The sequence below is a fragment of the Cololabis saira genome, chromosome 13 (assembly GCF_033807715.1).
Source record: "Cololabis saira isolate AMF1-May2022 chromosome 13, fColSai1.1, whole genome shotgun sequence".
Taxonomy (NCBI): domain Eukaryota; kingdom Metazoa; phylum Chordata; class Actinopteri; order Beloniformes; family Belonidae; genus Cololabis; species Cololabis saira.
In genome coordinates this window covers 14394570-14466658 of record NC_084599.1, presented here as the reverse complement: position 1 = coordinate 14466658, position 72089 = coordinate 14394570, and the positions used below count along the sequence as shown (strand labels likewise).

Here is a 72089-nt window from a genome sequence, read left to right as displayed (position 1 = left end):
CTCTGACCTGGACCTCCATGGAGGGTTTTTTACAGCAGTGATCACCTTGACTTTGTTGGGAGCAATGGTATCTTAATACTAATACTTTTACCATTCATTGTATCCACAAGCCCATTCACTGAAGGTGAGGGGAGGAAGGGTGAGGAAGAGTGCAGTATAAGTGCAGCTCAGTGAAGCATACCTCATGAAAATCTGGGGAGATAATCTACAGAAGTGGAATTTATTTGGAAGGGGGAGAATTTGAACCAGATTAACCAGGATTATCTTGTAATGTAATGAAAGGACTTCATGTTCCCAGACATACAACTGGGAATATTGATAATGACGTTTTCTCATATAAGTAAAAGTCTAAAGTACGAGATGGCCACGTTTAGAACATTTAATTTGAGCATACCAACAGTTGTTTTTTATTTATTTTTTTGTTTGAATCAGCTCTGCCATCGTTATCCACTGACACCCTCTTTAGACACCATGATTTAGGACATCAACCCCAAGCCGAAACAGCATGATTGGAAATGAATGTTGAAATCATCACAAACGGAACCTTTCAACAGGCATTACCAGCAGACCCCCCAGCACCTCTGAGTGTGATTAACCACCTGACATTAACTTTAATAAAGTCAGAGATGCCTTTTGGTTCTTCTGGGTGTTGCAGCTGCACCGGCTCACTTTTATTAGCAAAAGTAAAGAGCAACAGCAGTCAGTGAAAGTCTGTGTACCAACCATATAGTCTGACTGGTGTTTAATAAGAAGGCTAATTGAACAAGCATTTCTCCCCAGGGTTAATGAAATGGATTCTGGTTAGCTTAATTAAAAAACTTGTTGCCATTTTTGATGAAGACGAGTATAAAATTAGCATCTCCCTTGGCTGCACCTGAGATTCCCAATCTTAACTGCACTTTGGAGGATGCGGATTCATTTACAGGTTCCTATTAAAGCCAATAAGACATTGAGTTTGCAAATTTATGTTCTCAAATGATTCCCGAGTTTATAGTTGTAAATTAAGCTTTGTCAACATTTGAAATAAATCTGCCTGAAAAACTCAAGTAAAAAAAAAATTTAAAAATCCTAACTCTTCTTCACATTAAGGAACGATATATAAGCAAAATAATTGAACAATTCCCCTCTCAACTATGAATTCATACTCATTTTTGTAAAAAAAAAAAGAAAAAAAAAAGGCTTTTTTGGGCTGAAGTCTTTTCAGAAAAACTTCTAGAGAAATGTGAACGTGTTATGTTAAAAATAAAGCCTATTCTAAATTAAATAGTTTTCAGATGTTAAACTGTTAATAAATGACATCCAGTGCATCAGTAATGTTTTTTTTTATTAGTTTCTCACAACAATAGAACACTTGGCACAAAGAAATGAGTAAAAATTTACAGACAGTACTTAGTATAGTCAGCTCTTGGATGGAGTCGGTCTATATGTTTTATTACGTATAACGGCTGTTCACTTGTGAACTTTTCAATTTTAAGCTGATTTTGTGAATGTAAACCTGATGTTTAGCACCAATATTTGTGCAATGCAAACATTATCACCTACTCTTTATTTCCACTTATAGCCTACTCACCCAGATTTTCCTGCTTTGGTATTTGTCGTTGTCTGACTTTCTGACGGAGAAAAAAGAAGAGGAGCACAAGTGCATGAAGATAGCGCTTCACAGCTGTGGACATCCAGACTGTACCTTTTGTCAACTCAGACAAGAAATGTGGAAAGATAAATACCACAGCTGTTAAAAAAAAGAAGAAAATGAAAAGAGGTGCAAATTCTTGTCATCTTATACATGGCAGTACCGTTTGACAAACTCTCGAGGATCCTCTCGAAACACAATATATCACTTCAAATGTAACACCACAGAAACGGGTTCAACATCCAAACAGAAAATGTGCAGCATCGTTTCCACAGCCCACTGCAGCGAGGCGTGCACAGACCTTTACATCGGTGAACCTGAAAAAACGCATGCCACGACACAGGAGAGCCGGCTCATCTGGACAAGACTCGACTCAAACTCAAGGATAAGGGCGCTCTTTTGAAGACAGTAATGTGAACATTTTGGGAGTAAAAGACAGGTGGTTGGAAAGAGGCGTAGAAGAAGGCATCTATTTCAAACAGGAAAATACGAGATTAAACAGGTTTCACCTGTCCAACACCCACAAGGAAGCCCTGAATATGCTTCCCAGATGGTTTTACAACTATTTACACCTTGATTCATGTGACCAAAGCCAGTGAGAAAATTAATTTTGGTCAAAAGACCAACCCACAGGAGTGAAGTGATAGTCCAGGATTTGCATGAGACTCCAAGAGCTTGTAAGTGCAAAGTTTCACCTGTCACCTTGAACTGATGAGGCCTTGGAAGGTGAAACAATATCAAGAACAAATAAAAGGAAATCCAGTTGTCTTGTTTCAAGCTTTTGAGAACATTTTGGACGGGGAGAAGACATCATTAATGTCCAAGCCTCTATCTGTGCCACTGCCGTAAAATGTGATGACTAAAAGAACTGCCCTCTTGACTAGACCAACCCCTTATAGCAACATGGCTGTGGGTCAGTAATCTCTGTGATAACTACGCCTTTTAAAATCTTTAGTGTAAAAAGTACAAAAAAACAAAAAAGCTCACCCATTATCGGGATATAGCAAGGTCATAATGAGCAATTGATAGAGATATAACTTTAGATTATACTATAAAGTGTTTTGATTTTTCCATATTAAGTCTAAAAGCTTGTGGTAACTGGTGCTAGCATGCTGAGAACTTTTCAGTTTAGAAAAGTGGGGACCAAAACACTTGTATTCAGGTATACCAGTCTCACTGAGGGTTGCAGAATCGACTGATTGCAGTGATTGGCTTAAAAGGTTGTGCAACAAGATATTAAGCTGAGAACCCCATCAGTTTTGTTCAGGTCAGTTTGATTAGTTTGTGTTTCACTGTTTTAATGTAGCTGTTGAAACACAATTCAAATCATTGTCTAATTTCCATTAGTCAGTTTTCAGTACATTATTATCCAACATCATTTATGTCACTTATTTCAAGTTATTTCAGAGGGTTTTAGGGTTTTTTGATTCTTTAATGCAGTGGTGACGACAAATATTGTCCTCTGTGGCTCTTTCTGTGTTGTCAACCCCAACAGGGCTCTTTCTTGAGGGAGTTATGAGCCAAATCCTCCACCTTTTCTGTCTGAGCTACAATAATATGTCAGCGTATTATGATGAATATAACAATACCCTTGCTCAGTCTAACATGATAGACCTTGACATGTTTGCTGATTATTGTTCTTTGTACTGAGGTGGAGCTGATAGTGATGGTGACCTGTGGGAAGCAAATAGTTGCAAACTCAGCATGAGGACAATATTGGAAGAAGGGTGGAACAAGTATGTTTAATATATACCTATAGGCTATGTGGTGGGACATTTTAGACATGTAACAGAAGCACAGATGCAGAAAACACAATCACACATTGAGCAAAGCACCAAAGGAAAAAACCCAGAGCTAAACAGTAAAATGTGCTGCATGTGCAGAAAATGCAATAGATTCAGACAGAGACTGCAAATAAAACAATAATGAAACAAGCATGTGCTGATATCACAAGAGACTTAAACAAACTGCAAAGGCAAACACATTGTTGTAGAGCTTATCTAAAGTTGCACTGTACTGATCTATCTGGACTCAAGTTGAATAAAATCTAAACTTGCAGAACAATTAACATGACATAAAAATGTTGCTTATTAAACCTAGCATCGACTCAACCTGACTGGCAATAGTTCTTGCAATTTTGAGGGTAAAATATTTTAGAAAATAAAATAAAGAGTCATAATTTAGCCAGTACATTATTTTAATCTCATTAGGCTGCAAATGTTATGGATATAAGATTTATTTTACTACCACACAAGAAAGTTTTTTAATAATTTACAGCCTCCTCTGCAGCTAAGGTGTATTTTTTCCCTAATCTATGGATGTCATCCTGCAGTAACTGACTGCCTCTGCTATAGCGGTCCCAAACTGCCGTTTATTTTTCCCACAGACTGATATGCAGCTTTGATACCATCAGCAGTTTTAGGCTCACATGAGAATCCCTAAAACAAAAACACAATATCCCTCCTGGATTCATTGTGAGAAGGCGTGAATAAGGTGATTTACTATCACTGAGATGAATGTGTTCATATTTTATCTCCTCTTTGACTCCATCAGTCTAAAGGGCTTTGTTCATCTGCTAATGCTTGACTTCAGATTTTTAATGCTGACATGTCAGAGACATGTAAACTCTCAAAATGAAGGACCTTTGGGGTGTTTTGTTTCCAAATTTGCTTTGATTTATGAAAAACGTGGGATGTGCATAGTTTGTGTTGTAAGTGCTCCATTGTGCTACACACGGGTTCACAAGAGACAGAGTTGCTACATTCAGATCTCACATCCTGAAAAAATGCAATATTTTGTTGTCTGGCATAAATTATCTGTCTTAATGTTTACTTTCTCCGTGCCGTCTGTCCAGCAGTCACTCCAGAAGTGTTTCCATCTAACAACAGTATTCTGATCAAGTTTCAATGTGATTTCTCAGCTTCAAATGTGTTAGTAGATTTATCATAAAATAGAATAATAGAATAGTTTTTGTTATTGCACAGTCTCATTGTTTTGAGAATCATTGTGTTTTCATAACCTCAAAATGAGAACATTTATAGAGGTATTGCAGGTCACCATTTTCACCCTGCTGTGACATTTCATGCTCCCATCATTGCCCTAAAGGAACAACTTCCTCTCAACCTGATCTTTCTTGCATTTCACATTTTTCTAAGAGGAAATGGAAAAACTAGGAATGGAAATGAGATTAGGTGATAGTATTATAAACCTCTGACTTCACCACGGACAGATGTTACACAGGTATGAAGTATGTTTGCTTGCTTGACCTATCAGACTACATGTAAACGTGAGTTCATTTCCAATGTAAACATTGAAAAGGCATTACTAAAGAGTGACTCGCTGCAGTGAAGCGAATGTACTGGGAGTACCTTGTACATGGTGTGGAGGGCCATGCCCACTTCTGGCAGGTTGCTGTCTGTAACCGGGTATGAGCTGCAGCTGGATGTGCTGACTGACCTCCTGCTGGCTCACTGGATTTCATACACATGCCTTCTCCTACAGTCTTCCCTGAGGCTATAAGTCCTGAGTTGTTTCCTCCCTAGAAGAGATTTATTTTCCTATATTTTATCCTTTACCGTTCCTTTTCCATACTTATGCACTTCTGAAGCACCTCGACTGTTGTGTAACAATTTTATGGGAGTTGACACATTTATCGCACCACAAATAATGTGAACTTTTACGCCTGCCTCTTGATCTGGGAGTTGTATTTATTAGTTTCCACTCAAGCAGAGATCTTGGACATTTTATAATAGTGATTAAAGATGCAATAAGAACTGGTATGAAGCAGAAATTACATCAAGTCTCATGTTTACACAGAAATTAAATATTTTAGGAGGTTTGAACTCGAGCTTGAACTTTACCCTTTAATGCAGATATATCATATTTGAAGACCTCTGCACCACCCCCATAAAAAAAGTTTGGTACAGTACATAGATAAAATTACATAATGTATTCATAATGATACAAAAAAAAATGTGGATTTAGAAACTATGAAAGAAAAAACTGAGGTGTGTTTAAATTTCCAAATATAATAAATGCTTCAAGTTTTTTTTCGTGTAATATTTCACAAGTCAGGTTTTAAAGGGTTATAGGGCAGAAAAACAGATACAAAAAACTAACCTAAAGTATTTGGGCCTGGCACTGTTAACCAGATAACAACTAGATGTGGTCATATTTAACCTTTCTGAACCAAAATACCTTGGGTATAGAAAATCTTTTGGATTTCAGATTTGATTAAAAAAAATCCAGATATCATTTAATTTTCTTCAATGCCTCTTCAATACAAAAGCTGTATTTCTGAGGCCTGTCGGCTCAGATCTACCTCACTCTGACTATTCATCATGCAGAAACTGAATTGTTCTCCATGCCAAGATGCTGCAGTGTGCATTCAGCTATTAGTTTCCAGCCCAACAGCTGGATGCTGCCATTGCAAAATGCTGTAGACTGCTCTGAAATGGGCCTTTGATTTATCACCTTCAAGGAACCTGCTGGCTTAGAGACACGCCAGCCTTCGGGGGCAATATTTCAGAGCGTGGGGACCTACGCCCATTTGGGGCATTATGAAACCATGTCTCAACGTCTCCTTCTGGAATATCTTCCCACAATATTGTATGAGTTTGAAATAAGTAAACAATTTTATCTGAGGCAGTACATAAACATCCATCTGTAAAACTATTTCTTCTTTCCCTTTTTTTGTTCCAGAAAAATATCTGTATTTCTGTTGTAAAGTTGGACATTTTAACCAAAAGCCAACCACATGTTAAACTGTATAATCCACAGTAAACGTCTGACGGCAGCTCTGCTGATATTTGGGTGGTGTTCGGCTGAAGGAGCTGAGAGCAAAGCTAACTTTGAATGAGATGCTGCAGGCGTGTCCCCATCAGCTTCTCCAGCATATGTAGTATGAAGAAGAACGAGCTTTAAAGCCAGTCTTCAGAAATCAATGGATCACGTGACCTAATACTCCTTCAATTGTTTTATACAGTTTTTGATTTTGACATGGAGGTCAATGGAGATTGACTAACGTTTGAAGACATACCCTACTGGTAACTGCATGTCCTGGTTCACCTATAAGAGGAAAATGGAATATTGTCATTTGGTTGACACCAGAATTAATGTCCCAGTATATGATATTTTAAAGCCTAAAGCAGGAGACAACTAGGTACTATGTGTTCATTTAGTATAACATTGATGTCACCAAAGCATGCAGGTCCCAGAGCATGCACATGAGTGTCTTTAAACAGACCTATGAACAATATGAAGTAATTATAAACCATCCAGAGGGCTGAAAGTGAGCATAAAATACTCCTGGAGATGCCTGCCAGAACTAACTCCCAAAGGTTTGCCTCACTTATTGATAGTGAAGTATTCAAAACTGAAAGTGATACCTAAATGTAATTTGGAGAGTTGGTAACAAACTCGTGACAAACCACTTAACAGTCGGACCGTCCATCCATTCATCCATCCATTTTCACCCCCTTGATCCGGGGTTGGGTCGTGGGGGCAGCAGTTTAATCAGAGATACCCAGACTTCCTTCATCAGACACTTCCTCCAGCACTTCTGGGGGGGTGTGCGCGCTCCAAGGCATTCCCAGACAGTCTCTCCAGGGTCTTTAGGATAGGCGTGCAGGAGGATCCGATACAGATGCCCAAGCCACCTCAGCTGACTCCTCTCAATGTGAACTAGCAGCAGCTCGAGTCTGAGCTCCTCCCGAGTAACTGAGCTTCTCACCCTCTCTCTGAGGGAGCGCCCGGCTACCCTTCGGAGGAAACTCATTTCATTCACTTGTATCCGCAATCTTGTCCTTTCGTTGATTACCCAAAGGTCATGACCATAGGTGAGGGTGGGAGCGTAGATTGACCAGTAAATTGAGAGCTTTGCCTTTCGCCTCAGCTCAGCGTCATTGCACATTGTGCCCTGTTGTGGTGAGTGAGTTCGTTCACCTCCCTGCCACCGTCTCATCAGCTTCATGTCCCACCCGTGTGGTCCCAGCTGCAGCTCCTCACTGCTCATCAGCCAGCATTTAAGCTGCACCCAGGCCTCACTCTGGGCCAGATTGTCTTTGCAGCTTGCAATACTTTTCATTCCACTCTTGGATTGATGTCTTGGTTTCCACTGCCGCTGAAGCCCCTTGATGGAGTTGTCACCTTCATTGAACACTCACAGGACTAGTGTGCCTCTGCTAGAGCAGTCACTAGCCTGCAAGTCAGCATTGCTTTCTGTTGGTTCCTTAAGTTCCTCTAGATTGTTACCTGTTTCCAGCTGAAGAACCTTCCTGTTAATTCAAAGACTTTTCTTAACAACCTGATGTTGAGCTGCATTAGAAAAAAAATCCACCCCTGACAGTCAGACCATGTTATGCATTACTGGTGTCATTTCATTGGATTTAAATACATCTTTAAATATGTCTGTCAACCAAAAGATGTAAAAACTTTAGTATAGTAAAGGAACATTTTATGGAAGACATGTCAGTGGTGAAGTGTATAAACTATCTTCATTCCTTATTTTACGAGGAATTCTTTTTGAGAAATGTGTTTTTATTTATCACTGTAAGGCCTTTGAGGATGACAGTTCTGATCCTGTGTTGTGTTGCACATGTCAGAACTGACAATATAGTTGACTTGAATTTACAGGCTCTGACCAAACTGAATATCAATGATGTATATCTTATATAACACATGCTGATTATTATAAATACGATAACAGGTTTTTCCCACATATTACAAGGACTAGTTATTGTTAATTATCTTTCATTTGGTTAAAGTGATCCTGTCTTATTCTACTTTTCCTGTAATCTTTATTAAAAAGCGAAGCTTCCAACTGGCTAAATGTACTTGTGCTCCTTGAGTTGTATGTTGTCGCCTTAAATCTAGCTGCATACTTCATTAACATTGAGCTCGGCATACTTGCATCTGACCAATATGTATTGGTCAGTGGATATGTATTGATTTCTACAAAAAAGGAAGAAAAAAAAACTTGTTACAACTTTAATCTGCATGAAAACATCTATCAGATGCTTTCAGGTAGCTGAAAAATGATTCTGACTGTTAGATTGAATTCCTTTAAAGAAAAACTAAAAACAAGAACAGACAAAACCAACAAACTGTAGTAGTTGGAGGGTGAGAGGGTTGGGGTGACAGGTCAATACAACATGTTTAGGTGTCAGGGTCAGGCTTTTTGGAGTTGAATAAGGGGTTGTTAGTGTGAAAGTGCAAGGGTTTGGAGAGTTCCATGGGTTTTGGAAAAGGTTCAGGGGTCAGACCTACGTGGGCTCCGTTCAGCTCTTTTAAAGATCTGTTGGAATCTTTTCCTGGCAGACTTCTTCGTCTTTGGTGTTGGCGCTCTTCCGCTGATGCTCCAAACAGTTCAGCTGATTCATTGAGTCCTCTGCAGAACTCATTCTTTCCTCTTCCTCCTCTTAAAGACCCTTCTTCATGGCAGATAATGTTTCCAGGAGGCAAGGCTGTTGTTTTTGCCACTGCTGCTTCTGGATTCCCAGCTCCTCCTGAGCCTCCATCACAGCGGCTTTCATTGCGTCAGCTGTTACAGTCTGCTCAGTCAGGAGACGGGACTTGTCCTGTTCCAGTGTTTTTGTTCTTCCAGGTCTTTCTGTATGTAGACCTGAGCAGCCTTTAGCTTGGAGGTTTCCTCCACTTGCTGGGCTAAGCGGGCCTCATCTTCTTTCTTCATCCCTGGCAGTTTCTTCCAGGTGGCTGACTACCGATGGCATCTGTAACTTCTTCTTGTTTTGCAGTTCTCTGCACAGAACAGCCATCTCTTTTCCTGTTTCCGCTGTTTGAAATGTGAGCTGTTGTTTCAGAAGCTCCACCTCATTGGTTCGCAATGTTTTCTCTCTGAGGGACTCCTTCTGTCGGACTTTGAGCTGAGTCAGTAGTTCAGTCTGAACTGTGCTGATTTTGTCCCATTGCTGTCCTAAGGACGTCCCAGTCTCTGTTTTTCTCTTTTCAGTGCTGACTTCTACTTCAAGTTGATCAATTTTCAACAAAGCATTGGAAAGTATTTTCCTTTTTTGAAGCAGTTCACTCTGGACCTCATTCATCAAGTCTGTGTTCCAGTGTTGCACTCCTTTAATCTTTATCTCCTCATCACACTTATTTTATGAAAGTCTCTCCCTGAGATCATTATCAGCTCTCCTTGGGTGAGATTGGAGTTCTTACTGTCTGATTAGATGTCTCCTTCTCCCCCTTGCAAGTTTGAACTGTCTTGAATCGCAAAGCTGCAGAATCAGATGTTCTTCTACAGACTGTGGATCTAAAGCTGTAGTTCTGTTGTTGGGTCTAACTGCAGAGTCATCCTTTCAGGCTGTTGTTGTTGTGCTGCAGCTTGAACCTCAGTTTCTACAGAGAGAGCAGCAGGTACTGTATGTCAGATGTCGGTGTTGGCAAGCAGGAGGTCTCTAGACTGAGGTTCTCGTACAGCAGCATGAACCTCAGCAGCAGACTCAGACGCCTCGGTGACTGCAGCTTGTTGTTCATGTACTTCTAGAGGCTGTGCTGACGTTACTATTCCAGTGTTACTCATTATTAAACCACATGTTACTTGCTGGGAATTCCTTTCCTTTTCAAATTTCCTGCCGAGCTCAGAGTCCATGTTGCCTTTCTGACCCTCCTGCTTGTGTGGGTCAGACTGCTGCCTCTGCCGTGCAGGAAAATCCTCTTCATCATACCACAGGCCAGAAATGGAGTCACCAGCCTCCTGGTGGTTTGATGTCTGCCAGCACATTTGTGACCGGGGAACCTCCTGGTCCTCTGGTTGACTGCATGTGTCCACAGCCTCCTCAGATGCACATCTGCTGACATACTCTTTTTCATCGTGGTTATACATTTTGAAGTTGTCTCCTATTTCACTTGTTGTTCCACTTGTTTTTCCACTTTGTTCACTATTGGCGCTTTTACACTAGTACCTACTCAGCGCGCCTCTACTCGCCATGCCCCTGTTTTGCGCTTGTACTGAGTTTGTACACTAGGGATCGAGGCGTGCCAAGTAAATACTTTTTCTGTATCGATTCCGACTCGACTCGTCACACCTCGTCACGCCTTCACTCGCCTTGTCCTCGTTTGTTTCTAGACACCCAGATGAGAAGTGGACGGGTTGGAGCGAAGCTGCTGTGACGTATTTGATTGTGTGATCTAAACGGATAAGACACTAAAGATATTGAACATGGAGGAGATGATATATGTGCTGCTTGGTCTGTGACTTGTGTTCGATATCAAGTTAAAAATTGAGAGTGAAAGAAGCTTCAAGCGGCGACACTTTTTTTTGTTAGTTTGTATCGGCGCTGCTGAGAAGTGACAGAGCTCCTGGTATATCTTGTCGTTCCTTATCGCCCGTCTAGATCCCTTTTTAATTCTCTCCTCAGCCACCAGGTTTATGAACATCTGCACCTCAGAGTTGGATCAGAAACAGACTTTTGCGCTGCCATTGCCTGTTGAATAAAATGAGGAAGCCGCGTGTGTGATGACATCAGATGCAGCCGACTCAGCACGCTTAGAACCTCGGCAGAATATATCTACTCGCCACCCTCCACCCGCCTCGACCCCTAGTATAAAAGCGCAAAACGGGGGCGTGGCGAGTCGAGTCGCGCTGAGTAGGTACTAGTGTAAAAGTGCCATAAGCTGCTGATTCGGCCCTGGTTCTGACGTCGTCACACTACAGGCCACCGATTGGTCGGGGGGCGGGGCTGTCAGACGTTTGAATCAGGAAGCGGGAGTCAGCGCGAGAGTTTGGTGATCCAACTCTAAGGTGCAGATGTTCATAAACCTGGTGGCTGACGAGAGAATTAAAAAGGGATTTAGACGGGCGATAAGGAACGACCAGATCTACCAGGAGCTCTGTCACTTCTCAGCCGCTCGCGGCTCCCAGCTGATTTCTCAGCAGCGCCGAGACAAACAAACAAAAAAAAGTGTTGCCGCTTGAAGCTTCTTTCACTCTCAATTTTTAACTTGATATCAAACACAAGCCACAGACCCAGCAGCACATCTATCATCTCCTCCAGGTTCTACATCTTTAGTGTTGTTGTCTTCTCCGTTTAGATCACACAATCAAATACGTCACAGCAGCTTCACTCCAACCTCCTACTTCTGATCTGGCTGTCTAGAAACAAACGAGGGCAAAGCGAGTGGAGGCGAGATGAGTCGAGTCGCTCTGAGTAGGTACTAGTATAAAGGTGCCATAAGTTTCCTTGTCTGCCTCTTTGGCTCATTAGTTTGCAGGACTGATGATGACGAGGCATTCACACAGACTGTCTTTCAGAAATGATGTAACTGTAGTGTGAAGTGTAGATAGGTCTGTAAAAGCACATGAAATGACTTAGGCCACATCCATAGTTTACTCTGAAGATACACAACAGAAGACCTATTGGGGTTGCCAAAAGGCAGCAGCAACTCCGACCACAAATAAACAAAGGCCTGATGTGAATATTATTATTGTAAGAACACATCAGAAAAATACTTATAGCCAAACTGAGAAAGCTGTTAACTTACCCAGAAAACAGACAACGAAACAGACTATTTGAGAGATTACAATGTGACCTAAAGGAAATGTATACTTTATAGATGTTTGAATGTGTAGAAATGTGTAATGTGATATTTGAGAAACATGGAAGTATAATTATCCTTGAACAAAGATATTTCTATTAATCAAGAACAATTTCTGTATTATATTGCTGGACACATTTCCCTGCGTAGATGCGTACTTAATATTTATAATGTCATGTGTATTATTCAATTGTGTTTTAAAGTGCCTTTTTTAGAACTTGAGAGAACTTGGTAGCTGTTTTGTTCAACGCTCTCTACACTGAGGAACAGTAATGATCACCACCGGCGAGGCATCACATGCAGCACCTCGGCCCTGAGGGGCAACATGCAGTTTTCAAAGCTGAGGCCATTGCAGAGGGGCAGACCGCTAGGGGCTGCTCTAAAAGCCAGTCAATCTCCACTGACCACATGTTAAAAAGTGCAACTTCACTGCAGAAATAAAAAAATATTTACAGCGTATCTCAAAAAAGTGGTTTTGGTCTCTGTGTCAATTAGTGAAGAAGGCCATGATATACAGTACAGATCAAAAGTTTGGACACATTTCCCCATTTGTTTGAATGAGAAGGGGTGTCCAAACTTTTGGTTTGTACTGTATCTCGGTTTAGTTACACTCACATTTTACGGTCAGCACCAGTCGGTGCTACTATACTACAACATTCTTTGCCAGCCATCATAACAGTCAAAAATATTATGTCACTGAAAGATGTTTCTATTATAATTGTTAAAGTGGTGGAAAAATCACCCCTCTGATAAGTGTGAATGGTTTGTTCCACACGGTAGTCACAGTCATTTTGTCATTACCTTTCATGTATGTGATTCCTTATCAACATATCAAAAAAGACCTCTGGCTTTGGTTAATTCTCTTGACTCTTTCGTGGTTTGCGTCTAAAAACTGTCCAGACCAACTCAAAGAGGGAAAGAAAGACAACACAAGGCCCTTTATCTCACTGTTACATGCTGTACAACATTCAGATAACTGCTATCTTGGAAGTTTAACCCATGCACATGCTTTAAAAATTATAAAGGAGATCACCCTGTTTCTCTCCAAAGTATTTAGGAATAAAATACATGAATTCCTGAAGGAATTCTGTCCACTACTGAACAAATACAGACATAAAGGCATGATATGTCTCGATTAAAGCTTTGGTTAAAAGCCAGATTCATACTTAACTGTACTAGTTTTTTATGTGTCACTGCATTGTTTGCCAGCCACCATAAAAGTCAGACAAAGTTAAGTTATCACTAAATGACATTTTTATCATAAATACTGCATGTAAGCTAAGCACTTATCTTTAGAACTGGTATGCTACAGATGCAGTACGCAACACACAGAAAACAAGAAATGCATCAACATGCTGAAAATTACAAATCTAATGTTCTAGTTACAGTAATTATTACGTACAGCGATCAGCATAAATGAATACACCTTAACAAATTTGTCCGAAGACCTTTATTTTCCTTTCAAAATCAACATTTACTATGGGATCTTACAAAATACTCCCACAAATAAGGGTTATTGATTGCAAATCGATTTGTTCATTTGTATATACAAAAAAGTATATAAAATCACAACATGGAAGAGAAATGTCACAACACTTAAGACTGCAAATAAGGTGTAAGGTGAAGGCTACAGGAATATCAGCAAAACTTTACTTATTTGTCAAAATTTTGGCAGCAAAGGTGATCCAAAAGCTTAATCAAAGATGGAACTGCAACCATGTCACTGAGACATTCAGCTCATCTGCAGACGTTTACACCTCGACAGGAGCGTCTTCTGATGAAAAAAGTTGAAGAAAAATCACCAAACAAGTTTACAGTTAGCTAAAGAAATAAAAAGCCAAACAATCCAAGACATACATGTGATGCCACTGTTGAATTTCTGAGAAAGTGCAGGAAGAAACTGTTTCGATGTGTGTATGTGTCCTTATCTGCATCCAATTGCACAACTATGGTGAACTCTGAAGAGACAAGTTGAACATCAATGTCCATCCATCCTTTTAGCTATAAAAGAGTTTGTTCCTCAATGATACAAAAAGAGAGATGTGGCAAGATGTTGTCAAATTGTACATTTCATGCCAAGAAGACTTGGCGCTGTCCTTAATAATCATGGGTGTCATGCAAAATACTAGTACCGTATTTTCCACACTATAAGGCGCACCTTCAATGAATGACGCATTTTAAAACTTTTTCCATATATAAGGCGCACCGCATTATAAGGCGCTACAGTAGAGGCTGGGGTTACGTTATGCATCCATTAGACCAGGGGGTCGGCAACCCGCGGCTCCGGAGCCGCATGCTGCTCTTTCATCCTTATACTGCGGCTCCGAGTGGCTTGGGAAAGTAAATTACAAAAAAAAAAAACTAAGTATTTAATTGTAGTGTATTTTATTTGTGTTAGTTCTTTTTTTTTGGGCTCTAGTGGCCCTTTATTGGAGATGCATACTGGAAAGGGGTAGAGAGAGAGAATGGGGATGACACACAGCAAAGGTGCGCAGGCCGGGATTCGAACCTGCGACCGCTGCAGGAGGAGGACTGCAGCCTCAGTATATGAGCCGCTGCTTAACCCACTGCGCCACCGAGCGGCCCTTGTGTTAGGTCCTTAATATTTTAGTTCTAAATTGGAAGATTATTGTGATCTTGACGTATTACAATAAATATATTTTATTGTTTTTCGTCGCTCAAACTACGTATAAATGTCTATGGTTGCGAGACCTGTTGCGGCTCAATATTGATCCACATATAAGCCGCACCGGATTATAAGGCGCATGGTCAGCTTTGAAAAAATTGAAAGCTTTTAGGTGTGCCTTATAGTGCGGAAAATACGGTAGTAGTTTTGACTGTGGTATATATTTATTTTTGCATGTAGTAATGTGAATAAAACTGAATATTTTGCAACTTTTACGTTATGAGCTAAAGAAATGTTCAATAAAACTCACTTTTGTCAAAATGTCAGAAATAGTTTATTGAGATATTAATTAAATTCTTACTTTCCAAAAGGTGTGTTCTCATTTATACTGAGCATTGTATGTGGTTCATAACAACACCAGACCTCTGGTTTAGGAAACTGTTTTCACTCTCTCCTGGTTCATAGCTGATAATTGTCCAGAAAAACTGCAGAAATCTAGAGAGACAGGAAGGCATCGTTTCAACTTTGTATCAGACGTGTTTTTGTGTCTGTATCTGAGGTAGTGAACATGCTGTACAACATTTAGATAACTGGTATCATGGAGATTAAACCTATGCAAACATTTTATTACTGGCAATAAGGAAATTCTCACTTCCTTCAAAGGTTTTTATTATGTGGGTTACTCATATTTCTATGGGGAATCTTGTATGTTGTATCCAGTCTTTTTAGATTTCACATCATAACACTTAAAATCCTTTGTTGGTGTAGAATTTAAAAGTATTTCATATCAAGATTGATTTCAAAATAAAAAATGTAATTCAACACAATAAGCAAGACGTTATGAGAATTTAACACATCAGTGAGAGTTAATAGACTTAGGCCCAATCCCAATACTCCCCCTAATACCTTTCACTAACCCTACTTTCTACCACTAGCCCTTCCTCACTACCACTACCCCTAAAAAAGAAGGGACAGATTTTAGGGCACTTGAAATCTTCCCAGGGGCCTGTCCCAATACTCCCCCTACTCCTACTTTCAGCACCACCACTAAAATCAGGAAGCTGAGAGCTAAAAGCTGTTTTAATCTCAGCTGTAGCGCTGTTAATATGCCGCTTTATTAAGTTTTAATATTTTTTCAGGCGTAAAAGTAACCGTTAAGATCCTCAACCTGGGCTCAGTTTATCCAAATAACGCCTGTTAAGAAATTTTACCCGATGTTTTCGGAGATGATAAGAGCCGCCGGCTCGGAGCAGCAGCAGCTCACGTACAGACGTGATCGCCAGCTCAACCTGCGCCATCGTCCCGGGGGAGAAACCTGCTGCTCTGTGGAGAATTACCGCTGGCTGAAATAAATCATTTAGGAAGATAAATGTTGGTTTAATAGATGAAATCTAACAGCTGTAGCTACGCCTGTTAAGAAATTTGCTCTGAAAATTTCGAGATTTCTGCCTGCCGGCTCGGGTGCTGATTTATGGGTCCGCGTAACATCGACGCAGAGCCTACGGCGTAGGGTACGGCGTACGGCACGCGTTGCCACGTAACATCGACGCAGAGCCTACGGCGTAGGTTACGTAACCTACGCCGTAGGCTCTGCGTTGATGTTACGTGGCAACTGCGTTGGTGTAACGCAGAACCATAAATCAGCCTTTATTCTGGCGTGATCTTCGGCAAACGGGCAAACAAGTGATTATGTACATTGAGATACACTGAGTGAATATTATGAAAGTAAAATATATATTTCTCGCTAGAAATGTAATCAAAACGCATTTTTATGCAGAAACTAACTCAAAATATTGATTTTATTCACTAAAAAATAATAAATGTCCGCCATGTTTGTTTTTTTGATTCAGTCCGCAAATGACGACGAAAAGCATTCTGGGAAATGTTTCTGTCCCTAGATCAGCTAGTGTGCATCGGAAAACACTCGCTCCATGGGACAGATTCATAGCCACTACACTAGTTTTCTTCACTACCCCTAGGTGGAAAGAGGAATTGGGACACCACTACCCTCACGGGAACGCGCAAAATTTAGGGGTAGAGTCGAACGGATGAAAACTAGGGGTAGGGGGAGGGAACAGGGGAGGGACAGGGCCTTAAACTCCTGCATTTTCATGCAGGAGAAACAGTGTGCTTTCAATGTTTACACTATGGCATTCTCAAGATTTTTGTGCCAAGAAAAAATACACACACACATTATATATATGTGTCTTGCTAATAGAGATTGTTATATTATACACATAGGCCCAAGACTATTTATTATTTTTCTATCTTTTTTCCATACTGTTTTATGTAGATTATTCATGCACTATGCACTTTGTTTTTTGTCTCTCTATCTTTTTCACTGCAATGATGAGCCTGCACAACCGAGATTTTTACCCATGTTACTTAGTAATATGATATGGCAATAAATATTGAGTCTGATATATATATATATATATATATATATATATATATATATGTATATATATATATATATATATATATAGTGCAGACCAAAAGTTAGGACACACTTCCCAATTTGTTTGAATGAAAGGATGTATGTGTGTATGTATGTATGTATGTATGTATGTATGTATGTATGTATGTATGTATGTATGTATATATATATATATATATATATATATATATATATATATATATATATATATATATATATATATATATATATATATATATATATATAAGAAGACAGAAATTAGAATATTATCAATGCATTTATTTTATTTTACAAATTAGGTTAAATGGTTGATTTTTGCACTATTCCACATCAGACACTGAATGTTATTGACATCCAGCGCTGATACATATCTTTTTTTAAGTGAAACGGCTCATTCATTTAGAGTAAAAACTGGCCTCCTCCTCTGGCCTAGTGTAAACTGAATAATACCGCGTGGCACTTGGGGAGAAAAAAAACCCTGGTTGTGCTGGAGGAGGATCTGGGAGAATCTGGGAGGACCGGGGAGGATCGAGGAGGGGCCCCCGGGTCAGGTTTCCACAGGAGTGCGACCCCTGGCTCGTTGACGAGCGTCCGTTTGTGCGCCGCCTGCGCGCATCCGCCGATCTCCAACTCATCAGCGCAGCGCAGCGTCAGCGCAGCGCTACGCGTTTGACCCATCCCTACTGCTCATCGATCGAGCGCCCAGCGGCGGGAAGGCCACGTTATATTCCTCCCCGCGTCTCAGCATCCTTCCCAGCAGTACGAGAGGGGGGAAGAAAAAAAAAAAACAAGCCAAACATGCAAAACTTTTCCTCTTACTCGAGAAAAGAGGAGCCGACATGGATGCAAAGTTTGTGTGAGTGAAAGTAAACCGAGCGAGGAAAACCGATAAAAGTATGATAACACAAGCAGCACTTTGGGTGGTGTTTAGTTAGGAAAGTTTGCAGCGGAGTTATGGCGGTGGAGGCTCCAGACACAGCACGGCAGAGGAAGAGAAAGACCAAGGAGAACAAAACCAGGACCGTGCACGCAAATATCCTCCTCAAGCACGGCAAGGGGGAGGACAACCCGAACCGGCACTATGCGGACAACCAGATCAAGACCACCAAGTACACGCTGCTGTCCTTCCTGCCCAAGAACCTGTTCGAGCAGTTCCACCGCTTCGCCAACGTCTACTTCGTGTTCATCGCGCTGCTCAACTTCGTGCCGGCGGTCAACGCTTTCCAGCCCGAGCTGGCCCTGGCCCCCGTGGCCTTCATCCTGTCCGTCACCGCCATCAAGGACCTGTGGGAGGACTACAGGAGGCACCGGTCGGACCAGGAGATCAACCACATGGACTGTCTGGTCTACAGCAGGTAAAAAGCCCAAGTTATGGGTCTGCGTTAGATCGACGCAGAGCCTACGGCGCACGCTCTGCGTTGGTGTAACGCGGGACTATAAATCAGCCTTAAGACGAGGTGTTGTTGCTGCTTCACTTTTTCCTCCGACTCGTACAAGCTGTCCTGCTCTCAGTTGATGTGGGACCAGTGGCGTCAATTCAGTGGAAGCTAAGGTATGGGAAGGTTACGAGTCACAGAACTTAACTAGAGTATCAATCAACACGTCCAGCAAATACTCATCACAGAAGTTTATGTAGCTTATCTGTGTGGTCAAGAAAACTGGAACTTTTTAGAATGCAGTCTCACTCACTGCAAAAACTCAAAATCTTACCAGGAATATTTGTCTTATTTCTAGTTAAAATGTCTTATTTTTAGTCAAAAAATCTCATTACACTTAAAACAAGAGTCATCACCAAAAAAATAACTTGTTATTTGACAATTTTCACCTGTTTCAAGTAAATTTTCACTTGAAATAAGTAGAAAAATCTGCCAGTGGGACAAGATTTATCTTCTCATTACAAGCAAAACAATCTTGTTCCACTGGCAGATTTTTCTACTTATTTTAAGTGAAAATCTACTTGAAACAGGTGAAAAGGGTTGTTTTTGAGTCTTGTCTTAAATGTAATGAGATTTTTTTTTTAATAAAAATTAGACATTTTAACTAGAAATAAGACAAATATTCTTGTTAAGATTTTCAGTTTTTGCAGTGTATAAAAAACTACTAAACTCACATGTTAGCAGCAGTACACTTACTGTAACACACATGCAGGGAAGGGGGTAAAAAAGTAAAAAATATATATAATTACAAGATATAGACAGTATATACATTGCGATGGAAATAAAAGTAGTGCGAAGGAAAAAAAGAAACAAAAAAGCAGGTAGAATGAGTGTGAAGTAGACAGACAGATATTGACATCATTTAAATCATGATGCTGTATCCCAGATTTATTCTCGCCCAACTCTGGAAGTGAAACTTAACCCCCCCCCCAAAAAAAAACAAACAGGTTGGGATGTGAAAGTTTTACTATTATTTTTCTGATGAAAACGGGGTTTGCAGAATTAACCATCTGTTATTATCTAACTCTTGTTTCTTGTTATTTCCCTGGTCATGATGAGTGTGCAGAGTGTACTAACTTTGCCAGTGAAAAGCAGCACTGTTGTACCAGGTACAGAGCAGAATTCAGACTCCTCAAAAGGTTCACTGTTGTGTGGCTCCACAGTTTTTTCACTAGGTCTTGACCCAGGTTGTTGTGTCAAGGCTGGACATAATTGACTTTTCATCTACCGGGTCAATATTGTGATAAACATTTCAGCCTTTTCTCAAGTTTGCCAGCTGCTGGTTTTGGGTAAACCAACACAACATCTGGATCTGATTCCTCATCACACAATGAATATTTCCAGTAAGAGATCATGCCCCTTAATTATTTGTTTTCTGTAATGTAATTCAATCTAATCTCATTTACTTTATAGGATACTAAGAGGATCCACTGGAAGCAGTCTGTTCTCCAGCTTTCTGAATAGCTAGATAGATATTCATCTTCCATGTTGTCTGGATGAGCTGTTACATTTTTCCATGACTGGATGATAAATCAGTGATGATGGCGTAATACTTTACAGACCTGGTGATTTCTACAAGTGTCCTCAAAGAATGGGAGACATTGTTTACAGTTGAGGAACATCCGGGGATAGACATGCAGAAATGAGTTTAGATCTGTATACAGAAAACTGATGATGAGGATTTTAAGAAATAAACATTCAAACAGGCAAACCAGCAACCTTCTGGACACCACTCCAGTCGTGACCACTGCTCACCTGTGCAATGTTTATTCTGCTACATGTGCAGACGGTGCCAAGTGTTGTAAAACAAGAAAGTCTGAGCAGAGGGATGCATCGTGAAGCAAATATTATTCAATGTTGTGCTCTGACAGTGTACGGTAACTGATTCAGACCTGACGGACCATATAAGCACGAGAACTGCAACATCTTAATTGTATTTGATCTTAAAGAGTTAAGGTGGGAAACAACATTAAAATCTAGCTAATTTTGTCGACCAGAAACTCTAGTAAAATACAGTTCGATTATTTGTGGTCTATTAGATGCCATACCAGTTGTGTAAAACAGACTTTGAACCAAACTGGGAAAGCTTGTAAGTTTTAGTTGCATATGTTTGCATGTGGTTTCCTTGCAGCAACTGCGCAAATAGGTTTTATTTCTAACATTAGGGCTCAACATGTGTGCATTTACAATGACTACAGTTTTAATTTTTGGTGAAAATCCATCGTTTTAGATTGTGTTTTTAAGGGGGCACGGTGGCGCAGCTGGTAGTGCAGCGGTCTCACAGCAAGAAGGTCCTGGGTTCGGGTTCCCGCCGGGGGACGCTGTGGGTGCTGAAGTGCGTGTTAGTTCCCCCATGACTTCCTCCTAAACCTCAGGTTTAGGAGGAGACCTGAGCTCAGTGCAGGGCCCTCCCGGGGTTGGTAGAGGATGGCAATGCCCAGGACTGTCAGTAGGTAGGAGCACGGGGTGGTAAAAATGGGAAAAAAACCGGGATAAAAATATTAAAAAAAAAAAAAAAAAAAATAGATTGTGTTTTTAACACCTGACTGCATTTAAAATGTTCTTTCATTCTGAATTTGTAGTCAAGGATGTTGACAGAAAAGGAATCTGTGACCGGGCGATGCTTTACAGTTCATGCAAATCCAAAAACTTAAATATATTATGTCCTCTGTAGCAGGTTTTGAGTTGATCACAAGTTACAGTGGTGATGTAGGCAGGTTAATGAGAGCTGCCTTCATCACACTGAAAACTCTGGACTTGAATTCATTTTACCTTTTTAATAATAATCCATTCTAGCCCTTCTAGGCACCCAGAGCGCTTTACAGAAATCATTATTCATCCATACACATTCTCTCCAGTGATGGTAAGCTACATCTGTAGCCACAGCTGCCCTGGGGCAGACTGACGGAAGCGTGGCTGCCATATCGCGCCTAACGGCCCCTCCGACCACCACCAACATTCATACACATTCACACAAGGCAAGGTGGGTAAGGTGTCTTGCCCAAGGACACTACGACAGCAAACTGGGACAGAGCGGGATTCGAACCGCCGACCTTCCGATCATTGGACGACCCGCTCTACCACCTGAGCTACTGCCGCCCCTTAACGCCCTTTAACTTGGAATAGTTACCAAGAACTGATCCTAAACCGATCAACGTTCAACCTTGGGCTGAAAAATGTCCTGATGAGCTTTATTTGTCTGTTGCAAATTTGATTGTAGAAGTAGATGTTGTTTAAAACTGGTGCTGGTGCTGTCTCATTGTTTTTTCAGATCAGAGAAACGCTATGTGGAGAAGTACTGGAAAGAGGTGCGGGTTGGAGACTTCATCAGGCTGAGATGTAACGAGATCCTTCCTGCCGACGTCCTGCTGCTGAGCTCCAGCGACCCGGATCGCTTGTGCCACATTGAGACCGCCACACTGGATGGAGAGACCAACCTGAAACAGAGGCAGGTGGTCCGCAGCTTCTACGACCTGGTGAGACGGATGCTCCTCACTTCTTCTTTACACTTGACGCTTTTTGACAGAAGGAGAATTAAACTAAAACATTAAGCCTTTTACTATGCTTCCCAATGAAGACTTTGGGACTTTGAGGAAGAAAAAAGCCAATAAAACCCCATTTAGAAGGGGATTTCTGTGTCGGAGCTGCAGGTAAGGAAATGTAGCTCCTGAAAATAATTGCACTCTGTGGTGAAAGTTCCTGCAGCTTCAGAAAAGTCTGTACGAATGTTTCAAAGTACTTGTTTGTTCAAATGGTCCGAGCTTACAGCCACCAGACAAATGGAAAGTTGCCTTAGTGAAGCTGTAAACAATGATGCAGTGTTTCATCGAGGGTTTTTTTTAGCTGTGGGAGCAAAAGGTTGTTTTATCTGCAACATCTCCATTTTTTCTCAAGGAGGGTTTTTTTTTTTTTTTCTTGGAAGGCAGGCGGCAGAAAGTGATTTAATTCTGGAGATGCATGTGTGAATATCAACTGGTGATTAAATAGGAAATGAAGTGGCACTTAACAGAATTTATTCATAGCATTTTGGGTGAGAGCACTTAGGCTTTTTGTGCTTTTTTCTACCTTTTTTGTGGAAAAGTTCTGAATCAACGCTCCGTTACCGTGGGTCCTTATGGGTTCAAAGTAAACATAGATAAATATTTGTTTTGTAAATGCTTTCTGGGATGATTTGCATGATTGTGTGTCTCTTAAATAAGTTAATCTGCTTATTTGACAAAGGAAAATGTTACATTATGCACCATTATGAAAAATCTGTTACATGACTTGGCAATCACTTCAGTAATCAATAATTTTTTAATACATAAAAATAGATTGATGTAAGATGTAAGTCGCTTTGGATAAAAGCGTCTGCTAAATGACAGTAGTACTAGTAGATTTCTGAAATAAAGACCGAATTTGAATGTTTTTCATTACGAGCTGTGTCTTTATATCTCGTTCCTGAAAAAAATTATGAGGGAGTGGGTTCCTTCTTTCGTGGAGGAAGGGGGGTTACTTTAACTTTATATTCTGCATTAATCCTTCCTCAAGCTGATGTTTTCATTTATGCTGTTTTGAACTGATTTTTAGCAGCGAGGTGACATACTACATAGTGATGATGACTGTAATATCCATAGTGCACAGTATATAGTTCCAGAAAAACAGTGTTATCTTGGTGTTTGGCCACTAATGCTGTCCTCCAGGTCCTCTAGAGGAGAAGGGCTGTTTGCTTCTTCTTGTCTCGGGTCAAATGTAACACCTGGTCCCGCGTCTTCCTCCTCAGGCATGTTTTTTTTTGGCTGTATCTGTAACTGAAAACGCTGCTCTGTTTTGGTGACCGATTGCACTTTTAACTCGTTGATAATTAAGTTCAAACTGAATATAACGTGGAGGAATTGAGAGATGACGTTGATCACGTCGATCTTGCACAGGTGGGATATAAAATGACGGACTAACATGTACTATGTATTTTCGGGATATGATTTTGAAAGTAAGACTATAATATACAATTAAAATCATTGCTTTTAATTGTCTCATTGTTTACGAAGTAAAGGAAGTAAGTTTTAAAAAATCGATTTGCGGTGGCAAGATTCATCTATTGAATTGGGGCAAAAAAGTAGTCTAGTAGTAGTCTAACTTGATTTATTGATTGGTTATTTAGTTAAACAACAGGAAAGATACCGGAATATATATATATTTAAAGCCCCTTTCACACACAGATTCCGCAATATTGGTGTAAAGAAGTCCTGCCAATACGCCGCCTTTGTTGGTTCACACAGAACCATACAACGCCGGCATAACGCCGCTCCCGTCTGTAAATTCACACAGCATGCCGGCGTTCCGCAATCAGAGGCGTGACGACAGCGTCAGTCCGACCGTCATGTCAGCGGCATGCCGGCTGTGTCATTCACACAGACCCCGTTTCGTCTCTGTGACGGCTCTGTGACTACCTCCGCTGCCGGCTTATTGGTGGGGCCACTTGGCCCCCCCATTCCGCCTCCGTGACTTTCACACAGAACAGCGAGGCGGCTTAAAGGCGCAACGTTCCCGCCTCGAACTGGCTGTGTGAAAGGGGCTTAACTCTTGTTTATATAAAAATTAGAAGTTCTGGTTACTTTTGAGATCAGTAGGAAAGGTGTTAGCAGAGTTGTTTGCTTACACCTCCATCAAAATAAATATCTCATATTACTAGGGTAAAAAAAATTAAATGGTCAAATGTGTGAGATGACCTCGTAATATAAGTTGCACAAGGTTCTCGGTTCAGTAAATCTTAGATCTTTGGTGTGTTTAGACATTTGTCCTGTTGAGCTATGTTTTGTAAGGCAATTCTAAATGTTAATTTAATTGAAAATATAAAAAGAAAACGCATAGTGGAACTCAATAGTGTTGGTAAGAGCCTTTCCACATACATAATGTGAAGGGAACTTAATTGTCCTAGGAAGCAGATGAGTCCAGGTTTAACTTGTTCTTGAGGGATGAGGTCATCAGGGTACAATGGGGGGTGCAGAAGTCATGTACCCATCATGCCTAGTGTTCACCATGCACACCTGTGGGGGACGTATAGTGATCTGGGGTTGTCTACATTTGTGAGGTGAGCAATGTTATGTGTGTTAAGATTAATATTGAATGGTCAGAGAGCACAAAACATAGATTTCATGCAAGTCAGCCCCCCCAGAGTACAGATCAGAACCCCACAGAATCTATAGGATGTGTTGGAGAAGACTTTACTCGACAACTCTCCCAACATCAGAACATAATACTGGAGAAAACGAGTGCTACTCTGGCCAGGAAGAAGTGTTGCAAAATGACCACACCAGTGCCGTAGTAAATCCTTCTGTGATCAAAACTGAAGGTGTTCCAACAAAATAATAGTTTGTTGTCTTTTTTTTTCTTCAGTCATTGTATCATGCTCATTTTACTTTTATTATTTACCGGTACCTGTTAGGACAGTGCATCAATTCATTAATATGTTAGGAAAGCGTCATGAATCTTTAGTAACACGCTTTTTCTTTTCTGTTTTGCAGGACTGCGATTTCGACCCACTAAAGTACAACAGTGTAATTGAATGTGAAAAGCCCAACAATGACCTGAACAGGTTCAGAGGCTACATGTGAGTATTTCCTGCTACAAGTCACACCTGCCGCCTGTGTGGTTTTAACATTTGAGCTGTTTGGATGCCAGCGTGCCCAGTTCTCATTTTAGTAAAAGTGTGGTCTGTTGCTCTGTTCCCAAGCCTGTCTTAAACAAAGTTACACATCTACATGAAATCAGTTTTCTGTGATCCATGTATTCTCCAACATTTAAGCTGCTTTTACAGTAGACTGTTACAAGATTGACTGTGTCGTTCACCAAGGTCACCGCCTCATCAGAGGCAATCAGTAGATGCTTGGCAGCCGCAACTTGGCACTCAATCGTTACATGCAAACGACTCAAAGATGCACCAAACACACTTATAGACACGTTTCAGAGCCATATCAGGCAGCTGGTGTATGTCAAATACAGCCAGTGATCATGAGGAAGAGACTTGTGAAGCAAGAGGAGCCTTAACAATGCAGCCCTGGCTGCAGCCAGCGGTTCCGCTAGGAATAATTGGCACTGGATGATGTGACCGGGAGGTTTTCAATTTGCTGGAGAAATTTTTGAAATTCCAGTCAAATATTATCTGAAGCTTAAAATGATAAATGATTTGCAGGCTGACGCTTTATAAAGAATTATATCAAGGAATGTCGATTTTATATTATTTTTTTAAATTGGAAATGATAAATATATGAAATTAAATGATTACCGTCAATTAACTCAGTTGCGCGACTTGTAAAATAAGTAAATATAGCACAAGCCTGTGCTCTTTAAACATGAACATGAAGAAACTGAAGGCCTACCTGTTCTCGGATGAAATAATTTGCCAACAGAAACACATCTGGCCGGGCTCATAGCATGTTGATAATGCAGCGTGCTGCCGACTCTCTCTCAGTGTTTGCAAAATATTTTTTCCGATCCATCGTTGACGTCGCACCTCGGCCAGGGATATTTCTCTTTCCATTCGGGCCGGAACGCCCAACCTTTTCAGTTTCTTTCCGGCTGGAGCCAGGGCATCATCTGTGGCAGTCTCAGTGATTTCAGATTGTATCTCAGTCTCATCCTTCTCCTTAGACCGGTTGTCTGGCCTCCTGCTATACTGATGCACGCCTTTTCAGAGTAGCCTAAATGAAACAGACAAGCTTCGTTTCGCGTAAAAAAAGTTTCATTCCAAATATGCTTGGCCTACGCATTCATAACAAAATAAGATCCAGTTTATTAATGAATGAAACGTGGAAATTGCCTATTTTAACACATTTCAAATTGAGCTTAGAGGTAATATTTTCATCTCACATTTTGACCGAAGGGGTTTAAAAATACTTGACCTTGGTAGATTTTACCAGTCAAAGTCCGGTAATGACTGGATAACGGAAACCCAGGCTGCAGCTATCGAATATTCTGGTAATCGATTATTCTATTGAATATTCCATCAATTAATCGAGGAATCCGATAAAACGTACTTTTGCTTAAATAAAGCCCAATTACAAATATACAATAGAAACCAAGACAGATCACTGAATAGAAACAACCAATTTGTTTCATTTATAAGAATAATTAACATTTGTTTGCATATTATGCAAAATGGTAAACTGTTAAATTTTCCAGTAAAAATACATAAAATTACTTAAAACTTTGTAAACAGACAGTTGTTTCCCACTAATGTTTTCTAAGTATTAAAAATATTCTTAAACACCGCCTTTAAATTGTGCAACTTCACATTCAGAACCATTCAGCCTTAAACAATGCGGATCGGGACCTTAATTTTTAATTTAAAATGATCCCACCCTTTCGACATCCTCTGTTTCTACCTGTCATTACTTTCTCTTTACTGCGTTTGCTCACTGTCGCTGTCACTGTTTTCGGTCCCGGCGCCTGTACAGCAAAACTGTACACACATGTTACGAAAAGCCTGTGGTCTTCTTCCACTTCATTTTTCCCCATTACAGACAAGACAAAAAGTTGTGTATTCTGATTAGAAAGCAGTTTGCAATGAATTTCTTGTGAAAGCGGCCACTTTAAAAAAGGCAGTTTTGGACAAAAAGTTTTTTTTCTTATGTTCATTGAAATCAGGAACAATTACAACTGGCCACCAAATGTGTTTCCCTGAATACGTCTTCCATGTATCTAATGGTATTCAGTTTTGGGTGTCTAAAACTTGCAGTGTAGGAATACTTTCATTATACATGATTATTTTCTTATGAAGGGTTTTTGGTGGCCTGGCAAGTCATCCTAATTCTTCTTGTTTTCGCCATAAAGAAGCCGTCTGGTTCATCTGGGTTTGACTTTGATTTCCAGGTAGCAGCATCAGCGGACAGAGAGGAAACTACATTGGATGACACTGGATAGGTATAACCAATCAGAGAAATGAAGCACATGACGTAGGCAGAGCGACGACCAGACTTAGTGTCAACAAGACATCCAAAACGGGCTGCAGTGGAGCAGGAATGCGAGTGAATGACTGTTGTTGGTTTTACAGTTTAAACTGTGTTGAGCCACTGTGTCATTAGCAGTTCTGCAGACATCTTGGTGTTACTTGTTGCATAAAGCAACCGCTCCTGTCCTGTTGTGATTGGTTCAGTCCATGTTGTACTGGTAGAAATGCTGTGAGCAGGACATGTGCTAGGCCCGTCTGATTAACCAGGCTAGGTGTTGGGAGCCGCCTTTTATCTTGCAAAGTTTTTGAATTCTTTCAAGATTCTTGCAAGTTTTATGAGTTGATACTCAGGACGCAATCCACGTTGCCAGGATTTGAGTTATGCCTTTTTGGCCACACTACATTGTTTGCAGGCCCTTCGCGATCATAAATCATGGGGTAATTGTAGGTGTTGTAGGTCACACTGTATATACTCCCAAAGAGGTTCCACCTCAGTCAGAACTGGAGTTTCTTCGCTGAAAGATTTTTCTTGTCAGGGAAAAAGATATTTTCCCTCTTCTGACTGGATTTCAGCAATGGTTAGATAAACTTGATCTCTTCAGTTGACCTGATTGGTTTGAGCTGGCCTGCGATAAGTGATGATTGAAAGGTGAAGCAGCCAATCACTTGCTGAGTTTCTTTTGAAAGTGCTTTACTTTTCCAACGTGGTTCTACGTAAGTGACCGCTTATTGACCTCTCTTTCATTTTGGTGCCATTTAAAAGGCCACATTTCTGGAAGTAAAACAGTTGTTTGATTATGCATTTTGTAAGAATTCAAAATTGTGTATAGGAAGGGGTTATTTTATTGATTTATTTGCAGGGATTTGTGATTTCTTGGTTGCAGTGGGTACACACTTTGTGAGAATAGTCTAAAAGATCTGACAGGCATCATTTGACGAACTGTAAATAAAACAAGGTGACATCATCTGGAAAGCAAAGCTGATAAAATGTTATCTGTCTGAAAATGCACTCCATGTGTGTCTACAGCAACTGTAACAAAAAGATTATTGTTTAGGCCTGCCTTATATCCACAAACTGAGAGTGGCGGTATAAATGAATAAAATTGTCACTTTACACTGCATTTGTGCCGTGCAGTTTTTGCGGCGCGCCCACACTGAGATGTGGTCAAGTGTGAGACAGAAGATGAGGCGCTTCCTCTGAGTCGAGCAAAGCAGCCACGCCGACTCACACTCCAGCGATTATGACATGTATTCTTTGCTCAGAAGGAGACCAGATGCTGCAGGTATTCGGTTGCCAGGCTACGGTAGAGAACAGGGCATAGCGCCTTGGCTCAGCAGTGCTTTATTACATTACCGCCAGTGACATCAAGTCTTATCTGGCTTTCTTTCTGGAAGAGAAAGTGCTCTGCGTCTCAGAAGGTGCTATAAATTTGTGGAACAGTGCTACCTGTGATCTGGGAGCTGTGCGTTAACCACTCTGAGCTCCGGTACTCTCTTCATTAATCTGTAGCGGGGGTGATGTGTCACTTGGCTTTCTGACAAAGGCCAAACGATGAACATTCCTGTTGGTAAACATTCTGACAGCTGTTTGACTCAGAGGAACGCAACAAAGCTGATTAAGCCCCCGAATAAAGCTTGAAGGATTTTTCTTTTTTTTTAACCAACACATTTGTAATCCTTGATTGTAATAGGATTAAGGCTGGCATTAAGAGCTTAGCTTCCCACCTCGATTATCATATCGGCTCCTTGATTAATTCAGTTTAACGCAGATCCCACTTTTAGTTAAAAAGTATTTGCTAAAGAAAGATTGAATCTTACCTGCTGGGCAGGCGTACTAAGAGTGGAGATTTGTCTTTGTACAACATTACCTCTTTGAACAAGCCTGACACGCTTTAAACGGATGACTCTCAAGTGAGAATGGAGGGTCAGCAATGAGGCAGTGAACTGCCTGATTGATTCTGAGCCCCAGGGAGTTTCAGTAGAGTGCTAGTACACTTGTTCTGTATCAGTGGGAATTTGTGCTGAGATAAGGGCCCTGGTCAAGGTGGACCATGAATCTCCACCTTGTGGTTGTGTGATGGATGGAGCTGCTCGGTGAAATAAGCTGATTTTGTCTTAGGATTCTAATGTATAGAAAGTTAGAGATGCGACTGATCTGATCTGGTAACGGTATCTGGGGGCCAGTTTGGACTTAAGGGGGCATTAAAACAATCCCAAGCCTTTTATTAGGAGGAGTGGGAACTTTTGTTGAGGAACAAAACGACATGAATCAAAGCAGTTTTGAGTTGGAGCAGACTGTTTGTTTGGAGCAAAATGGCAATTAATGTTGGCATGGGGGGCAACTAGGGCTGTGCGATTAATCGATTTAAAATCTAAATCGGATTTATTAATCAAGACGATGTTAAAAAAAGGAAAATCGGAAAATCGATTTTCCTTTTTTGCAGCTGGCTGCATTACAGACAGAGCTCGTCTAGTCATCTTTGTTTGGTCAAGAAAATCACTTTATTAAACTCAAGGAGGATTTACAGTATCTTTCAATTGCATTTCATTCCCAATAGGGAAATTTGTTTGCTATTTATCTTTAAAAATAAAGATAAAATATTTGAAACAATTTATTTCATTGTCTTTTGTAGTTTTACCAAAAAAATTGAAATCGAAATCGAAAATCGGGTTTTCAGACAAAAAAATCTGGATTTTATTTTTGTCCAAAATCGCCCAGCCCTAAGGGCAACAGATCTATATCAAAATAAACTGCTATTTTAAGCCTCTGACAGGATTAAGAAATGCTATTCCACTTAAGTGATAGTTTGCATAGGCACAAACTGGGGTATTTTTTTTAAAACTTTGTATGTATACAAAAAGCATATAAAAATGACTCTTTATCCCTGTCTGTTTGCTGTTGTGTTGTCACATCTGTACCAGTTGTTATGGCATTCTACTGATGATGTGCAAACTATTTTCAGTAGATGAAAAAGGAAAAGAGCTTATAGTCTCTTCTAACACTTATGTATTTTGTTATAAATACCTATCAAATTCTATTGAAGCAGAAGCTCTCCTTCTTTTATGTCAATTGACAGTACTTTGCATGAGTCAGTCGTCAAATTGTACAGACTTATAGCAATGTAAAAGAGATTAGACAGGGATTTGTGTACAAACAGATGTTTTTTATACACTATTAATATACATATAAAATAAGTTGACATCAGTAGTTCTGTAGGGACCCATATCCACACTATCACTTAAGTGAAATGAGTGTTTTGAGTCTTGAAATAGCAATTTATTTAGATGCAGGTCAGCTGCCTTCTGGGGTATCTCTATATTTAAAGCTTTTGGAAGGGGGAGGGCAGCAATTTAATAAACGCTGTTGTTTACTCCAGCCTCTTCAAACCTTGAATCAGAGTACATCTAAGATACTCAGAAAGTCATTTTTACACATCTTCTATCCCAACAGAATCCATCGATGCAGCAGAAGAGATGCACTTTACAAGGAAAACCTGCTGCTGCGAGGCTGCACCATCCGCAACACAGAGGAGGCCGTGGGAATAGTCATTTATGCAGGTCAGCTCCAATAATATCGAGTGTTGCCGCGTGTCACAGTCCTTACTTAGGCCTCTTGCTAACACGCCACGTATCTCTGCAGGTCATGAGACCAAAGCCATGCTGAACAACAATGGCCCGCGTTACAAGCGCAGTAAACTGGAGAGACAGATGAATGTAGATGTGTTCTGGTGTGTCATCATCCTGCTGGTTATGTGCCTGTTTACTGCTCTCGGTATGTAATAGTCTGAGTCTTGGAGCCAGCTATGTGTGACTCCTGAATGCCATTTTTTTCAGTCATCTTGTAAAAACTGTTGGTTTTTACAACTGTTTTTTTTTTTTTTATGCCAGCGAGTTTATTGTCCTTTTACTTCTATCCTCTCATCCCAATGTTTGTTGGAATTGACCTTGTGCTATTGCTTTTCCAGGTCACGGCGTATGGATGTTTCAGTACGGAGATAAGAGACCTGTATTTGACGTTCTTAGTCCAGAAGGGACGGCCTTATCACCCATTATGTCAGCCATTTATCTCTTCTTCACAATGATCATCGTCTTTCAGGTACAAAACAGAGAGAAACTTGCAAAAAAGATAAACACAGACATAGATATGAAAACACACATTTTATCAGTAATTTGAAAAAGTTCTCGTCAAACAGACATAAGCAGTGCCGTAAATCAAAGCACTGGGGGCAGTCACTGCAGCCCATGCAGCATGTGACCTCTAAAGCTTTATCTTCACTTACAGCCTGGGAAAGCTTGAGAGAGTATGTACTTCACGCAGCAAAATTACCCACCCTCTTGATCCAAACAGGAAAAAGTGACACTGGGACCTATTGATCTATTTGCTTTCAGGTTAGATTGGCAATGAAAATGTCACCCTGCCCCGTGTCACAGTGCAGCGAGGGTCTGATAGCAGGTTCCCTTTGAAAAAGGCTCTGTTAGTTTAGGGTGAAACCAATCTTTTGTATTCATCATTTTCCAAGGAAGTCTGAGTACGGTTTCACGGTATGATGTATCCGGTGTTCAAGTCCGCAAGAAGAGACCAGATTTTACCCCCCTCCCTCAGTTATGACTCATTTCTTCAGGCTTCTTTTTAAACAGTCTCACTTGTAAATCTTGTGCTTGGTACTAACATTGTGGAAACTCACTGAGAAGCTGGAATTTCATCCAGTTTTGTTCAGCAGGCATGAACTCAAGCATACCATCATATCTTATTCATGTACACATACATTTTTAGATTCTCAGTTTTTTTTCTGTTTCTTCTATTTCTTGTTTTTAACTATGTATTTCAACTATTTTTTTCCACCACAGTTATTTTGTCTTTTTTAATGAGTCTGCAGATGTTTACACTGATAGAGTAATGGTTTTTCTAAGTAAGTTACAACATTTATGTGCATATATAACTAATGTAAAGGGGAAAAAAGATATAAAGCACTTTTTATTTTAACAGCCAGTAGTAAGATAAAAAAAAATCAACTTCACTGTGTACAACTTTTACAAAGTACTTATCAAAAGAGAACACAAAGATGGAAAACTGCAAAAAAAAACTGCATTTACCTTCATCAATCACTTTATTTATCTTTAGTGAAGTTCTAATCTTTCAGTTATGAAAAAAGGGCAACTCAAATGTTTTTCTGTTCACCCTTTGACGTGGCAGACTTTTTAATATCCCTGTAATCAACCAAGTACTGTAGATGCTCATTCATCGTTGTTATTTTTGTGCTTCCCCGGATATACGGCCATGTCCCAAGAGCCAGTTATGGAAACCGAGGGTCAGCATGCAAGGACATGCACCTTCCGACTGCTACCCACAAAGCATTTCACCCAACCTGTATAGCTCTCTCTTTTTTTTTTTTTGTGAAGAATTAAAATTAATTTACCTTTTTTTTTTTTTTTTTAAAGGTTTTTAGTTTTCTGTTTATAAATAACTGGCTATTTAAATCCTTTTTTAAGTTGCATGTAGCTGTTATTTCAACTGCCCTCAGAATTTCACATTTTACCATTTACTCTTCATTTTAGTATTTATTTTAGGAAGCTGTTATTTTAACAACATCTAAAAAATATATCAATTGATTTTTCTTTTTTTTTTCAACACCTTTAGCTAACTCTAAAAATGTGTTACTTTGACCTGTTAAAACTGCCTACCTGTTAACTTTCTAGCTATCATCATTATTCATAATACTTTCCTTTTTACTAAGTTTACTTGAAGCAGATTCTCTGAACTGTTTTCTTGTTTGGAGTCTGAACCAAGCCTCTCCTCTCAAACGCTCTCCCCTCTCTTAGGTGCTGATACCCATCTCCCTCTTTGTGTCAATTGAAATTGTCAAGATCTGCCAAGTGTACTTCATCCATCAGGACGTGGATCTGTACGACGAAGAAACCGACTCTCACCTGCAGTGCAGAGCACTTAATATTACCGAGGATCTGGGCCAGATGCAATACATCTTCTCTGACAAGACGGGGACACTGACGGAAAACAAGATGGTGTTCCGACGGTGCACCGTGGCAGGGGTGGAGTACTCCCATGACGCCAACGGTGAGACGAGCCAGCCAAAGTTCAACCAAACACACCCCTCAGCAAACTCTGCTCGGCTTTTAAAGTCATTTCTGATTTGGTCTGTGTGTGTGTGTGTGTGTGTGTGTCCTCTAGCTAAAAGACTTGCCATGTATCAAGAAATGGATTCTGAGGAGGAGGAATGTATGTCTAACGGTGGCACCCTCCCCAGGCGGGACAGCGTGTCCAGCCACCAGAGCGGACGAGTGGTGCTGCGCTCTCACAGCACCAAGTCCCACCGCAGGACGGGGAGCAGGGCCGAAGCCAAGCGAGCCAGTATTCTGTCCAAGCACACAGCCTTCAGCAGCCCCATGGTCGGTACCTGACCCTCCATCCCTGTTGCTCTGCTGCCTGTCCTCCACTAATAACCCCCCCCCCCCCCCCCGTCTGTCCCACAGGAGAAGGACATCACCCCTGACCCTCAGCTCATGGACAAAGTCAATGAATGCAGCAGTCAGATGGATTTCATGCGATTCCACAGCCAGCCTATGTCCCAGCTGCCCTCTGAGCTGTCTGACATCGTGGACTTCTTCATTGCTCTCACCATCTGCAACACGGTGGTGGTGTCCTCCCCCAACCAGCCCAGGCACAAGGTAAAACTCATGTTACCTTTTTTTCTTTTTTTTTTTGTGCATTTGTGTTCTGTTGTGAGTTTTTTGTGGCAACTTGAAGAGCTGAGTTTAAGTAGCAGTTAAAGCGGGCCTTGGGTTTAATGACTGTAATAAATGTGTCTGTTTGACATGTGGTGAAGCTCAGCTGGTAATCTAGTGATGACAGCACATCAGTGACTGGGCGCTGCGGTGCTGAGGTCAACAAACTATACTGTTCTCTCGGCTTCATAATGCTCCTTTATCATTATGTTCTTACTCTTGAAACTGACAGATGTGAATCTGTGTTGACTTTATTCTATAGCAATGGTAAATATTTGAAAGAAAACGATGCAATGAGGACTAACACAAATGTATATTCAGGGTTTCCGCTGGGTTTTAAAAAGTATTAAAAAGTGATAAACGAAAATTGCCAAATTTAAGGCCATTAAAAGTGTTAAATTCACTGTCAGAGGTATTATTATTTTTTTTAAATTGGTATTATTTTTTTACCTTTTACATTTTAATCAGTCTATTTTATTGTCATTCACAAAGTGAAATAAATGTGAAACATCTGGTCAACATCAATGAGTCTATAAATCTGTTCTGTATAGTGTTCTATAGTTCAAAATCTGTATTAATGTTAACAGGTCCGTGATTAACACTTAATGTTGTGACAGTTTTTAAAAAAAATCTGAAGGTAGTGAAAAAGGTATTAAATTGGTATTAAATTTAACATGAGGATTGCTGTATAAACCCTGATATTGAGCATCTCGGATCCTAAGCTGTATCTAAATACGTATTGCTTTATAGCAACCAAAACTTTGTTCTGAAGTGGTGTGATTTTTAAAAAAGAGCATCAGCGCAGGTCCCAAAAATGAAAGTTATCTCAAATATTCTTTGCTCTTTGCTTTTTTTTCCTAAAACAAAGGATCGGTTGCACATTTTCACAAACCTGCCAAAGCACAGCAGAGTGTGGGCTCGCACGTAGCTTTCACTGTTTTGCTGCTGGTACCTTTTGAAGTGTTCAGTCCAAGTGGTGGTGTGTATCCGTGTTTTGTTTTGCTCCCGTGTAAGCTGGGTGTGGTGTTACTGTTCAGAGGTGATATCCTCTCCACCTCACACACGGCGCGTACCAGTTCGCCATCCTGTGCTGCCCCTCAGGACAGATGTGTTCAGACTAAAGTGCACACAATGATGCATCATTTATGCAGGTGGGTTTCTCCTTGAGGGTTAGGTCGGAGGGAAATGTAGATATGCAAGTAATTGACTGTGATAGTCTTTATCCAGTTTTATTTCCTCTCTTGCTCTTTTTTTTTAGGTTGTTTTTGTCTTTTTTCCAGTGCAGTTACTCATTCTATTATGATATTCTTGTGGCTAACTAAGCACCTGAAGGATTTATACTTCTATATCCGTGAGAATGGTGACTCCTGCAGTCAGGAGGCCTCGTAGTGAGTCACCCTTTCAACTATTGTCCTGCACCACCCTGAGATGAAGGACTGGCTCAAAGATTTGTGCCAGGAGAGACATTTCCACAGTTCCCAAAGTCTGTAGCACTTAAACAGGACTTTCTCAAAACTTAAATGGAGATTAAATTCATTTTTATAAACTTTTCAAACTAAAGACCTGTTTCCGCAAAGTAACATACATACATCATAACCCCCTTCAGCAAAGATCATGTCTTAGTGACTAATACCCCAACCAGTGATGCCACTTGCTAATCTGTGTTTGATATGCAGCTAAAAAAATGTTACTGGCATTTATGTCCTTAGGGCCCGAGCACTTACAGTGCGAAGGCCCTATTGTATCTGTAGGAATTCTTTTCCTTTCTTTTTTTTATTTTTCCGACGAAAGGAGGGCCTTTTTGCCCCCCTAAACGTGGCCCAAAAGTCACCAAATTTTGCGCGCAAGCCAGGCCTGGCGAAAAATTTGATATTTCATGGTTTGCATTAATGGGCGTGGCCTAATGGCTCAACAGCGCCCCCTAGAAAACTTTGTGCCTCAAGCCCCACAATACGGTTTGACGTACATGCAGGAAAATCGGTACATAACTGTATCATGTCGCAACTTAAAGAATGGTCTCTTGGCGCCATGGCCGAAACCGAACAGGAAGACGGCCATTTTGAGTTAATCGTGTAATTTTGGCAAAATTTATGCCATTCCTTCGGCAGTTAATGCGGCCCGAACCGTAACGTGCACCCAGGTGTGTTATACAACAAAATGTGCCGCGTCTCCATCCTGTGACAACAGGCATTACTTTTCTCAGTCAAAAACATAATCAGTAGTAAGAACACTTTGCTGTCATGAGATCTTTTTATTTCTTGACCTCTTTGTTTTATTTCCTGCACTTGTAAGGCGTTGCTACCAGAATGGTCGCTTTGCTCTGATTGGTCACCAGTGGCCACTTACAGAACAGCTGCCCGGTCTTTGTTTGAGCCTCTAGACATGATTTTTACGTCCCTCAAAGGGATACATGTAATCAATGGAGGAAAATCTTGGATTACTAATGCATTGTTTTTGTGACTTCAGGAATAGTGTCTGATTTGGACTTTGTGCTTTGCAACAGTTTTTTGTTGATGTTTTTCTATGCTCAGAAGGTTTCATAACACATGAAGGAAAAAGGTGGGGTGGGGGGGTCATATTTTTTATAAAAGTCAATTCATTTCAACAGTTTGAATTGATTTTATTTGAATAATTTCCCAGTCCAGCATCATAGCTGCATAAGATGACCTTATTTATCAGTATTACATGTATTCAGTATTAGTAGCTCCACATAGGGACTAGGGCTGTTCGATTTTGCCCAAAAATAAAATGTTGATTTTTTTTTTTTCTCTCAAAATCCGATTTTCGATTACGATTACGATTATTTTGTGAATTGACAAAAGGCAAAGAAATGATTTCAAATATGCTGTTTTTTTACTGAACATTTGCGCCAAAATGAATGAATAAAGTGCAAAACTCTGTAAAATAAGTTGAAAAAAAGTTTTAAAAAGAAGAAGTTTTATCTCTGAAAAAAAAATCAGCAAATCAGCACTTGCAAACATACAGTAAGTTATATTTCCAATTTAAAAAAAAAAAAAAAAAAAAAAAAAAAAGTGAAAAATCGATTTTACGAGTTTCACGTTTTAACATCGTTCTAATTACATAATCGCGATTACGATTTAAAATCGATTAATCGAACAGCCCTAATAGGGACCATACTAGACCTCATGTGCAGCAAGTTTTTTTTAATGAATGTTCTTTGTAGATATGAGTTACTGCCTACTGCTTAAGGTTGAATTAACCAGCTTTTCATTGTCCACCAGGTCCGGACGAGGTTTGAGATGAAATCTCCAGTTAAAACCATTGAAGACTTCATTAAACGCTTCACGCCCAGCCGCTTGACCTCAGGCTCCAACAGCAGCAGCTCCTCCAGTCTAAACCGTTCCAACAAGGGATGTTCCAGCATGCTGTCTTCCCCTTCAGCAGAGAGCACGCTTACCAAACTGAGCGAGGAGCAGCCCTCCAGAGGTTTAGAGCACACCCTCAGCCCCGTCCCCCCCTGCTATGACCAGAAGGCCTTTTGCAGCCTCGGGGAAGGAGAGCTGCGCTACGAGGCAGAGTCCCCCGATGAAGCTGCGCTGGTCTACGCTGCCAGGGCCTACAAGTGCTCCCTTGTTGGGCGTCTTCCAGACCAGGTGACTGTGGAGCTGCCTCACCTGGGGAAGCTGAGCTTTGAGCTGCTGCACACACTGGGATTTGACTCAACCAGGAAGCGCATGTCTGTGGTGGTCCGACACCCTCTCACCGATCAGATTACTGTCTATACAAAGGGAGCTGACTCCGTCATCATGGACCTCATCAAACCCCCCAACACAGGTAGAAAAAGGCATGTTTATACAATCACTTTACTCATATTGTTGTTACTGTTACAGTACTGCATACACTCTGGTCTAGGGCTGGGCGATATATGGAGATTTTAATATATATCGATATATTTTCAAACACGATATGGTACGAGACAATATCGTTTCGATTTAAAACATTTTTTTTTTTTTTTTTTTTTTTTTACATTTTTTTTTTTTATGATTTTGATATAGCTTATTTTGTGACAAATTGACTTGAATGTTTTATTTGAGATTTGCACAAATGTTTTGTTATTTGCACAACTGGCAACCTCAGTGGAAAAGTCTGCCTGTTACTGTCTACATTGTATTAATTGTACAGTGTAATTTAATTGTTATGCAGGAAAGGGATATTTGTTTTATTTTATTCAAGAAGCATTTTTATTCTATATATGCAGGCAGTTTATTTTTATTTCATTTGTTTTATACATGTTGATGCGTTGTGCAGACCTCTGTTAATAAAGGAACCTGTGTGACATTTGGCACGAGGCTTTGTATTAAAACTGACAGTTTTTTTTAAGGGTTTGCCTCAGAAAAAAATGAAGCTAACAGAGATGCTCTGCTATAATGCTTTGGGGGAAACTCCAATTAAGGCACAGAAAAAATATCGAGATATATATCGAGTATCGCCATTTAGCTAGAAAATATCGAGATATGACTTTTGGTCCATATCGCCCAGCCCTACTCTGGTCTGTCACATGGATGATCTGTTTCAACAGTAGCTGCTTCAAGTTAGCGGGAAAACTGACACTAAACTGTGGATGCAAACACAGGGTGCTGTTCTTTTTCTTAAAAGCTTTTTCTGACCCTCATACCTAAACTCCCTCCTCCTTTCCACTGAGGTAAACATACAAGCTTGCATGTTACATAAGAACTATTTTTAGATCTGCTAAACTCAGTGCTTACTTTGACTAGTTCCTGAAAAGAAACTTCTCTTTCCCCCCCTTTTCCTTGTTCCATAATCAGCACACTCTTTTATGTCCAAATGGCAAAGGTTTAGTGGATTGTTAGTATTCCAGGCACGCCAAGACCCATACAGCCTGTACACCAACACTTTTTAACACAACCACTGCACATCTGTCCAGGGATCCTTGGAAAGACAGTTTCAGCCCAAATGCAGATTTATTGCATCACATACAGTGGTTTTTAGGGCCACAGAAGCTTATATTAATTGTTTTATAATCAGTCACTTGTGCTATAAAATAAATGAGCCAAATGTGCTGCACACTTTGTCATAGTTGAGAAAAAACTAATGTAATAATACAACAAATATCTGCAAGTGATAAGTTTTCCATTATGTGAAATGCATGGAGCAGATACACAAATGAGAGATATGAAGATATAGAGACATTCCCAAACTCATAACTTGATTTTGTACTGGATTGCATGAAATAGGTGTATCTGTATCAAAAAGATGATACAGTCCCTGGGGTAAAGAATCACCATCATAAATGATATGAATGCTTTTGTTACAATTTAATTGGGTTGTTTTTATACCAAAGTCACATAATGATCAGATACCAGTTGTTGCCAGATTTCTTTGCTCCCTGTCACTCTTTTAAAACCAGTTTGAGCGACCACACCATACAGAATGAGATGAATCAGTGAAAATCTGATTGGAATCAAATTAGAAATCACCTCCGTATGTAGTTTGAATCACATTTGACAAAAACACATTTCACTATGGTTTTTGGTGTACATACAATGTTGTTAAATGAAGTAAATTGGAAAAATAAAGGTTCATGTATCAGTCCTAGACATAACACACAACGATGTACACCTCGAGTGGGACAAAGTGCTATTGCAAGAAGATGTGCAGGACCGTCTCCATTCATTAGTGCAGTTTTGTCAGTGGCTCTTTTGTCAACAGAGTACAGTATATCATGAGGTTATCCATATAACCCCAGTTCTCTGATAAGCATGAAGCTCAAAAACCAAGATTGTCCAGAACCAGTGACGTCTATGTCAGGATAGCATTCATTTCATGTCTCAGTTTGGGGAAAGATCCTCTCCCAGCTTGCCAGGCCTGTAAAGAAGACAATTTTTCCCAGAGGCATCTTATGGGAGGACCACAACCTGAGAACCAACACCCCCAACCCGAGTTTGTAAAACCTAGCACACTTATGGGGTGAAGCCCAGCATGCTGCTTCCCACACATCTTTGATAGAATCCCCTTAAAGACCTCCCACCATGTTGCCAGACCCCTTGTTGGATGAGCACGTAGACCAGCAGGGGGTTGAACCCCACTGCTAGTATAAACCAGGGCAATAGCTCTGACTATCCATTGAAAGATAGACGCTGTTTCAACACAGGGTTCCCCATGTGCGGTTTTGCACAAAACACAAAGAGCTGGTCAATTCTCCTTAATGACTGGGTCCCGTCCCGTATATCTGCAATGCAGGGACTGGACATAGAAAATTCAAGCTCCGGTGCTCATCTGAGACAAAAGGAGGAGGGTAAAAAGCAGTGAGCTCTGTAGGAAAGCAGGAGTCGACAACCTTAGGGATAAAGGTTGGGTTAGGCCTCAAACTAAGCTCTGTGTTATTGGTGGAAAACTGAATACACGACTGATGTACAGACAGTGCAAGTAGTAAAACCTTCTTTAAAGACAAATCTACCTCTTCCAATCTCTTTCACCACTTCCGGGTGTATCCTCCAGTCTGTATAGGGCGAGTTGCCCCTGGACACAAGGTCCGCTCCATGATTGAAAATGCCTGGTACGTGGGTCGCCCTCAGAGATGGCAGCTGCATGCCGCTCTACACTACCAGGCTGTGCGCCAGAGTGTTCAATTGGGTGAATCTCACACCTCCTTGCCTGTTTATGTAGGCCATAAGAGTTCAATTGTCTGACCTCACCGGGACAGGATGACCTCTCAACCAAGGGAGGAAATACTTCAGAACCAGACAATTATATGGGTGGAGGCCATCTGGGAACCCCATCTCCCATTCACAGTTCTCCCTTCGTGAACCATTGTTCCTCTGACAAACCGAGCTGGACTGGACGCCATAGTCTCTACTCTCTCTGGGGACATACAAGCTTTGAACTGGAGAGTCCAGAGTGAGACCAATGAAACTGATGTGTTGAAGAGGTTTCAACATGCTCTTTTCCAGATTTATCTGAAAACCCAGATTGCCCAGGCGTTGCCGTACAATATCTGTGCCGAGCCACATCATGGCAGGTGGAGGCTGCCACAAGCCAGTCATCGATGTATGTAGCTACTCAGATTCCCCTCTTCCTGAGGGGGGGCTACTGCTGCCTCTTTGCATTTCTCAAACATCCTTGGGCTCAGTGACCACAAACCAAAAATGACTTTTCATCCCCTGTCCCCCCTGCTTTTGGGATGAAGAAATATCTAGAGTAAAAACCGCTGTTCCCTGGTGGAGAAGCAATCAGGAAGGTTGTTTCTTCTGCTGGAGAAGCCGTCTGAGGTCTGCCCTGCAGCGAATGCTTTCTCTATGGGTTCTTAAGACTTCCAGAAGCCTGTTGAACCCTCACTTTCAACGCTTTGGGGATCCCAAAGGTCAGAGGTCGGATGAGATGCAGCTTGAGCATATGACTGGTGCGGCGCGGCGGGAGCGACCAGTGGAACTCTGCTCAGCAGACACAGTTTCTGCGCTTCATCATTCCTCCTCCTTCTCCATCGTTGACAGTTTCATGATCTGGAGCCAGCTTTCCCACTCCTGAAGAGCCATGAGGCCCATGGAATAAAGGACACATATCAGTGAGAACAGACGACTCATTTTCATCGTCAGACATGAGCTCTGAGTCAGTCGACTCCCCGTCATCACCTCCTTTTCAGGGTGGCAGGAGAAATGAGAGGACCTTTGCACGGATCATCTGCTTCAAACCATGGAAACATGGGGGCATTGGGCGGAGGATCTGCCCAGCTTGGACGAGGTGTGGAGCCCTCGAATATTTCCATCCCATCTTGCAGTGCTTCAGCCTCTCAAGGAACTGAGTCCCCACCTGACGGCTGACCTGGCGATTCAGCCGGCGGCAGAGTGGTTTACGTGGGAAGGCGACACTGGATACAGTCTTCCACAGAGGTCAGGACAACCTGAGCACGGGCTAAGCCCAGGAAAGCCATACACGCGGAGAAGTATCCCAGGAGGAACTTCTGTTGCTGCAGAGGCAAGCCTTTGGGCCTGACTCGCTCTCAGTGGATTATTCAGCTGTCGCCGGCGCCAGCCGATCTTGGCTGGCGTAATGGTATTTGAGCCTCTGATTAGGGCAGAGTGGAGGCGTTCCCATAGTGAGACATGAATGCCATGAAAGATAACCCCACGTATTCTCACAAGTAATATTTATATCCCTCTGAATCCATTTTCTTTGGATGCACACATTGGGGCAGCGATACAATAGGTTGTTTGTGAGAGTGACGTGTGCTTAATCACTGCAGTGCTTCAAACTTCATCCTTTATTTGCTTCCTAGCCACAGTTGGTAAGATATGGATTTAATTCTATGATGAATATTTGTTTAGATAAGAGCTTCTTAAATCAGTCATTTAGGACATTTTGCATCTTAATGTTTTGATGGACTGAACCGACCCGTGTCAGAACTTGTCTTGGCCTCTTTTCAATAAGACTGTGCTCTCGTATCGGGTGAGTAATTAGTTTATTTCGCATGCCCAGTTAAAGGCTCCCTCCTGTTCATTAGCGGTAGGAAGTTCATCACAACAAGGCAGCTTAGCTTCACAGAATGCATCTCCAGATAAACCATCCTCCCACACTGAAGTGAAAAATCTTAGCTGCTACACATCATCGTGGATAAGCACACCAGTCTTGCTTTGACATGTTTTGTAGCTGACGAGCAGTTCAGATTTGTAGGGTGTCTGGCTGCAAACTTACATCAGAGAAAAACTATTCAGCTTCCCCACAATAATGTCTTCACCCTAATCCGTGTCATGTTGCATTTGCTGTCCCTTGGCTGTAGTTAGCACAAAGTTGTACTACCAGTTTCAAAAAGGTGGGTGAAGTGGGTGACTCCACCCACTGAGTGTGTAAAGACATGCTTGCAAAGAGGATTGTTGTAATGCATCTCTGTGGTTTTTTTAACCAAAGGAAGTCGTAGACGTCTCATTAAGAACTTGAGAAGTTCTGGAAGATTTATTTTTTATTTTTCTTAAAGCGAGAGGCAGACTCTTTCTCCATCAGTGGCAAATGGGCGTGTGTCCATGCAGATGAGTCACCAAGTTGTTATTCCTTTGGCTGAAAGCAGCCAATCACAGTTGAACTTCATAGAGACCTTCATAATGGCTCCTTTCATGTGATGAGGGAGTTGTCTGGTGTCAGACCAATAACTGTTCTGGTTCTGGAGGTAGACGGCAGGCCCCTGGGACCTGGAAGTTGTGACTTGTGATGTAACTGCAGTCTCCCTCCTGCCACAGGGCCTGTTCAATGTCTCCTTCCACCATAAAACAGTGTACTTTTTATGGTTATTCATTCTTTTTTTAACTATTACCTGGTTATTATTGAATGTTTTTTGTTGTTTATTTGGTAACTGCAACTGGATTTGTCTTTTTTAAAACAAAGTACTGTATAGTGGGGGTATTTAGTGGCTAGTTGCTGTTGTATCACTTCCTTTGACAGGTACAAAACGACTTATGTGCACACATGCACCAATTAATGCATCATGTGCAGTGTGGGGATCAGTGTTTTGCCTGAGGACACTTTGAAAAGTGGACTTCTGGGCCAGGAAGATGTTACAGCAGTCAAAACGTCCCCTGGGGAGACCGCAGCGCACAGGACCCAGTTCTATTTTAGACGGCTTTCCCATTTTCAGGATGAGAGAAACAAACATTGTGCAGTTTCCCCTGCGACGGTCAGGCTGTAGCAACTGTGCGTGTGGGGGAAAAAAAACAACAGGAGAATTCAAGTGTTCCATCTTTTCTACTAAGAAAAAGTTCTGCTAGTGAAATAATGTTCATCTTTTAAGAGACTGCTACACAAACACACATTTTGACTACATTTATATTTTGTCGGTGTAAAGAAGACATTCCTTTTATGTGCTTGATTTTCTTGATTACTGCAAATTCTGAGTTAATCTGTTCCTCTCAGTGAAAATAATTCTGCGTGACGGGACATGTGTAGCTGATCCTGCCAAGCTGTGGTGTTATTAGTGAAGTTTCACGCTTGGCAGTCAGAGTGCCGGCTTCTGTGATAGTGCCAGAGACCCATAAAGCAAGCCCGTCCCCTCGTCCCCCCGTCCCCTCGTCCCTGGCCAAAGAAAAGGCCTGAATGCTTTAGTGACTCTCCAAAAGATTTTACTAACATCTTCAAAGACTTGTAATATTCAGTGTTGTCAAAATCCTGGGGTTGAACTCTTTGACATACCAATTTGATTATTTTCATTATTGTTGGTGTTGAAGCTCATATGTGAGTAGTGTGAAGACGTGATATACATCGAGGACCCTTCGCATGGGGGATCTAGTTGTAAGAACAGATGCCTGTCTGGTTGAAGAAGTCCGGCAGTTCAATACTAAATGGCTGAGGCACTTTGAATTAAATCAAGAATGTTTTGTCTTCATTTTTCCTCCCTTTTGCTTTTTATTTTTCTTCTTAAGGCAACCCTAAAGGGAAACGCCAGAAGAAGATCATCTGCAGGACCCAGAACTACCTGAACCTTTATGCGGCAGATGGCCTTCGCACCCTGTGCATTGCTAAAAAGGTAAGCGAGCAGACATCACCAAACCTCTGAAGTGCAGAGCAGCGAGCCTCCCTCATTACGCTGCTTCACAAATGGAAAGTCTGTGTCTCAGTTGCTTTTTGGCAGGTTGTGTTTGTAGCTCAGCACAGATAATCAGCCCTTCCAAAAGTGACATTCTTCGTGACTCAGCTGCAATCTGCGCTGATTTCCCAGGCTGTTAATTTATGCTTTCGCAGGCTGGATTCGTTACATTCCTGCTTGTGCAGAGCCCATCAGCAAAGCCAAGCGATAAAACACCTTTTCTGTCGTCCTTCCCTGCCATGGAAGCAGAAGCTGCTCCCCTGTTCAGTTTTCCCCCATTTCTCATACAGACGATGTTTTCAAGTTTGCGTATGTGTAAACCTTTGTGTTTGTGTAAGGTTCTGAGCAAAGATGAATACGCCCGCTGGGTGCAGCATCACTTAGAGGCTGAGACGGCCATTCAGAGAAGAGAGGAGTTGCTCTTTGAGTCGGCCTTGAGACTGGAGACAAACCTCCAGCTTTTGGGTAATATTTCCTTTTGTGTAACATGGCTTCCTTTGAGGATTTTACAATGCTTTGATTCGGTTCTTGCAAGTCGCTTTACACCAAATCTACATTGTAACAGAAATGTTGTAGTTTTTCTCAGATGCCCGTTTTCACCTGCAGGAGCCACCGGCATCGAGGATCGGCTGCAAGACGGCGTGCCTGAAACTATAGCTGCGCTTAGGAAAGCCGGCTTGCAGATATGGGTGCTGACAGGTGACAAACAGGAAACGGCGGTCAACATCGCCTATGCCTGCAAGCTGCTGGATCCCGACGAGGAGATCATGACTCTCAATGCAGATTCTCAGGTGAGCTGTGGCTCCCTAACAATGTTAGGAGTGGTACATGTGGAGGTTAATATGAATAGTTTGGGGTTTTATGTGCCATAATACGTCTTGGCTCAGGATTGTGACCGCCTGGACACTCTGTTAGTTGCCTGGCAACACCAGCTTCGCAAAAAGAAGTCACTGCGTCCTGCCAGAAACAGCCTGGCACGCCACCATTACATAAATTAACAACTTGCTGTTTTCATCAGCTAGTTGTTTCGTCTGATATCTTGCAGTTTTGCATTTTAAGGAGATATATACATAATATATTCATATAAATTAGTCCAGTTTCACCTGGCATGCACATACCTTTCAGCACTATGTGTTTAACAAATTACAATATTGGATGTTTGTTTTCAAAGGATAATCAGTAAAGGCCAGAGTCGGTGTTTACATAGTTGAACAGTTTAAAGATGATTTTTCAGTTTGGCTTTGAGGCCACTGATGGGACAGCAGCTGTTTATGCCATCTGGCCGGTCGTCTTCTAAGTTACTTTCACGGGGAAGGTTGAACATGAAAATGCTCAATAAACTAGTAGTATTGAGAGTTTTATTTACAAAGCAAATATTTGTCTTGTATGTGTATGAGCTTGGATGTTTTACTTGCATTAGCCACATCAGGGAGATATCCCTCATCCAGTGCATTCCACTGAATAAATATGACCTTTTATCAGATTAGTTCAAAGCTGAAAGCTTGAATTCATCCTGTCCACTAAATGGAAATGTGTAAAACCAAGACTGTGACATCTTCAGCAATTGTTAAACTTCTTGATTTTGTCAAGAGATTAATTAATAGACAAATGCCGGGGAACAATATAGTCTGAAAAATGAACACGATGTTCATGGAAGTAAAAACTTAAAAATTACATTGGGTCTTGTTTTTGTTAGTTTTTTTTTTAATGAAGCATGAAATGGATAATCAAAACAGTATGCCTGCATGTGTATATTTAATTACGTAAACACCATTTTGTCAGATATGAAGGTATTCGGGTTGTTTTATTAAACTGCACCGTGTCCTGATACTGACATCTCCACCCCCTCCTCCTCACCTTTATCTCACCCAGGAAGCGTGTGCGTTGTTGCTGGAGGAGAGTTTGCACTATATCCAGGCCAAATTCCTCTGCAGTCCCGGAGACCAATCTGCCAAACCCTTCCACACAAACTTTGCGCCCTTTGAGATCTATCCATCCTCACCTCCGTCCTCCTCATCCGCTCACACCGTTCCCTTCTTGGTCCACCGTCTGGGCTTGGTCATCGATGGGAGGACCTTGGCCTACGCCCTGGATAAGAGCTTGGAGGATAAGTTTCTGGCTGTTGCCCGGAGCTGCCGCTCGGTGCTGTGCTGCCGGTCCACGCCACTGCAGAAGAGCATGGTGGTCAAACTGGTGCGGAACAAGCTGAAGGTCATGACCCTGGCTATAGGTGAGCACCAGGTGGAGGATACACTTTAATGCACATCTGGATTTAGTAGTAGTAGTAGTAAATATTTATTTCGGTCAATCACAAACACAAATCAACAAACAAGATAACACAGGTTTTTCCCTGGTCAACATTGTGATTATTTGACCGAAAAGGTCTGGGCTTGAAGCATAAAGCTTATCTTGCCCACCTTTTAACAGAATAGAATATACAAAAAAAACAAATTAAGTATCATAAGTCTACACAAAATAATAATAATAATAATGATGATGATGATGATAATAATAGTAATAATAATAATAATAATAATAGCAATAATATAATAATAATAATGATAGCTCTGAAAACAGGAAGTGAAAAGATGCTAAGGAAACCGGCAAAACAAATTTAAGTTGTCATTTTATCTCATGCATGTGTGCATTCTTCTTTGTTTGCTTATTGTGTTTCTATATATGTGTCCATTACCTTTGCTTTGAATAATATCTTGTATGCTTTTATTGAATTTGCTAGTTTAAGGTCATTTTCTAATGAGTTCCATTTAAAGTTGCTGTATATAAGATTTTCACTTTATTTAAAAATCAACACATCAATTTAAAGGGGACCTATTATGGCATCTAATACCTATTTTAAACAGGCCTTGAATGTCTTTTAAAAACAAGCTTTTGATTGTTTTTTCTAAATAAATTAGAAATTCAGCCTCTGAGCCATGTCTTTATCTTCCCATTCTCTAACCTCATTATCTATGCGGGATTCTGAGTGGGCGGGGCTATGATAATGAGCACTGTGCTGATTGGCTGCCTGAATGACGCGATACACCGCTACGGAAAAATGGCGGAAGCTCTGGCTGGCGGAGTTAGTTGTGGGCCTGATTTCCCGCATCGCTGATCCTATGTCAACCTATGTAAATCGCATTTTGGTTACGTAACGACGTGAGCAGAATCTGAACGGCTCGTAGATCCACATCACACTGGATGGCTCATCCGGGCAGCTGTACAGACACTGCAGAATTTGGTTGCTTTCCTCCTTCTCTGAGTTGTCAGGCTGAGGGGAGACCACTTTATATAAGTTAAAGCAAGAAAAAACCTGTTTTTCATAATAGGTCCCCTTTAAGTAAATCACAAAAACAAGGAATTTGACACCATGTTAAATAGACATTTGTTGCATTGATGAAAGAGCTTATGAAAATACTGGGGACGGGCCAGAAAGCCTTGTGATGCCCCTTCGTCCCACTAAAGGTGAAATGAGTCCTTGTTTGCTTTCTAGAGGTTATGCTGAGAGGGTGTTGATCGCGTTAGATAGATCGACCAGGCTACGTCACATGCAGCGCTGCCAGAGACGTAAATGTGCAAAAAGTGTTTCGATTACGCGTGTGTGATAAACTGGATTATAAAAACACCTGGAAAACAAAAATGAAAAAGATTTTTGTAAACTGGCGAGATATTGAATTAGAGCTGTTTCTATTACATGTTTTCTTTTTCGATATTTGGGTTTTGCACAAACCTAGGGGTAATGGAAACGCACCTATAGATGATTTCATAGTCTGGAGGGACATTGTACATCTTTGGCCGAGTGTTGCTAGAACTAAGGACATGATCATTGATCTCAGGCCGCTATTATGAGGCAGCAGGCTGCAGGAGTGGTTGATTCATACATGTACCAGGGTAGTCTGATTGATAATAGGCCAAACTTTAATCTCAACCCAGAAAGCATCTACAAGAGAAGTCAAGGTCGACGTAAATAAAGCCCTCCTGAGGTTATTTTATGATTCCTACATTTAGTCTGCCTTAACACTATGTTCTGCTATACACATTTCAGTGTTGAAGCTGAAGCTGCTCTCTCCACAGTTGTGAAGGTCGCTGGTATAATAATAATAGGCGCCCAGCAAAGCAGCCCCACAGACCTATACTGTAAATTTATCATGAAAAAGGCAAAATCCATTCTTATCAGTCGATGCTCACCCTTTTCACTCTCCAGTTATTACTCTGCTTCTCATTTTAGGTTCCCTCCTGTAAAAGCAAACGCATTCAAACACTCCTCTTTTTGCCCCAAGTGCCATTACTCTCTGCTAAACTCAGACGGGGAATAGAGTTAATGCAAGTTGGTTCATGATGGTATTATTCTTGGGGAGTTGGGAGTGTTGTTATGACCTCAGCTGTGTGACTTGGTCGGTTTAAACTCACCGGCAGGAATCCAAATAAATCTGAAGTATACTTGTGTTATCTTAAGAACTTATTTCACTAGTGAACAGTGTAGTCGCCCCTTGGCACTCGACTGTTATGTGTTAACAGTTGAAAAATATTTGCGAACAACTCATTTCCTACTGCTGACCAGATATTTTGACAAGTCAAACGTCTGGAGCCATCAGGGGAACGTTGATTTAAACTTCAGAGCACGAATGAAGAGCTACAGAGCAAGGAGTGAGTTCACAGCCTTGTGTTGTCTTTGCTGAGCCTGCTGGGCATGACCAACGTTGTTGGCTTCATAACATCAAGCATGGTCAGCAGCGTGATGCTTTTTCAAGTGTTTTGTAGCTCTAGAAATGATTGCCGCTGACTTGACCTCAATAGAAACAAAATGTTTATCCTCTGGTTCTCTTGTCTTCATGTGTTCAGTCAGTAATATTTTAAGTCTGAGCCCTCAAACACAGTTGATGACACACGAAACTGTCACTGCTAAAAGAGCCTGCTAAAAATGATAAAAGTGGCTTATTGACATTTTTAATTTATCATGTTAAGGATGTCAAAACATCTTTGTGGGTTTTTTTTTTTTAAACTCAATGAAATAATTTCTTCAAAAGCTGTCTAGTTGCTTTAGATGTTTGTAAGTATGCAGTGCTTCTCAAATGGACTAATACCAAGCCTTCCTTTCATTTCTGCAAAATTGAATTAATGTGAGAGAGTGGAACTGGTGAAAGACCGGGCTCTGCTCATGTGATCGAGGATAAGCAGGAATCTGAATCTCATGGAAATCCCCGTGGCAAAGTTGAGTTTATAAAAACAACCCTACAACTGTTTGGAAAGTCTGAACCGCAAATAAAAACACTGCAGGGACTGTAGCTTAGCGACTTCAGGCTGAGTTTCAGGGATGCTCTTCTGACAGGGTTACTTTCACTTCACATGAAATGGATTCAGCAGGTGCTGACAAGCAGAGGTGCCGACGGCCAGCTGCCTGCCAATCAAAAGTGCATACCCTTAATTATACATAGATTTTTTTTTTTTAATGTAATTTGACCCGATGTGGTTGAAAAAATCACCTCAGTACAGTTGTTGTAGATGTGAAATCTCGTAATGTGGTTATACCTGTGGGCGGGAAGGCCGCTCTGTTAGCGGATCATTGTGCTGTGAAGATGGCGTCCAGGGTTTACCGTTGTATTTTTGCAATATAAGGCATTCTTCTAAAAGCCTGTGTCCATTCCCTCCATTGTTGTGGTTTATTACTAGATAAACCCTACATTTGAATTTGATCCATAAATGTCACGCTCACATCTGTTTTGGTAGCGTTGGCCTTGAGACTGCAAGCATTGCCTCCCACATGTACGTGTGTTTTACATGCAGGTATTTTGCTCTGCATACCCCACCAAAATACTTTTACCAGGCAGCTGTACGTTCAGAAAGCTGAGAGTGACAGCTGCAGGGAAGCTCCTGTGGGTTTCTCCTGTTGTGATTTCAGGATGAGCCCACACGGAAATGAGACCTGGAGAGACTCGCAGCATTCATCACACGCCCCTCGTGCACTGCAGCCACTCACATCAAACTGTTATTCTTAGATATTATACTTTGTGACTTAATGAAGCTGGAACACAGCGGCAGTGACACAGGAATGTCCATGAGTTACAACCCTCTTTCCTGTTTTCCATTTATTTGTTCCTGCTACACTCAGGAGAATATCCCTTTTGTGCTCGCCAGGCTTCTTTTTCTTTTTTTCCTTTTTGGTCATTCCTTGGTTCGTGGCAGCAAGAAGGAAACACTGTTCACATCTATTTATCTTACACGTCTGCAGGGAGCAGGGAAGGATGAAGTTCTTGTTATACATGTCAGTATTTCAGCCTTATCATTACACTACCGTCACAACCTCTGCAGCTTATCAGTGTTCTGGTTTTAATTATGTTAATACTGATCTTTTTTTGTTGTCGTTCTCTAAACAGAAATTGAAATGTTTAAACTCATACCAAGAATTATGTGCAAAAGCTCTAAAGTGCAAAAAGTTTATAGCCCGGCATTAGTATTTATTATGGGCATGCCAAGTAGTGGCATGACCATATTGCAATCGTCCAGAATGGCCCAAAAGGCAATGTTGCTAGCGTTTCGCTAACATGCTAAAGTCGCAAAGGTCCCACTGCTCACCAGCGGGTGTAAAGCATGACCCCGCTCTGTTGTGGAAAAAAAAAATCCCCAAAAAATGAAACACGGCCGAGAAAACCTGAAAAATGAAGGCGTTAAATTAGTATCTAGAAAGGTTTCCCTTTTTTTATTATTATTCTTATTATTCCGCACTTTTTTTCGTCCGTTAATACGGCCCGAACCGCAACGTGCACCCATACATGGCATACATCGTTGGATGCGTCTCCATCGTGATTCGATGGGTATTACTTTTCTCAGTAATAGGGGTTACCGTGGCAACGCTAGTTGCCAAAAAGCAAAAAAAAAGGCGAAAATTCCCGCGCTTATTGCTCGGCCGAACTTTATCGTAGAGACATCGTTCAAACTTTCAAACACTCGGCCCGATAGTCTTTAAAGGACCATACAACTTCATCATGCTAGTTATTACGGTTTTTGCGATATTTAACTTTCAATTTAAAAAAAAAATCACTTTTATTTTGGACGCTTGTTGCTAGGCAACGGTTTATCGTACAGACATCATTACAACATTGACCAACCCGGGACGCTTTGTACTGCAACATATTTTAGTCCCGTCATGCTAGCTATTACGGTTTTTGAGATATTTCACTCTTCTCATTTTGATGCTAACGGAACTTCGGATGCTTGTTGCGCGGCAACGCAGTATCGTAGAGACTTGGTTCCAACGTTAAAAGACTCAGCTTGATGTGGACTACAACATACTGAGGTCTATTGAAGCTAAATTGTCCCATTCTATCCTATGGGGCTTGTTACCATGGCAACAAAAACCTATGCATTTGGATGGGGGAGCATGTGAATAAACAATCTGTTAATGCTGCTCGGACCGCAATGTGCACCCATGCATGGCATATATCGTTGGATGCGTCTCCATCGTGCCTCAATGGGCATTACTTTTCTCAGTCAAAAGTGTTACCGTGGCAACGCTAGATGCCAAAAAGCAAAAAAAAAGGCGAAAATTCAGACGCTTATTGCTCGGCCGGACTTTATCGTAGAGACATCGTTCAAACTTTCAAACACTCGGCCTGATTGGCACTAACGGACCCTAGAACCTCATTATGTCAACTTTTAAAGTTTTTGCGATATTGCCCTTTCTTTTTTTATTTAATTTCCGTTTGACTTTGGATGCTTGTTGCTAGGCAACAGATTATCGTAGAGACATGATACAAATGTTCCCCGACTCGGCAAGCTGTGATCTTCAACATATTCAAATTTCATGAAGCTGTGATTTAAGGAAGCTTTAATGTAAAATCCATGCCAAATGGCCCCATTCATTCGGATGGGTTTTTTTTACCATGGTGGAAAAAAACCCTATCCGTTAACGTAGTCTGAACCGGAACGTGCACCCATGCACGGCATACACCGTTAGATGCTTCTCCATCGTGCCTCGATGGGCATTACTTTTCTCAGTCAAAAGCGTTACAGTGGGGACGCTAGACGGCAAAAAGCGCGCCCCATTAATAACTATTGGGAGCACAGGAATGAATGCAATACAACCGTAAACACCTCAAACTGACATAGAACCGCCCCGAACACAACCACTACAGCCCTAAACCAAAGCGGCGAGAGGGGACGAATGGGCAGTAGGGCATGCCCATATCAAAATTTCCAGAAATTTTCTAGTTTACATTAGTATTGTTAAAATGATAGTAGGCAAATAAATTAATCAACTGACGGATTTATCAGTCACACTCCAAGGTTTTATCTTCTGTGATCCTGTAATGTTTCTTTTATAATTATTTTGTGGTGAATATTTGGGGGATTTTTGAAACCGATTTGACATTGAGCCGTTGGAAGTAAATATTTAGTTTGAAGTTGTAACCCCTCACTTATAAAAGAGAAGTTTGATATTGAATATTGTTTTCTTGCTCATATACAGGACTGTCTCAGAAAAATAGAATATTGTGATAAGGTCCTTTATTTTCTGTAATGCAAAAATGTCATACATTCTGGATTCATTACAAATCAACTGAAATATTGCAAGCCTTTTATTATTTTAATATTGCTGATCATGGCTTACAGCTTAAGAAAACTCAAATATCCTATCTCAAAAAATTTGAATATCCATAATCAGCAATATTAAAATAATAAAAGGCTTGCAATATTTCAGTTGATTTGTAATGAATCCAGAATGTATGACATTTTTGTTTTTTTAATTGCATTACAGAAAATAAAGAACTTTATCACAATATTCTAATTTTCTGAGACCTGTAGTAGCCCAGCAGTTTTTGACAAGAAGTTTTATCAAATGAAAGAGGGACATTTCTTTGTTGGACTGGACACCTATCCAGGGTGTACCCCTGATTTTTGGGGGAGGTGGGGGGGTGCTGGCTGGTTAGAGGGTCCCTGATGGACTTGAGAGGGAATCTAGTGCACTGGGGGAGGTCTGCTGCATGACTCTGACCCAACACACCGGTACCAACTGTGATTTGACCCGAAGTTGTTGCTGAACTCGTGTTGAAGGTCGACCTCACTGCTTTAAGGGTCTCTGCAGCTCCGACTGTTTCAGCTCTTGCACAAATCAGGGGGTTACATCAAACAGAACCACAAAAACACCAGACACTCATTTACACACATCACACCACACTACACGCACACCAATGCTTTATCACTAACACACACAACATCCATCACAGTCTTCTGTCTTTGTCTGTCTTTCTGTACTTCACTGTGATTTTAGTCCTCTTTGACAGAATCTGTCTCAGGTCCTAATAAAGTTTGTTAGATTAGACTGTCAGAGGGCTGGTGTCACCTTTACTCCCACATATGTGCAGGAAAACGTACATCTGCTGCAAGATCACATTGTGTGTATATATAATTATACCTAAACTACGCAGACATTAGTAAAAAAGAAAAAGCACATTATTGTCTCGCAAACTAGAGCATCTGGACTGGGCTTCTTTGCACTAATATTATCCTTCTGCGGAAGGACCGTATGAATGTTTGAAGCTGTACAGTATTTGTGCCCGCTTTGTTCATGCTGCTGATAAATATCCAATAATCTGCCAACAACTACCTCCTGTTTCCTGTTTAAATCTATGTCAATTCATGTAGTTTTTTTTTATCAATATTCCAGTGAAAGTGACTGTTGTACACCATTATTCAGCTTTCCACGTATTGAACCAGGATTCATTCCTAAACCTGCTGCTGCCAGTAGAACAGGACTGCTCTCGTACCCATTTGCACTTCCTCAGTGTTTTCTGTTCCTGGATTTTTTCATTTTACTTTTGCTTTCAAGAAATAAGCAGCTGTTGTCGAAGCTAGTGACCATTTGAATAAACTATGACAAATGTAATGGCAGACTGATGCCAGAAGAGTCCTTCAAGCAGAATTTCCTTTTAGATCCCTCTTTTCCTGTCTGCAGAAGTATCCTGACTGCATGACTGAGCTAAGCAGCGTCCTCTCATAGATGATTGTTTCACATGTAAATACAGCCCACGTCTAAGCACAGCCATTGTTCTCACGCTCTCTGTTTCAAATGACAATGAGCTTGTCAAAGAAGCAACTGCTGCTTCACCCAATTCTGTCTGCACCCTTCAGGATCTCAGTTTAAGTCATTATCAGCTCAAACTCCCACTTCAGCTCACGTCCGGCCAGTTTGTGGAAAATATGCCTCGCCTGGCCAGTTTCAGGCCACAACCACTCAGTTTGGTTTCCAAAGGGAGACTGAATCCTGCGATGATCCTCTTGTCAGTGTGACATCTATGCTATGGAATTACAGTGCTGGTAATAACTGCCGTAAAAACGTAATAAACTTGCAGGAAGAGTGGATGTTTTAGTCTCCCTTTGGGTTCACTAAGTAGTTTGCGTGCAAGTGACTGGTTCTTGGTGTTGTGCTGTGCCAACATGGAAAGCTAGTGTGTCCAACCGTGACCAGCTGAAAGGCTAAAGGTGATGTTGCTGAAGTTGCTTTCACACACCGGGCTTGTAGGTTTCCGTGCCGCAATCACAAAAAAAGATCTGTTTAACCATATATAACTACATGGTGATAACATCAAGTGACTTTGTTTCAATTTTTCAATTCAATTTTATCTATATAGCGTCTACATGACCCCCGAGCAATTATTACATAAACATAACATAAACAATGGCAGGTAAAAAAATCCCCTAGTGGGAGAAAAACCTTAACCTTAACCTTTTTAGGAGGGAAGAAACCTGGTGCAGGACCTGGATCATAAGGGGGGACCCTCCTCCCGGAGGCCAGCTGGGCAGAGCAGGAAAAGAGAAAACAGAGAGAGAATAAAGAACAGACAGAGGAGAGACTCAGACACAATGGCCAGCGAGTGCACTACAGGGACGACTAATAAACAGGTGCAGACAGCAGACACTGAGGCGGTCGGGGGGGCAGGATGTCAGCAAGCATATTGCAGACATCCACACAGAGTGCATTTACATGGGAAATTTAATTCCTCTTTAATTCAGAATTAAAATTAAATCTGATTTTAAAATGATAAAAAATGACCATGTAAACACCTAATTCCAAATGAAAATGGCCATTCCGAATTAAACTTAATTCCGAAGTAAGTGGCTGGTTTATTCCGATTTTAAATCCGAATAGAATAATTCCGCGATCATGTTTACACTCATTCCACTTTAAATTAATTCCGGTCTTTCTGCGCTGCTCGTTCCCTCGCCCGTCTGTCGCGATGACGCTTATATTCCGCGCTGGGCTTGTTTTCCAAACAAAGTTTCAAGATGGCAGCACGCAGTAAACGGTGGTCAAGAGTAGAGACCATTTGTTTAATTAATAGCTTGGAGGACCTGGAAATAATTAAGATAACAGATGTAGGGAAACTGTGTGAAATTGTGAGCTTTTCAAAGTTGTAGCGGCTAAGTTTGTTTTTCTTCCCGTAGACGTAACTTCCGGCGCCCCCCCCTATCCAATCAGAACCCTTCCCAACCCCCAGACCTTAAGAGGAATTGGATAAAGCCAATCAAATGTGTTTTCCATGTAAACCTCAATTCGGACTTACTATTTCCATGTAAACTCAAAGGAAAATAGTTTAAATCTGAATTATTTAATTCGGAATAATTAATTCAGAATTAAAAAACATCATGTAACCGTGGCCACAGACAGGTGGAAGCAGCAGTGGGATGATCAGAGCGGGGACTGCAGGTCAGCATGCAGCTCCTGAAGCTCCGGCCTGCAAACATGCACAAAAGAGAAAAGGGGGGGGCAGACCAGCACAGAAAACTACAAGAACGATGGACAAAAATGATGGCTAGGACATACTTATAATAACTAAAAAATGGAAGAGGAGAAGAGAAGGGTGAGAGGCACCGCCCAGCGGATCATGTCGGTGCCCCCCTGCAGCAGAGGCCTATAGCAGCATATCTGCCACAAAGCTATGTTTGAGACCAACTATTATAGTTTTGTTCTATAGCTGAAGCTACGACTACTGACTCTAACACACTCTCTAGGAGTTTACACTACCTAGAGATTTACTAACACTAACTAGAGGTTTACTAACACTAACTAGAGGTTTACTGAACACTAAACACTAACTAGAGGTTTACTGAACAGAAAGGTTTTAAGTTTGGTTTTAAAGGTGGAGGTGGTGTCAGCCTTCTTAACCCAAACTGGAAGTTGGTTCCATAATAATGGTTTGCTTGTTAAACTTTGTTAGTTAACCAGTAACCATCTCAGAGAGGTCAGAACTCATTTAGTGCTGAGATGGTCCGTCTGAAAGCATTCAGAATATCAGGTGGGACAGTTCACGACTAGTTTTACTGCTCATCCCTCAAAAAGAGCTTCTCATCGACTTGCATGTGTGTGTGCATGATTTCTAGTTTAGTACGTACCAAGACTTGTTTGATGTTAATTATTGCTTCATAGAACTCAAGAATAAGAAGATAAGTAATGTTTGCTTATTTTGAATTGCTGTGTAGAATTTGCCTGCAGCTGAGACGGCTGCTCACGTTCAATCCTTCACTGCTTCCCCATCCCAGCCCTCCTGTTTCACACTGGAATGCAGTTACTTTTGAATCAGACACCGCTGTTAAGTTTTATACAACAACATCTATAAAATAATTGAAAAGTTTTGTTCTCCGCCAACTCATCACCTTCTCCACCACCTGCAGTGACAAAAAAGATGAACACTTTGAACAGAGTGGAGTAAAGCTAGAGGTTGTGCTTGTTAGTCATGAAGCCTGCCTCTGTCTCGGAGAGAGGGACTGCAGAGCTGGCAAAGTGCAGCTATTAAACAGCTGGGGAGTAAGGACCAAACTAATCACACAGCTGAACTATCTGGTGGCTCCATGAAGGCTTGAGCATCTTGCCACCCTGATATCATCCATCTCCTTTGATGAGATGGCCATCAGCTGCCATCAAGCAGCTGGCTGATTAATTACACTCTGTGGGACGTTTTTTCTTGGCCCAGCAATCTAATATGTTGTTGGACCACCCGCAGCTTTGACTATGGGTCTCAATCGCTATGGTAACATTTCTATAAGCTTATGCAAATAAGTTATTCCTGTCCAGCTTTCATTTTTTAACCCAGAACTCACGTTGACGGCGGACGACTCCTTGCGTAACGTTTTGTGTAAAGTAACATCTTCCACAAACACAGGCTGTGTTTTTGGAAATGGTTGGTTGGAATAAGAAGCTGCTCACTACATTAGTTAATACCTTGTTGCCAGCTGGAACATATTATTCAGCGCTGTATGTTTCCAATGGGATGTTCTTACTACTTTTGAGTTATTTACAAGTTGTGCCTGTTAGTTTGGCCGGGCCATGCATCCATGCATGAATGTATCTTTCCAAATCTGAAGGACTGTTTCCTTTCACTTTATGACAGGTGACGGGGCCAATGACGTCAGTATGATCCAGGTGGCCGACATTGGCGTAGGGATCTCCGGACAGGAGGGTATGCAGGTAAGGGAACACGGTGGATGGGGATATATGGGCGAGTGATTTAAAACGCATCATAAAAAGCAGCACAGTGATAGAGATCTTCTGTATGAGAGGAGGCGAGTGATGGAGGATGAGGGTAAAAGAGAACAGGCTCTTTAGTGTAGTCAATGGCTTTTCATTACTCCTTAGTGCAAGTGTTACCTTTTATAAATAGGCTTGCCCTTGTTCTGCTGACTCAGGAGGCTCGTCCCGTGTCCTGCAGAGAAGCCGCACATTTTATGGACGTTTGAGGTTAGACTGGACCCACACCAGCTCCTCTGCCTGTGCTGAGGTCGCTGCAAGGTGGTGTCTTTCACATCTGTAACAGGGGGAAAATAACCTGCTCCGTGTTTATGTTTCAGAACAGTGCTCACACAGAGATGAAGATTCCCAGATGTGCTGCTGTACAGCACATCTGTTCAAGCCTCAGTATCCTGTATTTAACTGAGCCGCCAGGTTAATCACTGTTAATCGGACTTTCTCTTTATAAGATAGCGCTCAGTTTTCTGGAAGTCTTTATTGCGCTGAGCTGCATATTGGTAGGATGAGGCTAGGGCTGGGCGATATGGACCAAAAGTCATATCTCGATATTTTCTAGCTGAATAGCGATACTCGATAAATATCGATATTTTTTCTGTGCCATAATTGGGGTTTCCCCCAAAGCTTTATAGCATAGCATCTCTGTTAGCTTCATTTTTTTCTGAGGCAAACCCTTAAAAAAACAGTCAGTTTTAATACAAAGCCTCGTGCCAAATGTCAGACAGGAACATTTATTAACAGAGATCTGCACAATATCAAAATGTATAAAACAAATGAAATAAAAATAAACTGGCTGCATATATAGAATAAAAATGCTTCTTGAATAAAATAAAACAAATATCCCTTTCCTGCATAACAATTAAATTAGAATACAATGTGCAATTAATACAATGTAGACAGTAACAGGCAGACTTTTCCACTGAGGTTGACAGTTGTGCAAATAACAAAATATTTGTGCAAATCTCAAATAAAACATTCAAGTCAATTTGTCACAAAATAAGCTATATCAAAATCATAAAAAAAAAAAAAAAAATCCCATATAAACGATATTGTCTCGTACCATATCGTGTTTGAAAATATATCGATATATATTAAAATCTCGATATATCGCCCAGCCCTAGATGAGGCTGTGCTCCACTGCATTATGATCAGGACTGCCCTCCCCGTGCTGTCGTTACTACATTAGAGTGCAGCAGCAGCTAAAGAACAAGGTTATTGCTCTAATTGACATATGATATTGAGAGTTGAGAAGGCTCCTGTAACATCTACAGTAAGTCCCAGACCACATGGAGCGCTTACGAAGTCAATGGATGAGACTGTCACCCCTCCTACAGCTAGAGCGGGGAGCCCCATAAGGTAGAAGCTCATTTAAGGGTTATTGCTTTGGGAAGATTACACCCACCAAAGCTTCATTAAAGAGAGGCAGGTGAGTGGAGCAGAGCCAGATGTTTCAGACGGTTATTTTCTAATGTCTGCTTGTGTTGAAGCTTCAGCAGTGGGAGGAGGACCAGGAGACTGAATGTTGGGCGGCTCTGGTGTTTTGCAGGCGGTGATGGCGAGTGACTTTGCTCTCCCACGTTTCCGGTATCTCCAGAAGCTTCTGCTGGTTCATGGACACTGGTGTTATTCTCGACTGGCAAACATGATCATGTATTTCTTCTACAAGAACGCTGTAAGCCACTTTTAGCTTGTTAATATTTTAATGTAGATGAGTTGGGAATGAGTGTTAAGTTGTTTCTTCATTGCATTTGTTCCCACAGATGTTTGTGGCAATCGTATTCTGGTTTCAGTTCTACTGTGGGTTCTCTGGTTCAGCTATGATCGACCAGTGGTACCTCATCTTCTTCAACTTGATGTTTTCCGCCTTTCCCCAACTCATCACTGGCACTCTGGACAAAGACGTGTCAGAGGAGACTCTCCAACAATTACCTCAGCTCTACATGAACGGCCAAAACTCTGAGGTCTGCTCTGCTTGTGTTTTTGTTCCTTTTTCTTTCAGCCTGAACCCTATAAGGCCCGGCCTGCTAAACAGACGTTACCAAAATAAACCAGGAATAGCTTCACTACCATTAAACCTGTATGAATAGGCCTGGTCTCGATGGATAGATAAGACCCCAGACGATGCAGGTCAAATATCAGAATTGGAATAAAATCATGGATATTCTCATTGTGTACACGTTTAAAAAAAAAAAAATGCTTGTTGGACCAAGACTCATGTATGCATAAGAGAGTGCCTAGGACACAGATATCATTTCTGTAATGTTAGGATCACCAAACTCCAAGTCATCTACTGTATTTCTCCTCTGGCCTCAGTCACAGATCCATCTGGTTAAAGGGGTTAGAACAGGGGTCCGCAACCCGCGGCTCTAGAGCCGCATGCGGCTCTTTAGCGCCACCCTAGTGGCTCCTGGAGCTTTTTCAAAAATGTTTCACCTTTTTTTCCTTTTTTTCCCCTTTTTCTTCTTTTTTTTTCTTCCTTTTTTTCTCTTTTTTTCCTCTTTCTTTTCTCTTTTTTTCTCTTTTTTTTCCTGTTTTTTCTTTATTTTTCTTTTTTTTTTTTTGCTTTTTTCTTCTTTTTTCCCCTTTTTTCTTCTTTTTTCCTCCTTTTTTCTCTTTCTTTGTCTTTATTTTCTATTTTTTTCTCTTTTTTCTTTTTTCCTTTTTTTCTTTCTTGTTTTTTTTTCTTTTTTCTTCTTTCTTTCCTTTTTTTCCTCTTTTTTTCTTCCTTTTTTCCTTTTTTAATCTCGACATTTCGGCTTTTTTCTCGACATTTCAACTTTTTTCTCACCATTTCGACTTTTTTCTCAACATTTCAACTTTTTTCTCACCATTTCGACTTTTTTCTCAACATTTCAACTTTTTTCTCAAGATTGTACTTCAACATTAATCTCCACATTTTGACTTTTTTCGACATTTCTCCTTTCACCATTTGTCTTCATTCTAAGGTTTATACAAGACTTTTCATTTTTTGCGGCTCCAGACATATTTGTTTTTGGTCCAATATGGCTCTTTCAACATTTTGGGTTGCCGACCCCTGTGTTAGAAGATTTGCCTTTTTAAAAGGAACATCTTAAAAAAAAACAACAAACAACACCACTTTTGATGCGCTTGAAAGCATACACCTTATTTTGATGTCTGAAGTGAGAGCCGACACAAAAGATTTCAGAAAAATGTACCACTGTCACTTTATTTAGGGCCACTTTTATCTGAAAATATGTAATTATGCCCTGTAATGGACTGTCCAGCGTGTCCAGCGTGTGCCCTTCTTTCCCAGCGTTCTTCACACCAAGAATAGGTCCCATCATCTTTATGTACCTTAACAGGATTGAAGCAGTGAGAGAAGATGAATGAATGAATATGTAAGGCTGAGCTGTCCAGGGTTCTGTTACAACAGCAGGACCACATTATTGCTGAATTATAAAGGCTTTCCATCTGTATCTCCTTTGATATCAACCTCAAATCATGCTGCATTCATCAAAACCCCTATTCCTTTATTAGAAGATTCTCTCAGATGTGATTCACTTCAGACAGAAAGGTGGATGTGATAGTCTGCCAGTCTTTTATCTAATCTTTTGCATCTTGATTAGCAAATCTGACTTATTTTTGCTGTTCTGTATTGTGTTGCTAGATGGAAGATGGAAACTCGTTTGTCAGAAACAGCCTTGAAAACATCTTTAAAAAAAAAATAACTGAATCAATAAATGAGTGGAGTGGCAGTGAAGCCTGAAGATAATAAAATGTATATGCAATAGTGGAATTACCAAGGGATTTTTTTATGTATTTATTTTTATATAGTGTATTGCTTGCTGGCCATTATTTTAGTGTTCCTCTCTTCAGCACAGCGCTTTAATACCCTGGCTCAGGCCAGTTTACGACAATTAATGCACATCAAAGTGGGATGGAGTTGAGTGGAGTGTTACTCCACCTGCCTGAACTGGTGGTACAGTATTTATTACCGTCATGCTTTGACCGTATGAATAATTTCACTAAAACGTGAGGATAGACTGGACTCATGAACAATTAGCACAATTCCTTGTCTTTAATAAAACGTATATTGTTTTCCCTCTTTATTTAACCAACTTTTATACTGTACTACTTACAGACTACTCCCATTCAGTTTTATTTGTATCTCAGCTGATTTTTGACAGACTTAATTGAATTTTGGTCAGGTATTTTTGGTATCTGAGAAAACAGCTGGTGCAGGTGCTTAATTAAATGATGCGTTCAAGGTCCCCATCATGGCCAGTTCTCCATTGTTCCTTCAGCACTATACTGAACCCCCAAAACTAATGATGCACAGCTCTACTTCTGCTTAGCTGTGGAAACACACATGCCAGCTAGTTGATGTGTTGAACAACATTACTGACTGATGGTTTTCAGACTTTCAGCGCTCCACATTTGTCATGTTTCATTTTAAAGTTGTGTTTTTCTTGATTTATAATCAGCAGATTTGTCACACAAATCTCAACTGTGACAATTTTGCCAGAACTCTTAGATGTTAGAAGATCCGTACAGAATGTTGTCATGACGACCGTATTGTCCATAATGCATTAGCACTGCTGTAGATGATGGGTTTTTTTTTTTCACCTTTATTTAACCAGATAAAAAAGACCCATTGAGATCAAGACTTCTTTTACAAGGGTGACCTGGCCATGAAGGCAGCAGCACACGTCCACAAATAACACACAAATAACAGCAATCACAAAATAGACATTAAAATGAGAGTGCAAAATGTTTAGCAAATAAAGTGCAATAGTGGTGACTTCAGTAATATGTAAAAAACATTTGAAGCGAAAGGCTTCAAATGAAACAAGTTCAGGCATTTTCAGTTCAAATTGGAGGGTATTCCACGCAGAGGGTGCAGAGAAACTAAAAGCTTTTTTTTCCCCAAGTTAGTCCGAACACGAGGAACAGCCAGGTGTAAAGTGTCATTCGACCTTAAAGCATAATGGCTTTTAGTTCTCTGAAGAAATAAACATTAACAGTAAGTGCTTACATTTAGTAACTGAAGGTTTCTTCGCTCAGACACTATTTTTGCTTTATTATGTATTGTTAAATGAAATGGACATAGCAGTTTTTTGAGTCAACAACTAAACACTTTAGCTTTTTTAGTTTGTGTCATTTCCTGCTCAAAGTCTTGATCTAACTGTAACTGTCTGGACTTACTCTGCAGGAATACAAGCCATACATGTTCTGGATGAACATGATCGACGCCTTCTACCAAAGTCTGGTCTGCTTCTTCATTCCCTACTTTGTGAGTGGTATCTCACTTAGTATTTTAATGGTATCATTTTTACATATTCATACATCCCTCCCATCCTGATCTCCTCCCATCCCTCCCAACCAGGCCTATGCTGACTCAGACGTGGATCTGTTTACATGGGGAACTCCCATCACAGCCATCGCTTTATTCACCATTCTGGTGCATTTGGGCATCGAGACCAAAACTTGGGTAAGAGTCCTGTTTTTACTCTCTGATGATGCAACCAGGTACATACTTTTAGTCACACCTGTATGTTATGTTATGTTATGAATCTTTATTTCGGCTTGTACAGAACAAGATGAAAAGGAAGAAAAAAAAAAACAACATTTCTTTTGCCGAAAAGGTGTAGGCTGAAGCCGTAGCTTATAGTGCCTACCCTTTTTTCTTTTGATCAGCAAAAAATATGAGACATTAGCTTTTACTCAGTGGAAACAAACAATACATAAAGAAGAAAAAAAAAAAAATAAGTAAGACAAAATATAAAATTGACATTTCACATCCTAGAATGTTTTTGATAGTATACTTATAATTATAGTGTTTTATATTTATTTACAATATTTTCTTTAAACAATTTCTTAAACTTGACGATAGAGCGACACATTTTTAGATTGTTATTACAACTATTCCAAATCTCTCTTGCCTTAACTGATGTACATTTCTTTTTAATATTAGTTCTTGCTGTCGTCATCTCAAACATGAGTTTCCCCCTCAGGTTATAGGGGGTTTCTTTTATCTGGAACAGGTCCAGGTATCAGTATTCTGGCTTGGTTGAATGATCATTAGTGTGAAGTAAAAGTATTTAAATCCAACTGGTCAGATTGACCGAAAAAGCCAGAGTTATTTTGCTGCTAAAACAAAAAAACCTGCTGATTTCATTTTCCCTCTGCTTTGGTTTTGTTCTCTGGTATTTATGCGCGGTTCTAACAAGCAGTACGGCATCATTTTAATGTACTACCTCCATTGATCCCAAGTCTCTTCCATTAATTTCAGCCTAACAGTATTTCTTTTCCTTAACATAAAGACCGTCTGTTCCCTTAATTACTCTCCTGGACATGCTCTGCCTTTTTGTGCAGACAAGTGTTCATGGAGAGCATTATTGACTAAAGGTAAACACGTGCTCAGCTGGCTAATAACACGCTCTCTTGCACGCTTGATTTGGGAAACGGAAAGTCAATTAAAGGTATTTTATGTGACAGCCGGCAGCAGTGGTGTGTCTTCCTCCAAAAGTCCCACCGTTCTCACTGCCTTTGTTTTGGCTGCAGCTCAGTGTACACTCAGATACCAGATCAGCCTATCAGCTCGCTCATGCAGATGTTTCCTCCTGACATATCCAGGGATTTTTATGCAGTTGCTTAAAAGAAAACTCTGGTAAAGCCATCATGTAGATCCTAAACATCTGACTCCTACAAAAGTCCAATGCCACTGTTATCACTCTCCAGGTCAGTCCTCATTCTTCTAAGCGGTCAAATTACATTGTTGCGTTATGAAAGATTTTATTCATAATTGTCATTTTAGCTTCTTTGAAGTAACTCATATGAAATACTTCAAAGTAAAAGGACAATTATTTAAAATGTTGTACATGAGAATGTTTTTTTTAACGCTTACTTTCAGTGGTTTTTACTTTTAGTGAAATAGTTTGCTCTCAAAAGATAAGATGGAAAGACTTTTTTGTTTTGTTTAAACTATTCATAGACCGATCTAAAATTACTTGCATGACCAATCACATGAACTGCTAGTTTTCTATTTCTAAAGAACAAGACAAGCCAGTGAAGTACTTATCACTACTAATAATCTATTCCTGAATTTATCAAATTTTCCTAAAATGTTCTGGTTTTTATTTGACATCGGTAAACTCGCTCTGTCCGCGGCTCAACACTTTTTCTCCAGTTCTCTGTTGTCGCATTTCAGTCCCCCCTAGATTCATTCAAATCATAATATCACAAAAGAAAACGTGTAGTGGAAAATAACTGCCAAATATTGCAAAAACCTTTTTAACACTTTCACGAAGTGGTTTTTCAAATGTGTCGATAACCCAGTTTATTGCAAAAGTGTAATGAGAACATTTATTGCACATCTCTGGCAGCACTAGATATGACATATGTCATCAAAGTCTAGTTTCTAGCTGTTTTTGGCCTCATAAATACGATGTAGTTTTGCTATAAAACTACTTAATCGTTATGCATTACTGCATCACATACGGACTTTCTCTCTGAATAATCATTGGATTGATCATCTTCTGCTTCGTCCTCTGTTGACTATTTTCTTAACAGCAGTAGCAACAGTCACAATAATTTGTTAAAGACTAAAGATATTTCTTACATCTTCTTCAAAGTCGAGCTGTTTTCTTCTTAGTTATTCTTTTGAAGAGAAGTCTCGCAGGATAAGATGCAGAGATTTATGGAGAGAACTAGAGTTACACTCATACAAAGAAAACCCCTGTTCAGTGAAACACCGCCCCCCCGCAGTCGTACCTTTTATTGCAAATTCAGTTTCTCTTTTTTACTGCAAAAAAATATTATAAAAACATGACTAGTGAGACACTGCCAGGGGCAAAAAGCCAACACAGAAACATTAAGCCTCAAAGACGAGGCAGAGTCAGTAATTTGTTTGCAGATCAGTTTTGCACACAGATGTCAGAAAGTCGGTCCATCATGGATCTGTCAGCGGCTGTCTGTCGCTCCGCTTTATCAGCTTCATCACTGACGGATCACGTGGTATCTGATAATAGCAAACCATGTGACAAAAGGGAGTCATATGATGCTGGTTAATTTGAGGGGGAAAAAAACAGTGAGTTCTCAGAAAGTGACCTTCCTCCTGTAAGAGCCTGACTCCATGTTCTCACTCCCAGAAGCCGCCGCTCAGATGGCTAATGTCATAGAGCTACCGTATTCTAAAAACAATGATTCTGTATATAAATAAAATAATGCAATAACCCTTATTTTTCAATTGGTCTATGACCAGAGTAAGTATTTCTTTCATCTGCTGTGGTTTCAGAATTAGTCTGATCATAACTACAGAATTTTCTTATTGAATTCCTTCACCGTCTCTATAATGCTGGATGTATCATGTTTGATACATGAATTACTGAAACCAAACCAAAAAATGATTTAAAAATTGTGAAATTGGAAGTGTTTTTGATTCCGATAAATAATTAACATTCAATACAAAAAGTTGGATGTTTTTGTGTCATTTGATATGCCAGACATTAAAGGGTTAATTGTTCCACTGAACTAGGCAATATTCACCTTATTTTCTCTGCAACAATAAGAACTTTCATTAGACAGTTTGGCTCAATGGAGACGGGCTGATTGTTTCCTTAGAATTAGAGGAAAGGAAATTGTTTTAAAATGTTAACTTTTCCTAAACTTGTTCTCCTGCTCTTGCAGACCTGGGTGAACTGGCTGTCGATAGCCTTCAGCATATCCTTATTCTTCACCGTGGCTCTGTGCTACAACGCGTCCTGTCCCACCTGCTACGCCCCCTCCAACCCCTACTGGACCATACAGAGGCTTCTGCAGGACCCTCTCTTCTACCTGCTGTGCACCATCACTCCTGTAGCCGCGCTGCTGCCCCGGTACGTTCACTTCACTTCATGGACGAGTGAAAGCACAGGCCAGTCAAATGTCTGTGATCTGTGTGCTGAATTGTTATCTGTTATTGAGACCACATGCCTTTCATGTCTGGCATTCATTTTCGGAGATGCCTTGAAGTAAGTCCTGATGTCTGGCTCTGCTTTCATTTCCAGATATTTCTACAGGGCGTGTCAAGGCACACTGTTTCCAAACCCAGTGCAAGTTGGAAGGGAGTTGGATAAACTCCCCGCTGAAACCCGAAAGAACATCCTCAGCCTGAGCAGGGTCAGGAGAGGGTCACCGCTCAGTTCCAGGTCTCCGTTTATGTGTCTCACCAAGCTATCTACCAAAGGTTGTGATAAAAAAGACCAAAGGAGCCTACCTGAATCTCAAGCATCACGGGCCAAACAAGGGCCCGTTTTACAAAAAGATGGAGAGACAACGCATAGAGGCGCGTCAGATCTGTACACGCTGGTTTCTACAGAATCAGACACTCTTCCCTACACCAAAGACACTCCTCCCCCTGCCGGAGAGCTGCAGCTTCCTTCCACCAAAGACTCGGAGCGTCTTGATAAGAGCTCAGAGCCTGCAGACGTGAGCGTGTCCAGCTGGATGACCTCCACGCCTCTGGTCCGACAGGCCGATAGGGTCCAGCTGAACCTGCCTCCTGACGGAGCGTTGGAGTCAGTGAAATACACAAAGAGCTCAGGGGAAGGACTCACACCTGACCACACGGTTCAGCCAGCACACAGAACTGAGCAGGTGGCAGAACAGTCGCTGCACACCGCCTTGTGATGTCTTACCCTTCAAGTATGTTACCCATACTCCAATTTGCACGATAGTTTGTTGTTTTTTTTAATGAATTTATATGTATATATAAAATTTTATTATGTTTTTCGATGATATTCTTTTATAGAAATATGCAAGAAGGTACTCTGTTTTGGATGTAAAGCTATTTTAGAGATTTGGGAGACTGAACAACTGGAATATCTCCTTCTGGGTTTTTCTTTTTCTCTTCTTTTTTTTACTGGGAAATTTAGATTTCAAAAAGATGCATCTCAGAACTTTATCAGGTTTTAATATAAAACTTATTTTGGGAGTTTTTTTCCCCCTCTTAGATACAGCACCTTTTTGCTTTTGGCTGGACTTGCAGGGGCTTTGCGGCCTGGACCAGATGGCCGTGTGGCTCCGAATCCCTGCTGGTATTGCTCCCAACAAGAAATGTTTTATGTTTCCAGTCTGCGCATCAATGCAGATGATCCCAAAGGTTTTTGTTTTCGTGCAGCATTGGCATTAGCTCAGTGCATGTCAGTCTTTGTGCTGGATTATGTGTTTTACTCACTTTTTAAAGCGATGAAGAGCATCATGACGAGTATCAACGTTGCACAGTAAATTATGCTGAATATTAATTTGAGCTGTTGACTTTGCATACAGTTGTGTATCATGGCAACTCGGGATAACGTTTTAATTTCAATCTTTGTATGCTCAGAATCTACCAGGAATTATGCTCGGTTTGCATGCGTCTCAGACTTCTTTGAAGGGTTTGGACTTGGTTTTAAGTTTAGAATCAGGTTTAGGTTGGTTTTGCAAAAGTGTGTGTGTGGGGGGTGGGGGCTAGTTTTTATATCTATAAATGTCCTCACTGTGCGTCAGTGGGCGCATGTTGACTCACTGGATTTTTTCAGCAGTGCTAGACAGTTTTATGTGATAAATGCAAACATTATCATGTTGGGTTTTTATTACACTTCCTACCGAGAGTTAAAATGACGCGACACGGTTGGTTATTTCCATGCCTGACTCCAAACGGGGCAGGTAGCCAGGCTTTGTCCAAATGTGATAAACGTCCACCTTCTGGCATCTCGAAAGCTCATTAATTATTATGCATTTCAATTTTATGCACAAAACAACCTTGTCCTGAAGTCTGCCGGGTAATACGTAAAACCTCCAATAAGCTACTGCACACCGCCAAGACGTCTGGATTATTATTGCAATAACATTTAAAGATTCTAGTCTGTTTTTTGGTTTGACTCAAAGAAACATGATCTAAACAAGTTAAGTTGGTGGGTTTTGTTTCATGTAACCAAAAGCGATCTCTGCTTTACGCCCCTTAACCCGTATGTCGCCATAGCTGGATTTTTGAAGGGGAACAGACGACGAACACTTGGTTTTCTGGTTTTTAAGAACAGATATTTGGGTCTTTAGTGCCTAACAACTGGAAAACATAGACATAACACAACCCTGTCACTTTATGTGCAAGTTACAATCTGAAAATACCTGATTCATAGTTACTCTGATACCAGATGGAGAGTAGATGAATCCGGCCTCATCTTTATCTCCACCCAGCTTCTTTAGCGTGAGGAGGTGGAGTGATGTGGCAGTCCCTGTAGTATTCTTGTCTAAAGATACCATACACACTTAATCAAGATCTCTTAAAAATGACCATTGTGCTGATTGATATCTAGTAGAACCGCTCTTGACGTGTTTTAGCTGGCTTAAACATCTTGGAAGCCCGCTACAGGCTTTTTACAATATTTTGCCATAGTTGTAGTCCGTTCCTGTTGGCAGAACCGGAGATGGGCGAGCCTCTTCAGTGCAGCCCAGAAACTGTAAGGTTGTAATCAGGGCTTTATCGTAGTTGGTCCAAAACCTTCATTCTGCTTCCCCCCCAGTCACTTTACCATGGATTGGAGGTATGTTTGCCGTTGCTGTTCGTTTGGAAGGCCCCTCCATGGCCGAGCTTTAACTTGTCAGCTGGTGTATTAAGGTGTTTTTCTCAGTAAATCCTCAGGATCCTCTTTGTGAAAACCATCTCATTAAAACTTCACATCAAACATGTTAATCTGACAGACTGGAGGTTCGATGTTTGCTCGTCGCTTTCTTTGTTGGGGTCCCGGGCTGACCTAAGGGATGCTGGCCTTCGTCTGGTTTTGTCTTTCAAGAAGCTCAGTTTTCTGCTCTCCAAAGATGCAAATGAGCAGCTGCTAAACAAGTCCTTTCAGCAATGCACGGGGTTGCGAGAAGCTGTAGTCATTTACTCGACAGCGCTTTTAACAGTTTATTTCATGTGCTGGCTTTCTCTTAAACCAGTCTGTTTTTGTCTTTTTTTGTACGTTTGTTTATTTGTTTGTGTGTGTGTCAGTGTTCAGCTGAAAAACCAAATCCTCAGTACTGAAAGGTCTCTCCTAATGTAAAAAAACTGCTTTAAAATGTAAGTTTGCACTTTGAATCATTAAGTCAGAGCTGCCGTTGAGTATTTTTAGCAAAGATGAAACATTCATTGGTGGGAAACGCAATGCAAATAATAGGCGTTGTCCGTTCTTATTTATGCAAACCATATATTTCTGTCACAGTGCACAAACTAACTATGGGAGTGCAAAGAGGCTACAGATTTACAGATTTATTGATGTGCAGTGAAAGCAGCAGCACCTTTAACGGATGACAATTGTTGTATCTATTGCAATGTTTTTATAAAAAGCCAAACATTTACCAAAGTCATTTATATTTCTGTGTTTTCTAAGCAAATGGTATGTGCCTTAACACTGGATAAGAATGATGTAATGATCGATATGATGCTGAATCAGTTTTTTTTTTAATGACAGAGCAGCGGTGTGTTTATAGATATTTATGAGGCCGCGTGCTCTGTGGTTTCTTTTCCTCCTGACTTTTTTTTTCTTTTTTTTGCACATGGTGCATTTCTCTGGCACGCTGTTCAGGTCTGTTCACTCTGCCTTACCGGTTCTGTTCGTTCTGTACTTTCTGCGTCACACTTTGTTTGCCAACATGAAGCTCGAGTGTTCACTGCTGCGTTCCAACATTCCCACTTAAAACATTCCTCTCAGCAATGTTGGTTCATTTAACCTCGCACAGCCTCGAATATATCCCATATGAGCCCGTTTTGTTGGCTTTCTATTTTTGTATTTTGGTTACAAGCCAGGGCTGCTGTAAGTTCACGTGTCTTGCGGTGGTTGTGATATACGTGGAGAAGTTTTGTCTGTTCTTCACCATCTACGTCTGTTGCAGCCTGGCACTCCTCTCTGAGGCCGTAGGACATGCCCAAGTGGGAAAAACTACATGTTATTCAGATGTTTTTCATATCAGATTTTTGTCCTTTTACAGTAATTGGAAATGTCCTGTACATGGTTACCTGTGAACAAAATAAACAGCAATAATGAAGTATTTTATCCTTTCCTGCTCATTTCAAATGTGGGTATTTGGATGCTCCAGGGGGTTTGAAACAAACTAGCTATTTACTCAAGTTTACACTTAAAAAAATGTTTTTGTTTTTTTTTGTCACTTTGTGTTTATTAGATTTTCAGTTTTTTTTTACAACTGCACATTTTTACCAGATCACAAAAATTATCTGTATATTCACCGTGCAACAAACAAACAAATAAAAATAAAAAGTAGAAAAACAAACATAAACATAAACTCCAATAAAAAGAAAAGAGGAAGAAAAAAAAAAGAGGCCCGCATCCTTATGCTTTCTGTAGATAAAATGTCCACTTTTGCCATCTCTTCTCAAATAGCCCTTCCCTCAAACTCAGGATATGGGTCAGTCTTTCCATCGTCCATATTTCTTTAATAATATCCAGCCACTGTTTAAAAGTAGGCGATTCAGGTTTATACCAAGCTCTAGTGATGGTTTTCCTAGTAGCTGTAAGGAGTGTCTTAACCAACCAGTGATCCTCTGCCTGCACTACTGTTGTAATGTGACACAAGTATAAAACAGTACATGTTAATGGAATCTCATATCCAAGTACTTTTGTCAAAACTGAATGTACTTCTTTCCAGAAAAATTTCAATTTTTCACAATTCCAAAAAATATGTGCATGATGT

General features: G+C 40.8%; 1 protein-coding gene across 1 annotated transcript; it reads left to right on the top strand.

The window, feature by feature from the left end:
* The first annotated feature begins 18021 nt into the window (after window positions 1–18021).
* On the top strand, window positions 18022–71419 carry atp10a (ATPase phospholipid transporting 10A). Its single transcript, XM_061737848.1, has 21 exons — window positions 18022–18605; window positions 21958–22162; window positions 25190–25275; window positions 31067–31173; window positions 31256–31387; window positions 31581–31711; window positions 33436–33688; window positions 33803–34020; window positions 34105–34299; window positions 37599–38151; window positions 44742–44845; window positions 45244–45370; window positions 45512–45696; window positions 46778–47135; window positions 58285–58361; window positions 59965–60090; window positions 60179–60379; window positions 63592–63672; window positions 63766–63870; window positions 67068–67255; window positions 67427–71419. The coding sequence occupies exons 1-21, from the start codon at window positions 18205–18207 to the stop codon at window positions 68046–68048; spliced, it is 4455 nt and encodes a 1484-aa protein (XP_061593832.1). The 5' UTR covers window positions 18022–18204; the 3' UTR covers window positions 68049–71419.
* Window positions 71420–72089: the final 670 nt, after the last annotated feature.

Excerpts from the sequence above, each read along its gene's own strand:
- atp10a (XM_061737848.1), top strand. The coding sequence starts at position 18,205 with ATGGCGGTGGAGGCTCCAGACACAGCACGGCAGAGGAAGAGAAAGACC. Across the intron at positions 22,163-25,189 it reads TCCGCAGCTTCTACGACCTG|GACTGCGATTTCGACCCACT; the intron begins GTGAGACGGATG and ends TCTGTTTTGCAG. Across the intron at positions 60,091-60,178 it reads ATTTCTTCTACAAGAACGCT|ATGTTTGTGGCAATCGTATT; the intron begins GTAAGCCACTTT and ends TTGTTCCCACAG.